We start from the raw sequence: 72089 nt of genomic DNA on the forward strand, positions 1-72089 counted from the left end.
TCGTTCTTGTAATAATTTTGACTACTATTTAAATGGTTTTGACATGTAAAAATTTGTCAACATCACTTATTGTCATTTTGAAATCTAATAGGTATTCTTTTGTTATTTTTCCAATTATAAACGGTTGCTTTATGAAGAACTTACTCTTACCTAACGTCTTTAGTGTAATAACTAAATAATTAATTTAAATATATTAAAAAATTAATTAAGTTAGTTATTATAATAAATGTGTATTGATTTTTTTAAACTACTGTATTCAATCTTATGTATTGAAACTATTCCTTGATGGGAATCATTTACTATCAATAGAAACGTTAGAAAAAAAATATAAATTTACAGAACAAAGTATATTGAGATTTTATATTTAGAATCAATTTAGTTTTTAAACTAATTCTTATATTAGTACTAAGATAACATTATATTCACCTATTATAAATATTAAATTTTGTAGGCAAAAAATTATAAATAATGCAGTTTATATTATAGCAGTAGTATAAAGAATATGGATTAGATAATGGATTTGTGGTTTATACAAATTGAGGTGACGCATACCACTTACTTGCTTTGGTTTGTAACTATAATTCGATTTTCTATTTCATATTATATCCACTAATAAAATCTTATGAAATCCATCCATTCAGCCTTTCACGTTAGTAAAACGAAGTAGTAATTTGCATTACCTAATTTTTTTTGGTTTTTTTTTAATGAGGTTTGTATAGTTTTTTTAATCGGTCATTTGAAGCTACAGGGGCTTGATTAAAAATAAGAAAAAACTATAATAATATAATAAAAAGAAAAAACTACGGGGACATGATTAAAATCAGATAAAAGTATAAATATATGATAAAACTTGCAAGAGCCTGATTTTTAATGAGGTGAAACTATAAATACCTTAAAATTATTTTTTTATAAAAAAATTAGAGTTGTATATGGCAAAACAAAGACATCGGATTATAAAAATAAGATACGCATCTCATAAATAATTAGGAAAGATTCTTAAAAAGCTACTTGAGTAACTCAAATCCCTATTTGGGTTACTAAATTTTTTGAAATTCTTAATTAGATCATATGATACAAAGAGGATCTAAAAATTGATGACATAACTTCAATGCACTATCATTGGAAACGAAACGAGAGAAAGGTTTTCTATCACTCAACAGAATAATTAGAAACTTATGAATTGCGAATGAAAATAGCTAACTGTGTAATGAAACTTGGTAATTTTTAAAGCTATTTTGTGCTTAAACTTTTTTCTATATTTATTGAAAATATTTCATCGGGGATATGTTTGACAGAAAAGAAAGTTGTCAATTTAGAATTTAAACTTGTTAATAACAAAAAGAAAACTTTTGAATTTTTAAGGTTGTATTATGATCAAGTATTAGTCAATACTTATTGCACTTGTATTATGAAAAAAAAAAGTTATTAATTCAGAATTCAAACTTGTTAATAGCATAATGAACCTCGTTAATTTTTAAGGTAATGTTACGATTGACTTTTTGTCAATACTTTTTGCAATTGTGCTATGGATACAGAAAAATTATAAATCTATAATTCAAAATTATTAACAGTGATAGAAGTTGTTAATTTTTAATATTGTATTGTGATTAAGTTTAGTCAATACTCATAACAAGTCTAGCTAAAAGCTAAATATGTTGTATATCTCCAAATATTTTGGTAAGAAATAGGGAGAATTATGATGGGGTTCTCACAAAAATAATTACTAAAAAGTCTAAATAATAACCTAAACAATCTGTAATAACAAGTTTTAAGATAACAAATGACAATTTTTAGGATTCATTTGTAATTATTCTTTTTCTTAGAACCTCATTACAATTCTTCCTAAAAAAAGAGTACTTCCCTGATCCAATACGTAAGAAAAGTTTTTTAGGGATAGCTTATTCTTATTTACAAGAGACATCAATGGCCTATTAAAATGGGGTTAAAATATACTTTTGATCTTACAAGTTTACATTAAATTTGAGTTTAGCCTTTTAAATTTAAAAAGCGTATTTTTAATCCCTTATTCTCAAAGCCGTTACTATTATTTAATGGAAAATGTCTATTAAGCAAATTTAAATGGTGAACCTATGAACTATGATTGAAGTAAACAAACATGCTTTAAATTACTCCTCTGATCCTTAATATAAGACTCATTTAACTAATTATTTGATTAGATTAAGGAAGTTAGGTAAGTTAGTTAATATAAGAAAAATGATACATTTTTCCTAAAACACCATAATCATCTTTCTTAATACCCCCTCTCTTTCTTTTATTTGATTATAGTTGAGGGAATATCCATAGGGGTATTTTAGAGAGAAAATGATAAATATGATAAATGGGTCTTATATTTAGGACCAAATCAACTTAAGAATAGGTCTTATATTAAGGACTGAAGGAGTAATGTTTAACACAGTCATTTTTTTATAAATGATTAAATTTTTTATTTTTCATCCGATATCTAACTCTTCAAACGCAGAAGTTTTAAAATATAAAAATAACAATATTAAAGAATTAAAACTTAGAACAGTTGAGTCAGCATTTAATTGTAGAGTTACACTGTTGAGTCAGCATTTTTATTAAATAAGACTAATTGTGTTAATACTAAAGGATTGGAATTACACTTTTTAAATTCAAAAGACCAAATTAGGATTTGATGTAAGCTTAAAAGAGTAATCGTATATTTTAGACAATATAAATTTTCATTATTATGCCAGTTTTGCTTCCATTAACTATTGGCGAGTCTTACCTTATTAATTCTCGATCTCTTAATGTACAAGGATGTTTTCAGAAATAAATTACATTTTTTTAAATAAATTTGTTACTTTTAACCGATTTAAATTAAATATTTGCAAAAAGAATCAAATGAAGGAACAAATTAAGTCTACAGTGGCTTTTATCAAAAAGGTTGCTATAATGAGCCAACAAAGGAAGTCAAATCCAATCCAAAGTTTGCATAATCATTCAACAAGGTATATATGTTGCTAATAATTTAATTAAGAATATCAACCAATTAATTACTAATTAATAAAGAAAGCATTAATCATTGCACCCATTTGATATTGTGTCTGTTTGGGATCATTAAATGGAAATTCCATGTAAACACGTTTCACGCAAGCCGAAACAAAATTTTTTTACGTATTTATCTCGTATTTGTAAATTACTATTAAAAAACTATTTATAAACTACTTATAAGCTGTTTCAAACGGCCTGTTATTTAGCTAGCTAGGTCTCATAAAAGTATAGCTTAGAGAGTTCCGTTAATAAGTAATCTTTACAGTTGGATCTAGCCGAGTAGAAGAGAGCCCAAATAGTATAAATATGAAGTAGATCAACCCCAACATTACATAATGCATTCATCCAATATTCATCTTTTATTATTTGGCCAAAAAAAAAAAAGCATTCATCCTTTATTTTGTGTCAATAACTGTGTAACTAAACTCTGCATTACTTTGTCCCATGCCTTGGCCAATAAAGTATCTTAATTACCTGTACCTTGTGATTGTTGTGTGTTGTGTGTTGTGTGTCTTTATATATATATATATATATATATATATATTATCTATGTCTTTTTCCCTATAGCTACTTGGTTGCAATCCATCCTGGGCTCCACTTTTTGCTTCAAGTTTGGAGAAATAGTACATGTCAACTGATAAAATTAAATACCAAAGGAATTGGAAGAAAGTTTTTGGGTCATCAATAATTATAAGACATGCTAATAATTTTAATTATTAATTTCTCCTTTTAACCCTTATTAAACGTTTGATGTACAATATTTAATTTTAAAATACGTAAATTTGATATGAATAAAATTAAAAATTATTAAGCTTCTAAAGAGTATTAGTGAGTTTTAACTGAAGAATTTCTAAAATCGATATATCAATATTTTTTACCCAAAGAAAAAAAATCCATCATCAACATCAATATAGCTTAAACATGTAATATAAAAATCTATTAAAAAACACAGTTGATTGACTATTTATTGGCCATAAAACAATATGTTTAATTTTAGATTTTATGAAAGTATAGTGAATCCACAATTTAAATGGAAAAATAGAATGTAATAATATATTCCTCCGATCCTTAATATAGGACTCAATTTTTGAGTTGGTTTTAGTCCTAAATATAAGAGCCCTTTCTCATATTTATTAATTTTCTCTAAATTACCCTATGAATACTCCTTCAACATAATCAAGTAAAAGAATGAGAGGGGGTATTAAGAAAGATGATTATGGTGTTTTAGGAAAAATGTGTCACTTTTTTTATAATTAACTAACTTACTTAACTTCCTTGATCTAATCAAATTAGTTAAATGGGTCTTATATTAAGGACCGGAGGAGTATATTGATTTCCATGTGAGAGCATAATTATTAAATTTTATTAAAATCAAATCTCATATGACTTCTGAGTGATGAAATTAGGTTGATCATAATTAAAATTTGATCAAATTATAAATACTAATAATAATATTAATATAATAGAGAAATAATTATTAGTACTACAACCAACAAGGTTTAGGTTTTAAAAAAATTACTACTCCTCCGGTCCTTAATATAGGACCCAATTGTTGAGTTAGTTTTGATTCTAAATATAAGACCTATTTTTTATATTTATCAATTTTCTTTAAATTATCCCTATGGATACTCTTCAACCATAACCAAGTAGAAGAGAGAGAGAGGAGATATAAGAAGATGATTATGGTGTTTTAGAAAAATGTGTCATATTTCTTATAATTAACTAACTTATCTAATTTTTTTAATTTAATCAAATTTATTAAATGAGTCTTATATTAAGAATAAGAGGAGGACTACTTTTTGCCTACATATGTTTCGAAAATCTGAGAGAATTCCGATGACTTTTGCACAAATATAGAGGGAAAGGGGGGCTCACGGAACACCGTGGTGCTACATGCTGGAAAGTATATCTCACTCACTCATTGATGCGCGTGGGGACCACCCGTTCTTCCCGTGCTCAAATATCAGCCTCTCTCGTACACTATTTATATATTTAGAGCATGACGCTCACTTTTCTAACTTATCTCTTTTCTTTCTTTTTTTTTTAATCTTATATTTTCATCTTACATCAAATAAAAACAATTAAAATTTTTTTTTTAAAAAAATCCTCTCTCTTTCTGTCTCTCTCCCCCCCCCGGCACTGTATGTAACTGTGTAATGACGAGACAAAGCTTTCAAACGCTTCATAAAGTTCAAAAACTACGCGTCCCTTCCTTCTCACAACGATCACCAGCAAAAACCCTAAAACTTTCTCTCTCTTCTTTCGCTTTCTCTCTCTCCCCACCTTCCCCCTCCGCGTTTTCCCGGAATATCCTTTCCTGCTTTTATTTTCCGGGAATTCCGATTCTGCTTTGCTTACTATTACAAATTAACTCACACTTGTCTCCTACTAATTTTTTTATTCCTTCCATGTATGGAAGACAAAGACAAAGCAGCATCATCATCCCGCCCTGCAATATCTCCGACTGAGTTCACCGCCGACTCTTCCAGCTGGGCGCTCGGGCCTGATGACTCTGACGATGTCTATTTCTTCTCTGGCGACCGAAGTACCAGCAGGATGCTCACCGACTTCGGGTGGAATCTCGAACCGGATCAACCGCACCGGATCGGTGTCGATGACACGTCTCAAGTGGCGGGAGGAGAAGGCGGGAGCAGAGGAGGTGGATTGTGGTTTCCGGATCACTCTGCTCCGGGTGGCTCCACGGAACAAGCTGATAAGGCGAACGCGATGGCTGCCGATGCGTCTACATCCAATAATCAATCGGTGTCTTCGAGCTCCAGCGAGGATCCGCCCGAGAAGTCCACCGTCTCAGACGAAAAACCGCCGGAGATACCGTGAGTGGGTTGTTTATTCTTCCCTCTCGTGTGATGAAATTGGTAATTAGGTCGAAATTCAGGGGCATAAATAAACGCAGTCGCGTTAAAATAAACGAGATGTAGCAATCAAATCAGAATCGTATCGAGCTGCGCCTTGTTTGTTTGTGCTTATTTAACTCTGTCTTCCATGGGGGAGAGTGCAATCAACTGTCCGTACAATCTAGAATCTGGCCACACAGGAATACAATATGGAGTATTCTCTGCCAGTTTTTCCTTCTCCTCCTCCTTCTATTATTCTTCTTCTTTCTTTTGGTTGGAGTAAACCGAAAGTTGAGCCGCTTAGGGAAAACAATATTGGGGTCCGAAGAGGAAGAACCAGTTGTCGGGTCAGTCAAAAGTGAGCGCACCAGCGCCGCCGTTATTGCGGCGGGAATGGCGTGCTCGAACCCACCCAAAACTCTGCCGTTTTAGAAGTTTTGTTACTTTACGTAATAGGCATTGTTTGCACAAAAGTAGGAATGATGGGAGAGAAAAATCTAACACAACACATTTTCTATTAGTAGTAATGACGGGCCATTTTTTGGCCTTTATTAACTTGGGGCTTGGAGACATCTACCCTCTATTTTAAGTATTTAAATTTATTTTTTTAAATTAATATCTTAAAAAGTTATCTTTATTATTTAGGATAATGTGGCGGTGCTTAAATGGAGTCTACCATGTTGATCCCCAATTTAATTTGAACATATTTTTTTGGCCTGTGATTTGAATGAAGAATAGCTCAGTACGTATGTATAGCATTGCCCAGTGACTTGATGAAGATGTGTATTTTCTAGTTGAACTGAAGTTTTTAGGTTTTAATGTGGAATTAATGTCTAGAGAATTGTTTTAAATGTGAGGACAATGTGGTGTGCTCTTAAAATAGAGTTTGTCTTAGTTGATGCCCAAAATAAGTTGAAGATATCCCAGTGTGTGTGTAGTATTAACAGATTGTGTCTGCTATGTGATTTGTATTAGTTTCATCATCTTCACTTCAAGAATGCTTGCGTGTGTTTGTTGTTAATTAAAGGCGAACGGCCTCTTCTTTACTTACTTGCATTTCATGTTGGCTATGGCTTAATTAGTATCAGTAACAGTACATATATGGTAAAAATATGCATTTTGTCGTCATCGTTTTTGTCTCTGAATGATATGAGGCTGATAATTGTGTTGGGCGTCTTTTGTAGGTTTCTTTTATGCACAGCATAGTTTCGTTTTTTGCTTTATTAGTGCATACAAAGTTGATTTCTCTGATAATTTAAGATTATGATGGTATAATTTAAAAATTCGCCCGTGCAAAGAAAGCTGATTTCCCCCCATATCTTATCATCAAAGTGGTTGACCATTATATACGGCTACACCGGATTTATTTAAGGATACTTATCGCTTTCACCGACATATAATATATTAATGATATGGAATCTTTATAATAACTTTTATAGCATCCCATTCGATGCATGAGTTATCTTCAATTTATTTACAGTATATTTTATGGGATTACTGTACATTGTTATCGAAGAAGATCAGATTTGATGTTGCCTAAAGTTATCACATGAATATACATCGTTTATGATCAATTTCTTGGTATATATGTTTGAATTTCCAGTACTGTGTTTTTTTTATAATTATTTTGACAAATGTAGGTGGCATATTTTGTAGGATTAAAAGTAAAAAGAAGGGGCAGAAGCGAATACGGCAGCCGCGGTTTGCATTTATGACAAAGAGTGAAGTTGATCATCTTGAGGATGGCTACAGATGGCGCAAGTATGGCCAAAAGGCCGTAAAAAATAGTCCATTTCCTAGGTGGGTACCTACATTTTCTATACAAAGTTAAATTTCATAATGAACCAAAATTCTTGGCTATCTCATTACTCAACCCTTCTGTTCTAGTCTTCCCTTGATATGCCAAATATAATTTGAAATCTTACATGTTCGGAAAGCAGAATGAGGAGGATAAATAATCATGGTAGAGAATAGAATATGACAGATCATGATAAGAATCCTAATGTGCTATTTATATATGTATATATAATGGAGCAGACGTTTAATTTGAATATGAAACTTCTTGCTGATTATTCATATTCTCAACTATGGACAAATATACCATACCTATAATCTTTGTACTGATTAGTCTCTGCAATAGCCAGCGCAGTAGCTCGCTGTACTTTAGCTGGAATAGATAATAATTTGCACAATAATAATGCTTTCTTCACACCTCTCTGGCAACTTCTACAGGTATGTTTAATTACTCAACATGATCTCAAATGGTCTCTCACTTAAACTCTCAGGAGAACTGGTCTAAACGAGACCGACTGAATTAAAATGTAGTAGTGGTACACGTCAATTTTCAAGAAACTAAACAATATTGTAGAAATTACATACGAGAGAATTTAACATTTGTAACTGTACTGTACTGTCAACTGTCAATATATGATGATCCTCCTCCTATGTGCGAATCATGAATGAACTAAATATAGTATGATTTGTTATACATGGAATACTAGCTGGTTGATTGAAGCTAGATAGATATATGTTTTTGGCACATGCAGGAGCTATTATCGTTGCACAAACAGCAAATGCACGGTGAAGAAAAGGGTGGAACGCTCTTCGGAGGACCCAACCATTGTGATAACAACGTACGAAGGGCAACACTGTCATCACACTGTTGGGTTCCCTAGAGCAGCCGGAGCATCAATCATGACCCGTCATGAAGCCGCCGCCTTTGCAGCCGCCGGCCAGTTTGCTCCGACCATGTCACACTTCTATTATCCCATCCATTTACCATCAAGAGACGACACTAACCTTTCTTCTCTGGCCCCTCCTCCTCATCACTACCACCGACGCCAACAGGCACAGGAACATGAACCAGCTGCAAGATCATCCAGCACTGTAATGTGTCCACAGGATGATGCAACCTCGCGGCAGCCTCCCACCGATCAAGGACTTCTCGGAGACATTGTGCCCCCAGGAATGCGTAATGGATGAGGAGGAACATCCATGATGGTATATATATATTTATATATAACTTCTCATATTTATTAATCTATCATCTTTTAATCTTTAAGTTATATATACAGTGTGTGCGCTTAATCTTAAAAAAAAAAAAGGATTTTCCCCCCACTGGGAGGGGTAGGATACTTGTTAATTTTTATGGGTTTTTAAGTAAACTCATAATTATTGTCATCAATTAGAAGAGATATTTCTATGAAAAAAAAGCTTATATAAAATATTTTCAATCACGAACATGATCAACACGTATATGTGGTTTTTTAAATAATAAATTACCATATGTATAATTCTTACAAACAAATGTTTTCATAGTTCAAAATCGCATCATTAAATCAACTTCTTTCAATGAGAATTCTTTGCTTGTGCAACGTCACTAGAATATGTAAAGCAACGATAAAAAGTTTATATCTAAGTGCTGCGATCCTTTTACACATACCCACCAGATAAAACAAATTAAATAAGTTAATCTATCGTAAATGGGTAGGACCTATTCATTATATGTTCTAACACGTGCTTCTACTTTTGACTGAATTTATTTGATTCTATATCTGCATCAATCAATTTCTTCGGGGAAATTAGTTTAAGATTTCACTTTGGCTATGTTGATCTTGAAGTTTATTTATATATATTATCGCTTCAATAATTTCTTTGAATGAGAATAAAAAATTTTGTTGTCTTAAAATTTTTAGAGGGATTAAGAACTTAAAAAAATCCAGAATTTTTAGTATATATTTGTTATGATCAACTGAATTTATTTGATTTTGTTACATTTATCCAACTAAAAGGGAAAATGAGAGGTAGCCATTTTTTGAGTTTTTAAACATGAGTGATCAGTTAATGAGTCCTAGGGCACAAAACTCTAGTTTGTTGTTCATATATGTGTTCTTTTTGCTGCTGTGTGGGCAGCGGGAATCTGGGTTTGCAATAGCATTTGAGAACTGCCTCAGGAAATTGAACACTTTCTAATACTAATAGACTAACAAAAATAATATAGTATCAGAGATCGATGCTCATGATAACGGCCTCAATAACATAATATAATTAGCTTTTGTTGAGGATCAATCAATAACTTGCGCACTGAGTTGCGTGCGGTCTCTGTGTTACTTTTCATAAATAAATTTAAAAAAAAAATGTGTTGGTAATGACGAGGACAGTTGTCAATTTCTAGATCCTCTAGTGTCTATTATTGCCTAGATGGAATCTCCATTGGCCTTTGGTAATCAAATGCTAAATGGGTATTATTTATTATAAATTAAAGGTAGTGGTGTAAATTGATTAGTTAGTAAGTGATCTCTTAACTGATTGATAATTACAACCATATGCCATGAAATTTACTTTTATGCTTTTACTGCTGTGAAATGGATACATATAGAGCTTTTTAATTATGTACTTGTAATTTATGCTGTTAATTAAGTAGTATTGTGTTTACTTGAGTTATTTGAATAAATAAAAATTTATCCGTTTTAGGGTATCAAGGTATGAAATTTGTTTGTAGTAGCAACTCACTAGTTATATTGAAAGATGTCAACCACTTCCTTGTTTGCTCCTTGTGATTTTTTTTTCTTCGCCATCTGGTTTAGGCATTTCGTATTTAACTAAAATGATTTTTTTATGCTGCTGAATTCTTTGTTTCTTTTGACAAACCACTGATTAAATAATTCGAATTTTCAATTACTTTGAGTAAAGTTCTCTGCATGAAAAAAAAAAAAAGAAAAAGAATATAACTCATAAAAGTAAAAATTTTGCAGAATAGGAATATGTTTGAGTTAAGATGCTTGTGATTGACCTGAAGGAGTGGTCATGCGTTATGATTGCCGACAAGCATTTGCCTCTGTGGCTAAGAACTTCTCTGATGGTCGTCTTACTAAAGATTGTGTCAGTGACTCAGTGGACTGCCCTTATCTTGATAACTACCCACTTCCTCATGGATGCTGTCTTGTCATCACCTTGAAAGTTGAAACATCCTTTCTAATTATATATATATAGACACACAAACACACACAATAATTTTCCATTTTTTATCTTTAATGACTGATTTTAAAGCTGGTTACTGTTATTCGTCCTCTGAAACCTTGCAGTGCTTGTTTTACTAGGTGGAACCCTGGTGATCTGTTATGCTTGTTTGCTCACGGAAAAGAAAGCTTAATTCTTTTGAAGTAAACCTTGTGGTATAGGACTTTGCGTGTCCTTTATTTAGTTTACCGTTGTTGTTCTCTTTAGGATTCATTGAATGGAGTCTCTTCTTTCTGCTTTCCCTTTTATGTTAATTGATAGATTGATAGATGCTATGTGTATATAGAAAGATATTTTTAGATTTACAAAGCGATAGCTTTAGGTTTTTAACTGTTTAAACTTTTTGGGAGCATTGGAGAAACTCCCTGGCTCCACGGGAAATTTAACGCAGCATGCACTTATCTTTTTGGGGCAAATCGAGGAACTTTGCGGGGCTTTAGCTGCCTTTACAATGTCAATATGTCTAACATGTACTCTTTTTAGGTGACTTTATATGGGTCACTCTCAAAATTGGAGCATGGCATGCTGCTATATATAGAAGAAGCTAATAATTCTCCTATTTGAGGGAGAAAAAGCAGAATAACAACTTAAGCACATGTTGACATTAAATTAGGTATTTTAAAATTTTTTCGTACTAAAGTATATATAAAAAAAAAGCGTCTGAATTTGTGAATTTGGTTGTGATGAGATTCTGATTTAATAGGGAAAAAATGAGATTATTAATTTAAAATAGAGAGAGGGTAGGGGTAGGCCCTAGCACTCTTTCTCTTCTCTCTGATTCTTTTTCCATTGGGATCCTCTCTGATAGAAGGACCCAGTTTGTACAACCACTCCTTTTGAATTCTGAAGACGAAGTTATGTACAGTCATCTGTACGAGATAATTTCATGCAGGCTAATTTAACTGCAGTTTTAGTGATGCATATGGGAGTTGGGAATAGTTTGGGTAATTAGTTTAATATCTTTATAAACAGGGTCCCAAGAGATGTATTCAATGTCCTGTGGAACAAATTACCACCAGTTTCTTCTATTTTTCTTGTTGAGTTGACTAGAACGCAAAGCAAAACTCATATTCAGTGGAATGTGAGAAGAATGATGAGTTTTACCCCAAAAAAAAAATAAATAAATAAATTTAAAGAGTGAGGGATTTGATGGTTGTGCTAAATTAATAGCTCCCCTTTTCTGGTTAATAAAGAGACGTATGGCGTTAGGTGTGTCTGTTTATTATATATTACTATTCATGGACCAAATTTATGAATGAATTTCCTAACAATGATATAAAAATATTCTTGTATCGAAAAATTTATTAATAAACTGTAAGCTGACAATAATAAGTGTTGGATAACAAACAATAAGAAATGTGCTTGTAATAATAAGTTATTTATTAATAAGTTGTGAACTAATAATAATAAATGTTAAACAACTAATGACAAAAAATATACTGAAAATAACAAATTTGATTGTTTTTGTTTAAAAAAAATTGATATGAAAACATTTTAGTCATTTGATTATATTTGTTAAAATATCAAATCAGACACTACTTCTTCTAAAATTTTAAACTCTTATATACCTATATTAAAATATTGTAATTTTTATCTCTTTTTTTTTACGTCATTTTTTGATTTCATTGAAACTAAGATCTGGATTCTGTCAGTGTAATAATCCAAGGGTAAAATTATACCCAAATCTAAAATTCTAAATAACTGATGGCCTAGCTGGGGTAGGGTGGTGAGAAGTCTGATATATGGAGATGCTGATCTCAACTTGCGGGGTGACCCAGCGAGCACCATAAATGCCTGTGCCCATATCTCCCTCTCTGTGCAAACATGTGATGACCTGACACTGTTCATTCATTCACATATTATTTTGATGGTTCCTTGTCATGGCACTGTTCTCTCATCTCATCAATTCTGTTCACTAATCTGAGTCTCTCTCTCTCTCTCTCTCTCACTCTTTGTTTAACACAGTTTGAAGGGTCAATTATATATATCCTTGTCATTTCAGATCCAGCAGTTGAAGAAGGGCAAGGCCAGTACACAAGGAAAGCCAAACAAAAAAAGGAGAGAAGCAATATGGGTGGATATGCCTTACATTACATTCTCTGAACAAGTAGGCCACAGAAGGCACCCATTTTTTAAGCAGCTCCTAGCTTTTCTGATCTCTCTCTCTCTCTCCCTCTCGAGAAGATCACTATCAGATACCATTACTATTCATGCATGGAAGTCCCATATACAGTACCAGCAGGACTCTAGTACCAGGTAACTCATTTCTGGTCCACCCGAAGCTTAATTTCTGTATAATTCATTTTTACTCAACAAATGGTTCGTATATATTTATTTAACTGTTGGGTTTGTATATATAGTTCACAATTGACTTGTGCTTCAATTTCAAGCTGCTGGGGTATCCTGAAAAACAGTAGTTCATCTCTTGGATTTCTCATGTCATCCCTCTGATCCATAATAAATCATGTTCTCTTAAATTAAACACGCCAACTTTTATATATTCTTTTGTTTAAAACGAAACTATCAAATTTAATCGCTCATTAACTTTCATATTAGATCAGAGAGGGATGGGGACAACTTCTTTTTCGCTTGTCAGCTCAGCTGTACGTAGCTTCACTGTATGGTTACGTGGGATGATTTGGAAATAATGCAAGTTGCTTAATATATTTATTTGTGCAGTGAAATAAATTAAAGGGAGTTAGAATAATATTCTCTCCGGTCTTATTTATAATATTCAAACTTGTGAAAAGGTGCAGTTTATTTTATAAGCCTTTAATTTGTATTTTTCTTAACATTTAATACGTTTTTTTCAATGTTATTTTTAATTATTTTTCTCTTATCATATTGTTTTCATTTTTTTCTCGTTTATTATAAAAGTATATTTAAAAACAAAAACATATTCCTAATCTATTTATTGTTTTTGTTATGTGTGAATTAATTATTTAAAATTTATAATAAAAATAAGGAGTACATGTGAAAGCGATGGAAACAGAAAAGGGCCCAGCGTCTTTTAAATAAAAACGGTGCTTTGGTTTGGCGGATTTGCTTTGGGACGGAAGAGCGCAATCAATTGCGCGGAAATCGAAATTGCTTCAAAGTCGGTACCCTCCTCCACATTGGTTGCTTTGCATTGGCCCAAAGAGAACAAAGGTAAACAAACACACATTAGGCTTTAAAGTCGTTTTTAATATTAAGTATTTTGAAACACTAAAAAAACAGAGAAATTAGTTTTTTGGCCTTGAATGAGAAATTATTTTTGAAAAACTTATTAAAAATATTAGAAATAATTTTATCAATCTTTTTTCATAATCACATCACATACTCCTCGTGTTTTTACGATGAGTTATTTATAGGAAAAAAGTTTGGTCCCAAGATTATTAATGATTATTTTATAATTTTAGTCATATCTAATTCCTAAAAGAAAAAGAGAAAAGAAGAGAGACGTGAAAATGATTTGTAAATGTTGATAAGAAAATTTTTTTTTAATAAGGGTCAACTTAGGAAATTGCATCAGTTTAATAAGGGCGAATTTAGAAAAATACATCAATTTAATGCATTTCTTTGATATGTAAAAAATGAGTTATGAGTGACTTATAATAGATATTAGAATAGTATAACAAACTCTATTTTTGTGAGATTGATGTGTTTAAAATGGGGCATAATATTATGTATTTATATCTTTTCATCATTTTAGAAAAAGTTAAATATCAGTGGAAAATTCATATATTCATAATTAAGAATAGTGCAACTTTAATGTATCAACTAAAGATATGAATGTAACACTTGTAGATGTCGCTTTATTATGCAACTACCATTGTCCCTTTTCACTCCTATCTTTTTCAAATCTCATTATCACAAAACCTCCAACTTGCTCTTTTTTCTTCTATTTAATTTCTCTTCTCTTTTTATTTATTTATTTTAATTTTTTAATCGCTCCTGTCCACCCTTGCCACACTCGCCTAGGGATTCCCTCTTATCTAAATATGTACCACTTTTTTAATATAAGATTTATTTAACTAATTTAAATAAATTAAGAAAATTCTTTAAATTAGTTATTTGTTAAAAATATGTATTAGTTTTTTTTTCAAAATACCATTTTAACTCAGTTACAGTGAAATTATACCTTAATAAAAATTTTCTTAACATGTGTAATCAATAAGAATAATTTTAAAATAAATAAATATGAGAAACAAAATAAATTTAAATATTATATTTAAAATCAAACTCAATCTCTAACTAGTCTTTTATAAATGGTATTATAAAGCTAATATTGTCCAATAGATCATAACCGCACCTTCGATCAAATGGCCCACAACTTCCCATGCCCTGTAAACACCAATATCAATTATTATTGTTGCATTTAATTCAAGCTAATGTTGCAGCGTGAATCATGCCTATTTTTGTTTGTTGCCATAAATAATTGTTTATTTAGGATATGCTTACACATTCACATTTTAAAAATTATTTTTCCATCACATACTTTTGAACCATTTAAAAATTCCAACAGCTAGAATAATAATGAATACTACTATTTAAAATAACCAAGGCGATATTTTTTCCTTAAATAATTTATTATATTGGCAAACAAATCATGCCAAGTTGGCAAGTTGCAAAACCAACACAAGAAATTGAATGGATAAAAAATTGCTTTCCGGGGGTACAAAAAATTGTTTTTTGGCTCAATATACTATCCCGATTATCAATATAAAAACTACCTAATTAATTTGAATAAATAAAAAGAATGAAGTAAATTAGTCAAATATAACAAATATAACATGATCTCTTCAAAATATCCTAGTGTCAGTGTATAACATTAGATTATAAGTCAATTTATAAATTAAATAAATTGCTTAGGGGAAGAATGATAAATACAGAAAACAAAATTAATTAAAATATTATATTTAAGACCAAATCTAACTTTTCGAATGCGTTTTATATTAAGCACTGGAGTGAGTGCTTTTCCCTTCAGAAACAAATAGGAGAATGACACGTAAGGAACAAGAAAGAAAATTAATTATTTTCAAATGCCATCATGTTCCACTCATCTTTTTCTTCTCTTTCCATTTGTATCAACCACAAAAAATCATAAATTACGGAGAAGGAGCAACGTTAAAAATAATAAATAAATAAATGGTCGAAAATGTGCTTATGTGATTGGCAAATATCGCTTAATTGCTAATTCCGGAAGTTGAGATGTAAACCCTGAAAGCTCAATTATAAAACCTTGAAAGATCACTTAGAAATTAGCCTAGTGAATTATAAAAATTTCGTAAAGTCTAAAAGAATAGTTTGTAAATCTTGAATGTTCAGTTGTAAATATTTTTAAAAAAATCAATTGAAAAATAGTTGTAAATTATGGATCAAATTCAAATACTTTAGAGGTCTTACTTATTCTTGTACAGCTAGATGGGAAGAAGGGTGAGAACCAAAGTAAACACTAAAGCCCAAATAAATGTAGCTATTGGGTCGGCTGCGTAGCCCAAGCCCACGATCTAAATGGATTGTGGACAATTCTGTCTTGCCAATGAAAGTTAGGTCTAGCAAAAGGGATTAATTCCTCATAATATGACGAACTAAAATTTGAATTCTCACTTAGAAGTATGTCCACATTTAGTGTTCAAACAGGATTGTCTTTATTAAGAGGATTTGTTACCTGTTGCTAGCAAAACAAAATGTCTACCTTCTGAAGCGACTCACCAAGGATGATACTGTGACCTCCGATGACATTATTCCCTATATTCCCGTCTCACTCATTGGAAAGCTTGAAGGAGCGAATTTGAAATGACGTGTTAACTGTCACTGATAGCATCAAACTTAATTTTCTTTCCTATAAGGATAAGTTACTTCACAGTGAAATTGGGATATATAAGAAAGAGATGAAAGATCAAAGAGTTTTCCGCCTAACAACCAGGACCATCTTTTACTCTGTCTAAAGAGTTTGGAATCGAATCATGTTGTTTTGAACTCTTAAGAGATACCAAGAAAAAAATATGGACTGAATTTGACCGATTCAACTTAAAAACCGGCCAATAATCCAGTTTGGTTCGTGCATTAAACCACGCAGGAGTTGAACTAGTATCAAACCAATTAAACTGGGGGTAAACCGGTATGAATTAGTTTGAATGATTATGTTACTATTAGTCTTTTTTTTTTTTCTTCTCATATCTCAGTCACTGTAGACTTGAAATGAATTTTAATGATGATTTTTGTATCAATGATTATTAATTTTAGTTATTAATAAATCGTAGAGATCAAAATTCTTAATTTTGTTGTACTTTGTTATTGTTATAATCAAACTATTGTTATATTTCCTTATATCTTATTATTAGTGATTGTTAATGTTATATTTTGTTATTTTCAATTAAATTATATCATTTTAATATAATCGGTTTGACCATGAGTTGACCCCAATCTGATCAACTGACCCTTGAATTATTATCTCAATTAATTTGGTATCTAGTTCGGTTTTTTGTTTCTTGAGAGATACTAGTTAGGCTAACATAAGTTTTCATCATTCAAGTTCTTTCAAACAATGGCTTAGTAATACTACTTGCGGTCATAAATATAATATGTAGTTTGTATAGTAACAAATAATATTACTTCAAATCCTAGTTTAGGACTAGATGTAGTATTATTTGTAAGTCACAACATGACGATATTTCTATATTCATTAGGGAGTTATTGAGTCATGTTCTCCAACACAACACAAGATGGGACATTAGTAATACCTAATGAATTACCTTCTTTAGGTTGGTTCAAGAGTAATGTGATGGTTCCAAACAAACACTTACCCTGGATAATATCGAGTAGTTCAAATTCAATCATCAATTCATCATTTTACAAAAAATAAATCTAGCATAGTTCAACGTATTGCTTAGATTTTACCCTGTATTTATATTAAATTTGGAATGTAATGGACATATTTCTTCAGCTATATGTGGCTTTCAGAGAAAATTATTCACTTCAACAAAATAATATTATGTATATAATACTTCTGATTCTTAATATAAGAGCTAATTGATTATTTTCAGTATATTAAAAAAGTTTGTTAAGTTAATTATTTGTAATAAATAGGTGCTATTTTCCTTATAATACTCTTGCCAATCATGTGCATTAACTAAAGTCACAATTTGATAGAACATTTAACATGTGTAACTACTACAAAGACTATTTTAGAAAAATAGATAAACATAAGAGACAAAGTAAATTAAAGTCCTATATTTAGGATCAAATTGAATATCAAATTAGTTTTTATATTAATTACCAACACTAAAGACCAGAGACCAATATTAAGGACTAGAGGCAGTATTTCTTTAGAGTGAAACTTTCACTTCAACAGATAAGATGGATAAAAAATCAAAGGTACTTGCAAAATGTGGGAAAGAAGTGATAACTAAAGCATACAATTAGACAAAGATCTGTACAGCTTGGACAAAATTCCAAACTTAAGCCAGCCTTTTTTGAGCAATCAGCATATTATTCTGCACCTTGGGATCAATGAGACTTCCACTTTTTGGAGGGTCAGAAACTACTAATCGCCTTGTACCATATTTACATGTTGCATCACCGTTCTCCAAATTTTTCTTCCTCCAGAGGATCTCGCATCAAGGCAATATCCAGTCTTGCCATGAATAAAACTGAAACTTTTCCAGTGAATGGTAGGATGGGGCTCTCAACTCATCATAAAATATCTGATCTGATGTGGTCCAAAATATAAGACCAGAACCGTCTTATCTTATACAGTTTAACTTTGCTTTACATCAACTTTGTTCTGAGAATTGCTTTCATCACCTTCAATTCAATCTTGATCAATAAATTTGCAGGGTGTGGGATAAACCAAGGGAATATTGCTTTGAATATGCATCAGGCAATGAGAAATCCTTTTTTTTTTTTTTAATAATCAGACCCTGCCATGAGCAATAGTGCTGTTGTGGAATACTCCTGCATGAACGAGACACAAAAATCAAATAGGTCCAACTGATGCATATTTTAATACCAAACCTTCTTAACTGTTAGCAATGAAATTTTTGAAAAAAGATTGCTAATGCAACTATTTTGGTATCTAAGAGGGGTCAAAGAAGATACTGAATTACTGAAGAACAATCAATACACCGATATAGCTTCTCTAGGGAAAATGGAGAACTACTTGTCATCAGCAGCTTCTGCCCATATAACTCTTTATTACCTACGCATTCTTATAAAAAGAAAAGGGTTAATACAAATTTTGATCTCTCAAATTTAAGCCCAATTTGATTTTAGTTCCTGAAATTTAAAACGTGTGGTATTGGTCCCTCAAATTATGTCCGTTTATGTCTGTTGATCCCTGGCTTCTTGGCACCGTTAAATCCTGCTGATATGGAATTAACACCGTTATGTGCTGAGTTGGACCACATGACCTGGTAATGAACCGCTGAGCTGGCATCCTGGTGTCACGTTAGCTGGAGATGGACTGAAAAAAGAAAAAAAAAAGGGGGAATCAAAGGCAAAACGCAGGGGACGACGGTGGAAGAAAAAACAAAGGGGAAAGGGTTTAGATAGAATCTGCACGAGTGGAGAAAGGAAACAAAGATCCGGTGAAGGCGAAGGCAACAAAGATCCGTGAAGGTGACAAAGAGTCAGCAAACGCGACCTAGATCCGCTGAAGGCGACGAACATTCGGCAAACGCAGGTAAGGATGATTGGTGTTTGGTAGGTTGTTGATATGGGTTTTCAATTTTTGCAATATCATATCTCTCCATCTCGTCTTCAACATCTAATTCAACTTAGGCTGTAGTCAGGTGGAATGGGGTCAAGCAGGAACTCGTCATCGTCGACTGTGGCTAGAAGGATGGGAAAAAGAGGATTTGAAAAATGCAGATGTGGGGACGATCTTGTGGTTTTCACTTCATGGACTGAACAAAATTATGGTAGAAGATTTCTTAAGTGACCAAATTACAAGGTTAGTGGCTGATAAAATTTTTTTGTCACATTTGATTGAGTTATTGGATGTTTGGTGGGTTGTTTTTGTTTGATGGCCTCTGGAATTACCTGGCTTTCAGGAGCAATGGTCATGCAATTATTTTGATTGGATTGATGCACCGGTTGAGAATCCAATGTTAGAGGAGTTGAAGAAGATGAAGAAAGATGGTGATGATATGAGAAGGAGGATGAAGAGACTGGAAGGTGTTATATTTGTAGTTGTTATGGTGAATGTATTGTTGTTGTGTAAATTGCTGATGTAGCAGAAATTGAGTGGGATGCTTGTGTAATTGTGGTTGGAATTAACTTGCACATTCGGTCATTCCCAGATCTGGAAAACATGTACTGACATTTTAGGCGTCTGTTTGATTGAGTAAAAGTTCATTAATCTGGAAGAGGCCTTTATTGGTCATTGAGTTGAATGTTCTCTGATCAGTTCGCTGTATTTATTCTAAAGAGAATTATGGCAGCAACATTTCCTGTGTTAACAGAAAGCAAAATGACACTTCGAATGTGGTAGGAAGAATAATAAGAGTTAATTTATTGATATCATGCATCGGATTGGTGGCACGCCCAAAAGTGCTCTCCCTTTTAAATCATTCAGCTCGCTGTAAAGTTGGTAATAATCAATATAAAGAATAGTTTTGTTTCTTTTTCTTTTTTCTTTTTTGGTTGACCGAGGGTATAAAGAAGGGTGGTCACTGTGCATAGCAGACGCGCATGACACTAACAGATACGCATGACACTCACATTCTTCTTTGACCCGCGGTATAAAGAATAGTATAATGTACATGTATATATTAAATTCCTTCGTGTAATTCTTTTTGTTTGGTAGAGATTCCTTCGTCTAATTCTAAATATAAACCATTAGTTATTTGAAAAAAGTTAATTAAACCATTAGTTATCTATAATAATATTTGTTCATTTTATTAGTGAATAACTTGAGGGAAATTTTACATAACCGGGAGCCAGAACTGATTAAAATCTTATACATGAGACTGAAGCAAACACCTTAGGTAACTTATATACTTAAGACAGGAAGACACATCTATCTATAACTTATATACTTAATATATACAATTATTTCCTTTTGATAGGAAGACACCTTCATCCATGATTTTGAAGGTCACAAATATATCCAAAATATGCTGCAAACTAAAGTGATAAACATTTTGAAGGTCACAAATATATCCAAAATATATAATTACACAAGTGACAAATAGTCCGACAATATGCTTCTTATGTAAAGCCAAAATACTTCCAAAACATGCTTCATTCATGAAGGCACAATACTTGCTCTATATGCTTCCCATTGCAATTTTTAATGTCAAGGTTGACTGCTACCCGGAGGAGTTGCAACAATTGACTCTTGAGTAGAAGATGATTGCTTTCTCTTGATTGGAAGCTTGTTAGGTCTAGTGGGTTGCTTGCAAGTCCGCCGATTGTGTCCTTGTTTTCCACAATTAGAGCATAAGAAGGTGCGATATTGTCGCTTCTCATGTTCTGTCTCAGCTGATTGTTGTTCGTCCAATCCTTTCTTTCGTTTTTTTGTTGGCCTTCCAGGACGCTTGTGATATACGAGAGGTTCAATGGGCTCACCATCAGCTTTCTCCCACAATGCTTCACCATTGATTGGCTCAATAACAGGTGAGTAACACGCAACAAATGATTGCAATGTTAAATACTTGTTCACATAATCATGTGAATCCTCCCTCTTGGCATAAATACAAGCAGCTGCATGTCTATAACATAATTAATGCTCAGAATTCAAGCAATAGAGGGAAAAAACAGATTTACTATGAAATATAGACAGCAAGCATATATAATTTTACCTGCATGGGATTCCATTTAGTTGCCACCAATAACAACTGCAAGTTTTGGCGGTGAGATCAACCTTGAACTTGTGAGTATTGAATGACACTTCATACCGGTTGTTTCCCGCATATCTAGCCTCCCATTTTCGACATTCTGCAACTTCTTTGTCCAATCACTTGCGAGGTCGCGGACACACAATACCCTTATCACGGTACTTATCGGCTTTGACACGATTTTCTGCAAACCGAGTCATGAGATATGTCCGAATCCAATCAAGCAAACTAATAATTGGAAGTTCTCGTGCCTCCAGTAATCTTCCATTAAAAGACTTCGTGATATTGTTTGTGATCGTATCGCATTTACTGTATGCATCAAAATGAGACCTGTTCCAACAACTTGGAGGGATTGCCATCAAATGATCATGAGCTCCGCTACAAATAGCCTTCAACTCATTCATACGGTCTCTCTAATCAGATTGCACGGTTGCCTTTGCAGCACGGAGAACTAAGTCACAAATAAGAGTGCCTCCTCCATATTTGACCTTGATATTAGAATACAAATGGCGCACACAAAATCTGTGTTCCGCACCTTCTAATAATTCTTCAAATGTTAGTACAAGACCCTGCGCAACACAAGCCACAACTAAGAATCTACACAACACAAACCGTAAGTATATTCCACACCTTCTATGTAAATGACAACTTCATACTAAACCAGTCCGGATCCAAAAAAATTTGAATTTGAATGTGAACCCTTTTTACCACATGTGAGTGACAGCTAGATACTAACCTTGATGACCTAATATATTTGAATCTGAATGTGAACCCCTCTTGCCACGTGTTGGGAAAGAAAAATAAAAAAATGGGTGATGAACAACTGAAAGCATGCTCGGTCAAAATATCTTTTTATATACTATGCTTCCGTGACCCAAGCATGCTCGGTGGAAAAAGTAATATGCTTTTGTTTATTCTGTAACTTTTTGGTCCACCATATAAAAATCATCAAAAGCTGAACAAAAAACCTTAATTTAACTATCACAATAATTTAACATACAAATAATCCAGAATCTATATGATACAAAGAAAAGGTAAAGAAACTGTATGATACAAAAAATTTAAATATCACAATCGAAGTTTCATGTAAAGAAATATTTGATACATTTAAGATACAAATAATACAAAAAAAAATAAACTTACTTTTTGCTGGTCTGATATAAATACCCATCTCCTTTCCTGCATACTCCCAATGTCATCGAACAGATTTTTCAAAGACCATGTCCATGAGTCTCTACTTTCTGAATCAACCACAGCCCATGCTAATGGAAAGTACTGGTCATTAGCATCACGTCCTACAGCCACAAGTAATATCCCTCCATATGGACCCTTTAAGAAACACCCATCTAACCCAATGATCAGTCTACAACCCGCTACAAAACCTCGCTTCACAGCACCTATGCACTCATATAATCTCTTGAAAACAGGAGGATGATTTACGCAAGACTGATCAGTAAGTAATGCAAATGTTGTTCCTAAGTTACATTTCCTCACTTCATCACAATAATCTCTTAATTTATGATATTTCTCCTTATAGTCACCATCAATCAACGCCTTGGCCTTTTTTCTAGCCATGTAGGCCTTCCACACAGAAACATCAACCATGTAGTGTTCTCTCACTGACGCAATTATATCCGCCAACTTGATGTTTTTGTTTCTCTTCATGATGTGAACTATCTTTTCTGCAATCCACTTGTAGCTAGCATTCTTTCCTTTTAAGGATACCCCACATGTATGTTTTGAGTGTAATGTCTTCAACCGATATGTTAACTCACCTCTCACTTGGCTCACAAACATTAACCACTTGCATTCAACATGTGCACATTTGACCCTACACCTCACCTTATCATTCTTCACAAATTTGATTTCATATCCATGGAGCAAGGCATACTCTCTAACTGCATCTTTAAACTGACCAATGAAAGTAAACTCCATACCTAACACAAATTTAAACTCTTTGCACATCTCTACCGGATTATATCTTACTCTGTTAACGTTGCCTTCTCCTTCATCGTCTTCTTCACTTGATCTTTCACTTTCATCAATTCCCTCTGACTCATGATCAGATAACAGGCCCAATATATCTTCCTCCCTTGCCTTAACAACATTATTTTGTCCTCTACCATCAGGTTCGGCTCTCCAAAATTCTGAACTCTCTACAACTTCTTCTAACACATCATTTACTCCCACATCTACATATTCTGAAAAATAATTATCATCAATTTCCTCCTCTTCACTGTTCTCAAAGTCTGAGAACACAGACCCTGATTTTGTTTCGCTCCCTTCCTCCCCACCAGTATCACATCTATCACTTTTCCCTTGCTCCCTATCCATATTTAACCTGTCACGGCAAAATAGTAAACTAAACCACGACAAGATGAAACAAAACATTACATAACATCAGTCAACATGATATCAAAATTAATTTAACAATAAACAGAGCACAATGTAAGCAATGCATGAACCACACCCATTGTTCGGCAACAACATTGTACCCACAGACCATATCATCGAAATGAACAGCAACATAAACAAATTATACACGATTGTGCTCTGGTTTTGTTTAACACTGCCCACGGACACTCATCAAAACAGAGCACCAATGGGTTCAACTAACACAAATCAAAACAGCACACCCACAGACACTGACCACAGATTGCATGATGAACAAGATGGGACTTTGAGTTAGTTGAACTCAAATGCACAATGCAACTCCAATGTCACCACTATTTCGAACAGATTGCAAGATGAACAGGACGGGACTTTCAATCAATATATTTAAAGGTTCATATTTGTAGCACTTATCCTTTGACAACAGCGATGCGAACACAATGGTGATCAACAGTGTCTTCCTCGCCTTTCAACGGAAAAAAGCAAATGAATATCAGTTATAAACCTTCTTACCACGACGGCCGCCGGTAAAAGCACTTTTCCGGTGACGCCCATGTCAGTAATCGCCGGCGACGAGTGGGTCCTCTTGACCTAGCACTTTCCCCTTTTTTTTCCCTCCACAAATCGTGTTTATCGTTATGTTTGTCGTCCCCTGCGTTTTGCCTCTGATTCCCCCTTTTTTTCTTTCTTTTTTCGGTCCATCTCCAGCTAACGTGACACCAGGATGCCAGCTCAGCGGTTCATTACTAGGTCATGTGGTCCAACTCAGCACATAACGGTATTAATTCCATATCAGCAAAATTTAACGGTGCCAAGAAGCCAGGGACCAACGGACATAAACAGACATAATTTGAGGGACTAATACCACACGTTTTAAATTTGAGGGACCAAAATTTGTATTAACCCAAAAGAAAAAAGAAAATTTGTTACCTAAACCTAGTGAGATAGAGTACATAAACTAATATTACCCCAGATTTTGACAAGAGATTGATCATATAAGGCATAAAGGAGAAAAACTGTTATATTATATGCCACCCCACCATCCAGTTACATGAAGTGCCAAATAGAAAGGAATCTGCTATTTATGTAGTTTGTGCACTGCTATACACGTTATCAAAAAGATATGATGAAATGATCCATAGAACATTGAAAATAAATATAATTTTACATAGAATAAGCTGAATATAACAATAAAAGAAAGGCAGCTCAGTACCTGGATCAACTCTGCTAACTCAATTCCCATAGTCATCTTCCAGCACATAAAGAAGTTTTTTGTAAGCACTCCCATCCACAAGGTTCTTCTCTTGAAACTCCTGCAATAACCTCATTGCCTCCTGAACTCTTCCTTGTCTACATATCTCATCCAGTATAGTCCTATAAGTAATAAAATCAGCTGACCTCTGATTTTCAGTCATCTCCCACACATATTCCACTGCCTCCTCAGTCTCTCCACCAAGTGCCAAAGCATTGACCAGTGAATTATAAGATTTACTACTTGGGATTAAGCCTGCGGTCTTCATTTCATTGCATATCTCTTTAGCATTCTTCGTTCTTCCTTGCGCACACAAGCCATGTATCAAATAATCATAGGTAAAAGAGTTAGGCTTGCAAGCATAAACCCCGCCCATCTGATGGAATATCCTCAGCGCATCATTAACATGGAGAGAAAGCACATAACCTTTGATCATGGAATTTAAAGTAAATATATCAGGCTCTACCCCATCATTGACCATCTGCTTAAACAGACACCTAATAGTGTCCATATACGCATGATTTATGTAAGAGTTGCTTCCTCTGCTCAACAGTGCTGCAAAAAGGATATTATAGGTTCTGATAGAAGGTTTGCAATTCGAATTTCTGCTACTTTTCATGTGGTTGAATATATTGACAGCTCGAGTCAACTTTCGAGCTTCTGTGAAATAATATATAATGGTATTGTAAAGTGCCTCTGAACAAATTAAAGGAACTGCAAGCACTTGATTGACAACATCATCCATTTCTTGGTACATTTGTGCCGCACCGAGCTTCTGGATGGTTATGTGATAAGTGGTGGTGTTGTGCCGAAACCTGGATTGTTGTGATGCCCAATTAAAGAGCTCCAAGCAAACTAATGGGTCTTCTTGAAAAGTAATAACATTACAGAGTTCCTCAGGAGTAAACCTTGGGGAAAGTTGGGACAAGGCCAATTGAAATTGGGCCTGATCTAGAGTAGGCTTCAAGGATTTTAACAGTCGCTTACGAGCTCTTCTTCGAAATGACCTTGAAGGTGGCTTGGTTGAATAATAAACAATGCAAGAGGGCGCATGCAGGGCTGGAGTTGTTTTAGAAGAGATTTGGGAAAAGGGTCCAACTTTATGAGTCTCAAAAACAGTAATCCTAGAATTTTGTACAATGGGACTATTGAGCAAAGCTGATTCATGAAATTGTTGCCAAAATGAGTTTGCAAAGCATAGATGATTCAAAAAGTTTCTAATGGAGCAGCTACCATGTTTCAAGCAATTTCTACCAAAAGAATACATTTCTTTCACTGTCAAATAAACCCTATTTGCTTACCAGCAAAGCTAGAGATTTCCTCTTCTGTCGCCTTTCCACTTTGAGGATATTCCTGAAATTGACACAAACATCAGATTGTATGATCAAATACACTCTGAATGGTAACAGGGGCGACAACAGGGCTGGTTTTTTAATTGCCTTAGAACCAGAATTTCAGATCTAGGGTACTTTGGTAAGGTTCTGGGTGGTTGGAGTCTGGACCTGGGGTGGCTGGAGGTATGGGTGTGGAGGCGAGTCCAAATTACCTGCTCAGCGAATATATGAGCACCAGAAGCCCATCAACTAGACGCACAGTTTTCGTTAGTGAAAGAATGATAGGCCATTTCCATACTCCATCCTCCAAATTCCCCACTTAATGGAAACGTGGCTTCGCCCTTTAAAGTTTACACTATTATATTGTCCTTCACCGAGGCAGCCAAACCTGGCTTCACTGTTGAATTCATACACTGTGACACCCCAAAATCGCCATTTTACAATCACTCCCAACCATTACCATCTTATGATAAAGTGAACAATGCTGTCTTGACCAAGAAAAAGTGAACAATGCTAAGCGTTCCTTCCAACGTGTGAATAGTTTCTGATCTAATGTTGAATTAGCTCTTTACGATGATATTGGAACTGATATAATTATTAGCAAAGGACAATACCATACGGAATGATCCATAGGTACTCCAGCAAAACCAAAATACGGCATCATTGACATAGGAAGTAACCTTATTTAGTTACAGTGTATACTGAGCTTAATGGGAATAGGAGGGAGGAGGCAGCAACTGAACAGAATAGCAGAGGACGAGGGGTAAATACCACAAATAATCCCACTCATTTGGATTTTCTTACCCAGAAATAGAAACCCAAAAACGATCCAGTTCAATTTAGAACGACTGAGCCTTACCGAAAGAAGATGCGATAGGAAAGCAAATGGGAAAATTCAAGCTATGTTTGCATAAAGCTTCATCAAGAAAACGAGTTCTGTTGACACTACAAATGCAAACGTTAATCACCTGAGGCCACCATGCATCAGTCACCGGAGTTTCACCGCCGTTTCCATATCTACCCTTTCGCCCCTGCGCATCTCGTCTTCACAGCGCTGGGTCAGAGTGAAGCGAAGGGAGAATCCCAACCCAAAGTCCCTGATTATTATTATTATTATTATTTTATTAGTGAATGGCTATGATCATTTTACAGTTAACAGGTGAGATTGGTCTGTTTCATCTGGACGACGTCGTTTGCTGTTTTTGGGGATACAGCTGGACGACGTCGTTTAAAAGATCAGCCTCTGGTTCCCACATATCGCCATATCGGCTCAACATGTAATGCGGACTCGACAGAAGCGGGTCAGGATATTGTGGGTGTAGGCTGGGCTTGGGCCCTTGATTTTCACCAAAAGAAAAACTATTTTTCTTTTGTAAAGATAGAGTGCATACACAAGTTTTTGAGAGAATCTCAAAAAAAAAAAAATCTTTAAAATTTTAAAATCTTAAATAAAAAATGACTATAAAAATATTTTAAAATTTAAATATATTTTTTTTGAATTCTTCCCAGATTTTTCTCAAGTTGAAAAATGGGAGGAAAATATCTTTGACGGAAGTATTATTTTTCTTTTGAAACCATATTCCTTGGACTTTCTTCTATGATAATGGGGAGAACAATACTTATATCAAATTATTTATATACATTATATCAAGTTCTCAAATTAAACATAACCATGTGTTATATTTTTAAAATATTAGCATTTAATAATATTTATTATAAATTCGCATAAAACCAAAAAGGACACATGGACATGTATCATTAGAAAATCTGACATAATAAATATAAGAAACTTGTTCTAAGTTTTTTTTCCTAATGGGAATTGATGATTACAGTTTATAGATTTATTTAAGATTCATTATTTACAAAATTATAGATGTTAATGAGAATGGATCTCATGTCACCGCCAAAAAATAAACCAAGCAAATGAGAGGAGAGGTTGAACACGATGTAATATAGAGTGTTTGGATCTCCATTTGGAGTGAAAAACGCACTTAGTAAATTGCGCGACGCACGGTGTAGGGTTATTTGGGGAGAAGTACTTTTTTGGTATAGCATTTATGCAAATGAACTTTTGATTCTACTGTGAAGTGATAGTGAAGCTATTTTATGTTGCTTTGAAGGTGTGTTTGGATTAGCAGTGGAATTAATAACTTTTTTCAATCTGATTTTTACAGAAGTCAGATTGAGTAAAAATCAGATAGTATGATATGATTTATGTTTGGATTGGGTTTTGTAAAAAAATTAATTTGAGAAGTTGAAACATGTTTGGATAATAAATGTAAAAGTAAGTTTGGATACAAAATAACTTAGAAGGACATAAATTTTATTAAATAGTACATATCTAATATTAGATATATATAATGTGACCATTTTAAAAGAAGTAATAAAAATAAAATTATTAAAAATAAAGAAATTTAATTTGTTATTAAAAAGAAATTATATATATAATGTGACCATTTTAAAAGAAGTATTGAAAATAAAAATATTAATAATTAAAATTTTTAATTTATTATTAGAAGAAAATTAAAAAAATACTAAAATATTTAATTAAATATATATATAAATTAGAAATCATACAAATGTATGTGTATATATGTAACGGTATTCCTCTAACACTCCTTCCACCGAAAAATAGCATAATTGAGCTTATTGCATAAGTTCATTCAAAGGCAGAAGTCAAATACATCTCAACATGGGCCCAAACATCATTTTTGAATCTGTCTCTTGCTTCTCCGTAGGGGTGTTCAAAGCGGCCCGTCCGGTCGGCCCGTTCCGGTCCCGGTCTTATTGGACGGGAGGATCCGTCCCGAAATTTTTCGGGACGGGACAAACCGGGACGGGACGGGACACGGGACGGGGTCGTCCGTCCCGGTCCCGCCCCGGTCCCTTTTTTAAAAAAAAAATTAATTTTTTTAACTTTTATATAATATCATTTTTTTCATATTTTTTTAAGATTTGAGACTATTGTATAGAACTATGGATATATTATTTGAGTTTTTATATTTGTTAATGATTTGAGATTATTGATGATTAGATTTTTTAGCAAGTTTTTATTGTGTTAAAAGCTTTTGTTTAGAGTTTTTAATAACTATTATATGTAATATTTTGAGCTTTTTGTTAAAGTGCCCAAACAAATAAAAAAGATGTTTTTATAAGATTTAAGCTCAAAAAAATATAATTAAAAAAATCAGATTTTTTTAAAAAAAATTAAAAAAAATAAAAAACAATATATTTCGGTCCCGGTCCCGTCCCGAATCCGTCCCGTCCCGACCGGGACCGGGACAACCTCGGGACGGGCCGGGACACGGGACAGAAAATCTGTCCCGTTACTGTTCATCGGGACGGAACCGGGACGGGCCTGTCCCGGTCCCGATCCGTCCCGTGAACACCCTTACTTCTCCGGTTGGGATGCATGTTTGAGGGTTCAAACGTAATCTCAAACACGCCTTTAGAGAAAAAAGCTCATTCCTACGAGAAAATAATCCACAAGAGATACAAAGAAAAAATGAGATCGATCTTGCTCTATAAAAAAAAGAAAAGATAAAATTTCTTTGAAAATACTCCAATAACTTGATATTTACAACAGTACTTTAAGAAGGAAAAAATAACTAATGAAATTTAATGATGAGAGTCGACTACAAACCCAATCGATAACTATAGTTAATTTTCAATTAATTTTTAAAAATTTCCAAAGAAACAATAAAACATATTCAATAGTCATGTATATAAAAACCACATTAAATATATCTAATTTTTTAGTGTTTATAATTTTTCTAATAATAAATAATTAACTCTTTATTTTTATACTTTTAATTTCTCATATATTCGTCAAATATAATATATATATTTATATATGAATATAGGTACTTAATAAAATTAATGTCATTTCCTGTCACTTTATATCTAAATTTGAGTTTTCAAAAAAAATTTCATTATAACTTAAATTTTCTATTTTTTCATAATTTTTATTTTAATATTTCTCCCAAAATTATGCCATTATAACAAAATTTATATCATTTTCAGTTATTTTATATCTAAACTTGCTTTTTCATTAATCATCCAAACAAGTTTCAATATGTCAAAATAATTTTTTTTATAAAAATCAATCCAAATATAAATCATATTACATTAACTGAATTTTATCTTAACTTATATTTACAAAAATCACATAAAATAAAAGTCACTTTTCACGCCCACAATCCAAACATACCCGTGATTGGTTCCATTAAAAATGATCGGTTCATCTATTATTGCATACGAAAGTCTAAGGAATATGATTTCGGAAGAAGAATAATATTTCCTTCAAAAATATTTTCCCCCATTTCTTAATTTGAGAAGTTTTAAAAATATTTATTTATTGGTCAAATAGAAACAAGTAACTTGTCCAACTTATGTGAACACGAGATGACATACTCTCAGAAATTTTAGAGCATAACTTTGACAATTACTACTGCTTTCATGAGATAATTCTAATTATTGCAAACAAATTAAACAGTTTACTCTTCAATCAATTACCTTAATTTTAGCCACTTTTCTCTCTTCAAACCCATATTTGACCAGCAAACTTGGAATGAATTAAGTGATTGATATTGAGCCTCTAATATTAAAAATATTTTTTTAAGTTTTAATCCAACTTAAAGTACTTAGCCAACCGCAATCCTCTCAACAAGATTTTAACACAAATTTACAAAGATATCATTTCTATTAATTGGCTAAGATAACTAACTTGCTGATTCAAAGTAGCAATATACCCGTACAAATCTTTATATAAAAAATAGCTTTGACTATTTTTAACATGTCTAATAAAAAGTGTTGAATTACAAATATCTAATTTAGTTTATTTGTAGCCTCTACATTAACAGTCTCCTCGAGTTGATGACAATTATTGTTTTCATATATTTTATTTTCTTATTTTCAGATTTTAATTTGATCTGATTTATATAAATTTAAATTAATTATGCAGTTTAATTTAAGACCATCCATTTAATATTATTATAAAATATACAAATTTATATGAAATTGGTCGTCCTCAAAATTTAACGTCAGTGCTAAAGATACTAAGAAAGTGTTTGGATAGAAACCAAACTATGACTTTAAAAATGATTTTATGATATACGAAGTAAATATATAAAGGAGTTTATCTCAATTTGTGAAAAAATGCTTTTAGAAAATCCTTTTGGCAATAGCGAAACACCTCCTAAATTGAAATTATTCACTGGTCATTAACAATAGTACCAGTGGAGAAGAAACACAAATAAAAAACAGAAGAAAAGAGGGTAGTTTGTCGATAAAAAACAGAAGTAATATCATATAATTTAACAGTCCCTTATAATATTAAAATAATATTGTTATGGAAGAAGCAAAGGGTTAGCTGAGGAAAGGGGAGAAATGATTTTTAAAAAAAATAAAAAGACGGATTTTCTTAAAATGAAATATTTGGTTATGAAGTATGAACAAGATAATTTGTAAGTTACAGAATAGAAGGAAAATTATTAGAACTTGGACAACTAAGTACAGTTATATTCTACAAAAGTGCTGTTAAGTTAAAGTAAAAAGGGCTATGATGATTGATGCAGATTAGTGTTTTCTTAGCAGAATTATTAGTACTATATTGCTACCTCAAGTGTTAGGCAACCTTACAAGTTTCATCCACCTCAATATTCAACATTCTGATCTGTGTTATAAATAAAGTTTGTTACTATTAATTATCCCAAAAGATCAAATCTTCAACATCTAGAGTATTAGCCCAACCACTTACTTTCCCAGCAGCTTTTCAATCCCAATGACTCACATCAGCAATTACCAAAGAGCACTGAAAAAATTCCTTACTATATAAGTCTCTGAACCAAACCAATATCAGCAGCCTCCTCTTTTCTCATCGCAGACTTTTGAGGCTTCCTAGGCTGTGCACATGTCACGGACACAATATAGATTGACCTCAATCTGGAATCTAATGTTGGAAATAAAGTGGCATTCTCTTACTGTTCCTAAATTGGACCAAACAACATCTGTTTAACCACTATGTTCAACCTCTATTCTCAAGTTGGATGTAAGTCACAAGTAATTGAGAGTGTGTTTGGAAAAGGGTTTAGAAGGTCAAATGCATGCTTATCAAACCGTAATACTCTGATTCTTGATTTTTTTTATTTTTTATTTTTTTTTGCATCTCGTGGATGATATTGAAGTTGACATTGGGTTACTCAAATTGTTTTAACTTTTTCTACATATTTCAACTATTGATATTGTCTCATATAAGAAGAATTTGTTTAATAAGATACTCGTCCATTTTGATTTGAGTGCCGCCTTGAAAAGGGATATCAATTAGCTGCTTCAATCTTTTTCCAACTGGGATTTTATCAATTGGCCATTCTCTAGAGTATTCTATTGTTTCCTGAAGTACTTTAAAAGTAACACTCTTTTCTATTTAATCTTATCGATTTATTCGACTCTGGACTCTTCACTGGGTTTTATCAAGATAGAATGTTGGCTCATCCTCAAAACATATTAAGATTTACTTCAACCAATGAAGTGCCTTATAAAAGCATGTGGGGTTCCCTTTTTCTTTTGAGAATTAAGGACAAGTAGGCATCAAGTTTGAGTGGGGTTTAAAGGGGAAGGCTTTATGGGAAATATACAAGTTAAAAATAATGGAAGCAAAAACTGAGCAAAAGAGAATAGTTGTTTCTATAGTTATGCCTCTCAGAAAGTTCCCCACCAGTGAGATCTGAAACCTTTGATCCAACATACATAGAGTATTATTTAAGCACTTTTGGGAAAGAAAAAGAAAAAAAGCATGCATCCACAAGTAGAAAGGAAAAATGAAGAGACAAAAATTCTTTATGGAGATAGATCATAGATTCAGTGAATGTTAAACTCAACATTTGCAGCAAAAGGAAATGAAAAACAAAACCAGCAGATACCGAAAGGTGAAAAAGATTTACCCATTAATCTTTCTGAACATTTCCAATTACTTTCATCATTGGACAATGACAAAAGATTCTCAGAATTCAGTCCAGACACTATTAGGTACTCGAAAATGATGAAAAATTACCCTATTCGTCAGGAGGAGCAGGTAGATTAAGATCAATCAGGCAAGGAACAACAGCAGGAGCAGGAGAAGGAGAAGGAGAACCAGAAGGAGACAAAGATTCTTGTCGGACTATTAATCCACTGTTGTTGTTTTCTTCAAATCCACCTACGAAATGGGACCTTTTGTGACCTCCCAAGGCCTGGCCTGACCTAAAAGTTCTGTTGCAGATTGGGCACTCATGCTCCTTTGTTTTCTTTGACTTCTTCATCACTTTCTTCTTGGCCTTGTTACTGCTCTTAGGCTTCTGATAAGAACAAGGAAAAGAATCAGAATCAGTACTGTCTGTGCTTTTCTCAGCACTAGCATATGATGATTCTGAGTCATATGAGTCTTTGTTGTAGACTTCATGATTAGGAAAACTAGTTTTCTTCTTCTTCTTGTAGGAAACTTGATCATCCAAATTGTTACCAGGATACTCTTGTTTGGCACTGTTAAATGAATAATCGAATTTGTCTGAATTTCCCAACACTAGTTTTTTGGACTCATCGTTTCTGCTCCTGTAGCATCTGTTGTTGATCATCATCTTCCTCGGTTCATCAAAGACATCATCATAATCCTTAAATCCATACCCATCTTCCACTTTTGGTCGATTAAAAACATCATTCCTGAAAACCCCATGAATCGAAACATTTGAATCTTCCTTTTTTGAACCATATCTGGAATACCCAGAATCTGAAAACTTCAGCTTCATCTTGTCCTTTCCCACCTTCACAATCTCAGAAGCATTATAAACAGAGTTCTTAACCTTATTCTGAGCATCATCTACACCAATTCTGGCATCAACAGAGTGTGATTTGGCTTTGCCCGCTAAAATTGCAGAATAGTTATCAGAATTAGACTCTTTGTCCAAATCAAAACGACCTTTGTGGCTATAAAAACCCTTGGACAACAATATCAAGCAAGTAGCCACCTCTTCTACTCCTTCTTCTTCTTGTTCAACCCCCGACGCAGAAGAAGTTGGGTTATTATTGTTAAGGGTCATGAACCTTGTTCTCTTCAAATCATCTGGATCAGAAGTTTCAGCATCAGATTGAGCTTCATCCATCGTTGCAAATTTCTGCTTCTCTACTTTTTCAGTGTGACACGCCATGTGACCACATAGAGCTTTCAAAGAAGAAAATCCTTTCCCACATTCTCTGCAGAACTTCTCCTTATGATGTAAAGTGAAGAAGGGATGATTATGAACAAACCTCTTCGTTTTTCTGGGATTCTCTCTGAGGCCATAATCTGATGAGCTTAAATCTCTCTTCCTCCTCTTCTTTCTCTCAGCATCATCAACATCATTGCTTTCGAGCTTTCTAGAATCAGCAATGGCCTTATTGCTTGAATGTTGATTCATATGGGTTCTAATGTGACCACCCAGAGACTTCCCACTGGGGAATCTCTTGTTGCAGAACTTGCACACGAACTTCCTCGTCTCCTCCATTGATTGATTGACTTGAAGAATCTAATTCAGAATATATATATATATATATGCACACACACCCAGAAAACAAGAAATAACAAGATCAGAAAACTATTGCAGTATTACCCATCTCAAAACAGCGAGGACAACATATTTTATAACCATATTTCTCACTGGGGACAAAAATCAAATGGTTGCTGTACGAAGCAATGGACAAAACTCAGAATCCAGATCGAGCTCATAAGAGACAGATCACGAAGTTTCTTGCTTTTGAACCACTGATCATCGGGAAGAAGAGAATCACCTTAGTGTTCAGATGTGACAGTTCTACAAGTACAAGATCCGACCCACAAAAAGAGGACAGGCCCTAAGATTTCGTCTTTTTTTTAATATATATATATATATATATATATATATTCAACTCCAGGAAAGTATACAGAGAGCTGAGAAATTTGGTGGGTATGGGATGAAAAGATCAGATTTTGAAGAGAAGGATGGGTAGTAGCAGTGAAGAAAAATCAAAGGAGCTAAAGCAGAAGCCATAATTCCTTTCTCTGTTTTGATTTTATTATCTCTCTAAGTTTGCTGTGAGTTGGAGTTGGAGGAGAATTCCATGCATGGAGGGGAAGGAAAGGATTCAGAAAAGGGCAAACAAGGATTGGTCACACGTGTACTTCCTTGAGAATCCTTCGCTGTTTATTTAGATTAGAATGATTTGTTGTTTGTTGAGATCTCAAGGCAATCCAATCACATACGAGAAGGAAAAAATAATTTACAAAAATCTAAAAACATAATTACATTATTTTATTTAATTGAGCACATGAAGCTTTTTTTAGTCACTGTGAAGCACTAAACACTTCTCCTAACGTGGATTCAAATATGTATTTTTGTTGGCAAAATTTCTAGACTAGCAATAGTTTCTAACACATGAATGCAAATGGATAGACGAAATTGAATCTACATGTGAAATTCTTATGTCAAATTAGGCAAAGACACAAACATGTGGTGTAGACCAGAATTTTCTAAAGTGCCTTAAATTTGGAGGCTTTAAAGGTGTATGATCAATGAAACAAGTGAAAGGTCAGTGGTTCCGAACATTATTGTTTGGAGCTGCTCTCCATTGCTTGCCCCTTATTGAAAATGATGTTTCTTCATTCACGCATTGTGATTTTTGTAAACACTCACCCTCCTAACTCTATGTTGTAACATCACCATGTTGTTTTTTTTAAAAAAAAATAAATAAATAAATAAACTTTTTAGTGCCTCTCCTATTTAGGAGTTGGAAAAAAAAAAATGGTGGGACCAATTTTTTAGTGTGGCTCGTGTAACCTCTCTATCTTTTTTTCTTTTTTAATGGCATGAAAACCTAACTTCATTTGGCATATCAGATTAGTGAACTAGTTTTCTAATAAGTTTGGTTAAGTGTTTTGAACCGATTGATGGGGTTATATTTTATATATTTTTTATTATTGAGTTTAAAATAATATCTTTTTGAATTTTTTAAAAAATAAAATAAAATAACAGTCCATCATATTTGTGTTTTATTAACTTTTTTTTTAATTGTGTGTGATTTATATATGAATATTCTATTTACTTGTGAATTAATGCCTTTTTATTTAAATGTTACACTTCTGTGTATTCTTATCTATTTTAATTAAATTTTATTATTTTAAATTATTGATCTATTCTTAATTGACCTCTATTTGAACTGCTAATCTTTGAACTATTATCTCAACTTGCTTTACTATTATTCTAGTTTTTAATTCTCTTTTTCTCGTGATATTATCCTAAATTTATAACAAGGAGCTAATGCATGTTTGGATCAATGTTGCTTAAAATGAAGTTTGATGGAAATTAATTTTGCAAATATGATTTTAAGCAAAATTAATCATGTGGTAAGTTAATCCAAACAGACTAGTTCCACTCATGTTATTTATTTATGATTTAGAAATTAAAAGTTTTCTAATTCAAAATGTAAGTTATTTTAGGGTTGTGTTAAGCGTGTTGAATTTTTTTTCCATTGGAAGATTCCAGGTATAAGCAAGAAAAAATTCTTTCAAAAGACATTTAAAAACATGAATTCTTATTTAAGTTATTAAATTTGTCAAATTTTTAAGTAGGTCGCATAGCTTAAAGAAGTATTTTAAAGTTTTATGAAAAGACTCCAATGCCTCCTTCATTAGTAACTAAAATAGAAGAATTATAAATTAACATGTTTCATTTCATAGTTAACACGTTTTAATTCTAAATTAATAATTTTCTATCTCCATGATAGATGCTTGCATAAATTTTTGAATAAAGCTTTATCATAATACAATCTTAAAAATAAATAAGTTTAACTACGTAATTGACAAGTTTCAGTTATAAACTAACAGCTTTATATCTGCAAAACATAATTCTAATATGTCTTTGAATGAAACTTGATTATAATACAACCTCGACAATTAACATGTTCTATTTCACAATTAACATGTTTCAATTCTAAATTCATAATTTTTTGTCTCCATAACACATTTGTAATAGTCTTTGAATAAAATTTAATCACCATCTAATCTTGAAAATTAACATGTTCCATTTTACAATTTGAATTCTAAATTAAAATTTTTTGTTTCAATAAAAAATTTATAATAAGTTTTTTAAAAATTTTATCACAATACAACCTTAAAAATTAACACGTTTCATTTCATAGTTAATATATTTTAATTTTAATTAAAAATTTTCTGTCAGGATCAAACTATTAGGATTAAGGGAGAAAGATCTAATATAAAAACTAATTCATCCTTATCTCATTGATTGATTATTCGACTTTGTAATAGTAGATACCAAGCTTCTCTCATTTAGAAATCTTACGCAATGCCAAAATGATTAAAAAAAATTCATCATCTTTCTAGGTTTTTAACGAAAGAGGTATTAAGATCATTTTATAAAATTTAAAATCTTTCTGAGTCATGTGACCTAGTTAGAAATTTGACAAATTTAATAATCCAAATAAAAATTTAAATTATTTAAGTATCTTTTTAAGGGATTTTTCCTATTAGCAAATGAATTTAAATTTTGTCATTTATTTAAAAAAAAGTTTCCGACAAATATCATCAAATAACTTTATTTCATATTGGATCAGAAACGTTTGGGCTCACATCTAAGGCCATACCATTTGCATTGAAGTTCTTGAAGTCAATGACCTTCTCTTTTTAAATCTAGAGGCATACTGTTACCCGAAAAAAAAATCTAGAGGCATGCCTTGAATTTGATGAGCCCTCAAAACTTAACTTATTTAATTTTATTTTTGCATAAAAACATAGGTTCCGAAATTGTGCTTCTTGATATTTTGATTCTTACAATACAGCCTAATCTTTTTGTAATTTGAGGTTGCCTCTATAGTAGGGAGTGGAATAAAAATGCAACTTTGCAGCCTGACATTTGTTTTAAATGTATTAATAAATGTTTGACTAAACTATTAGGTTTTTTAATTTTATATAAAGTTTTAATTTAATTTTTTAACTTTAAAAAACACACATACATTTAGTCATTCTCTTTTAACTTTAAAAAATATACATTTAGTCCTCCAGTCCTAAAATAATTAACTTAAATGATGATTTTATGTAGTAATCATGATTTTTTTAAATTACAATTAATATGTTGACATTTGGTAATGTTTTATCAACATTTAAAATCCCAAAGTCATCATTTTTTATTAACAATTTTAGAGTTAAAGACTAATATTAAAGTTAAGAGACCAAATTGAAAACTCTCTGTAAAATTAAAGGACTAACAGTAGATTGTAACCTAAATATTTCTAAAATGATATTATGTTTTATACTATTTAAAAGATAAAGTATATATTTAGTCTTTTAGTTTTATGTAAGGTTTCAATTTAGTACCTTAATCTTAAAAAGTATACTTTAGTTCTGTAACCCTAAAATTGTTAGTCTTAAATGATAATTTTTTGTAACAATCATGATTATTTTGAAAATTAAACTTAATATGTTAGCATTTAGTAATATTTTATCAATATTGAAGAGCTCAATATCATCATTTTTTTATTAATAGTCGTAGGATTAGAGGACTAAAAGTTTACTTTCTAAAGTTAAGAGATCAAAATAAAACATTGTGTAATGATAAATGACTAAAAGTATACTTTAGTCCTATTTAAATTAAATTAATATTTTCATTTAGGAATTAGTGCATGGAAGCTAATGTTATATACTTTACAGACCCAAAATTGATTAAAAAACATTTGTGAAATAGGATTTTAAAAAATGACATTAAAACATATCAACATTTCTTTAAGTACTTGTACAAATAATAAGTTCAAATACTTAAAAATATTATAATATTTTTATATCATTTCAATTCTGAAATATATTTTTAATCAACTTTTGGTCTGGAAAAGTATTTAATGCTAGCTCCAATTTACCAATTCCATATTAAAATATTGATTTAAAAAGTAACGACAGAGAACATTTTAATGACTAAAGTTAACAATAAATGTGATTAAAAATCAAAAGAAAAATCTAATTGATTATCCATCGCATTTACCAATTAACACTAGATCGACTGAGTAACTAACTGATTTGATATTATCCAAATTTAGCTATTATTTTGGACCAAACATACGATCAGTTCACCCATCAAACAAGCTAGTTCAATTTCATGTTAAAAAAAGATATTTTATACCAACAATTTAAAGTAAAAATATATATTTATATATATATATATATATAGAGAGAGAGAGAGAGAGCTCTCGGTTGAAAATATAACAAGTTTATACTTTCATTGAATACACCTATCATGTTTATTAAAAGGGGAAAAAAAAACACACACACACACACACTTGTTATATTTTATTTGGAGAATTTGACCCCAAAAGATATAAAGAATTATACATCAGATTATCAGTTACATGTTCAGTTTAATTAAATTAAAGAATTAATTTTAAAAAAATAAATCAAACCAATTGATCATGCAATTCTATCCACAACTCACATTACCATCTTAATTACCATGGGAATAATCTTTTTATGGGTAAATGGTAAATCATTTTAGATATTATATTTAAATCATTTTCAAAAGTACAGTCTTACGGTAAATAGAAATTTGAAGACTGTAAAAGTTAAAAAAAATAATATCAGAATATCAATTATTTCCAAATGAGAAAAATAATAATTGAGGCTTTGCTAGGCACAAGAAATATTCTGTCAATTGCAGAGTCTAATTTTTCCCAGATTATAGAGAAAAAAATAGTATATCTTAAATAATTAGAACTTTTATCGTTTACGCCAATATGGATAGGTGAGTTGGTATAATTAATTTTCAGAAAATTAGAGTGAAGGACCTAGAGAAAATAAAATTGATCATGAAGGGTTATAAATATTATAATTATGTAAAAGGACCAAAGATCAAAACACGAAAATAAAAATACTGAATCACCCCTCACTGAACCTCCTACATTTCCTCCTACTTTGAAATTAAAAAAAACTAAAATTAAAATGAAATTGGTTTTTATAATCAAAATCAAAATTAATTTTAATTACATGGTATTTTTTTAAGCATTCTGTCTATCAAACCGAATTGGATATGGAGTCTTTATGAAGCATCAATTCTAATTTTTTTTATGCATTCACTTATAATATTTATATCTTTTGAATAGTATAACTGAAATTTAGGTTCATTTTAATTTTAATTCCTTAAATTTTATACCAGTAATTTTAGTTTCTGAAATTTAGTTTGTCTTAAAATATTAGTTCTTAGAGGTGCAATAGTATTAAAATTTACTAAAGTGTCATAAACGGTGTTAAAATGATGATGTGAACCCATCAGATTGGTGTCTCGTTAATTAATGTGTTTTTAACTCCTCTTCTATTATGACATAAAGCGATGAAAATACCTTTTGAGACCAAAGGAGTATGTGGTTAAGTTGATCGGGAAACAAAATACGGTGTTCTCTACATATTGATAAAGATATACACACACAATATAGAGATATATATATATATATATATCTCAAATCTTCGGCCATATGTGTGCGTATACATATAAAGGGACATCGATTAAATGCAGCATATAACATTTTATATGGTAGCAACTGACTTGAGGAAATTACCAACATTATTTCGCTGCATCAAATATTAGTAGGGTTATATTTTGCACCCAATAACTTGCATTACTCCATGTTGATTGTAGAATAAATAATATATTATGTTAATTTTTATTTTAAAAAATAGGTGGCATAATTTACTTGTTCCACTTTGATGATATATGCCTCGTTTGGATCCATGATACAAACAACTCCAAGTAGTTTATCGGTGCCTATAAGCGCGTTAGGGCTGTTACTGCTCTAGTTGAATCACTTTTTGGCTAATCTGATTGAACGTTAATTTTTTAAACACGATTGTAAAAACAATTATAGATAAAGATGTGGTAAAAAATTATACTTTGTGTGATATATATAGATATATATGTGTGTGTGTATATATATTGAGAATTTGGGACTACATGGCAAGCCTTGCATTAGAACCACTTTGGAGTAGTTTCAAAATCGTGATTTGATTGGGTAGAAGTAACACTAACACGAGATAAAATTGAGAAAATTTTTTCCAAAAAAAGTCATAAAAATGTGAGAATTTATCGTTAATTGGGACCATATATGCACAAGTGTTATGATATGTTTGGAACTATATATATGTTGGAATGATTTCAAAAAATGACATTTGGACAAAGTAACAATTTTGTTGCTTTTATCAAATCCAACAAGTTCCCTGCATTTTGGTTTGAAACGTGATTAAAACTTCTTCATCATAGTGATGGAGACGTGGCTTGGGGACCGTATGAAGTAACAATGAGCACAAACAATGGTGTCTTTTTTTCTTGCTTTTTTTTTTTGGTAGGCCCTTACTCTTCTTTAGAACGTGACATGGACTGGGCAGTATGTACAAAAATTTATGGGTTTGGTTGATAAAAAAGTCTAGCCTTTTTTTTTAAAATTAAATGTTAAATCTAATATCACCATTATTCTTTAAAAAAAAACAACTCCACCTACTCAAATAAATAAGAAAGTCACATCTATAAGTGCTTGATATTTATGAATTTTTAGGTAGTATGTGTAAAATAGGCTACATTTGTATGCAAATGGACTATTTGACGAGTTAAAGTTGATTATTATTGAGAAATAACATTGGGTTCTTTTCATGATTTTGATTTTTTTTTTTGGGGGGCCAAATCGTTGGATAATCCGTTTATTAGATTTGCATATCCTTTTTATTGACCTGTTGTCAGCATATGGAGTTTCACAAGTTCTATGGTCTAAGCTATAAAACTTCTAAAAAAATTTTTTTAAAAATTGAGTTCATATTTCAATTTAAAGGATTCAAGAACAAATGAAAATTCAACTTGCTATTGAAATTTCCTAAAATATGATATTTGGAGTTCAAGGGGTAAGCTTTACAAGATTAGTTGTTTTTTTAAGTTATATTATAAAGCGTGTATAAAAAGCTATTGTGAGCTAAAGCTATGTTATAAGCTTAAAATGATGGGAAACAATGAATATAATTATGATTCTTTTTTTAAAAAAAAAAAAAGAAAAATATAGAAACCTTATTACTAGTGTAATGGGCAACGTATCATATCACTACAATAAGCATTTTATTGGAGAAATGTTACTTATGAAACTGTGATTGCTTAGTATCACCATGATTATTATTAGGGAATGAAGCCAGCATCCCTAGCAAAGGTGAAAGACCTTAGAGCTAAACCATATGCCAAAATGTATACGGTAAGGGTGTGTTTGGTATGAGGGATTTGGGAGGGAGGGGAGGGAAGGGGAGGGATTTTAATCATTTCCCCTTGTTTGGCAACACACAAATTTTAGGAGGGGAGGGAAAAAATTTTTAAATTTCCCCTCCCCTCCCCTCCTCAACCTCCCCTCCAAAATTGAGAGGATTTGGAGGGAAAAGGCAATATTTTGTCATATTATGACTATTATGCCTATATTTTGTCATGTTGTAATCATTATGTTTATATTTTGTCATGTTGTGACAATTATGCCCATGCCTTAAATAAAATAAGAGCAAAATTGTTCATATTAAAATATTTTCCCTCCCCTCCCCCTCTTTTTTTATAAATCCAAACAAGATAATATTAAAATCCTTCCACTCCCCTCCCCTCCCCTTCCCTCCATTAAAATCCCTCCCCTCCCTTTCCTCTCATTGAGCCAAACATACCCTAAAGGTTTTTGAGTGGTTACCACTAAAGGAACTCTTAATGGATCCCTTTCTTTTGCTAAATTTAAGCTTGTGGAATTGAGATATCAATTGTTGTTGGGAGAATAAATTCACATGTGAAAATAATGGATTTAATTATTTTATAGATAGTGGAAGAATAGGATATGAAGCAACATGTAAAATAGAGAAGTTTTCAGCCCAACCTACTCAGTCTATGACTTGTGGCCAGTGAATTTTTCTAATTCAGTAGTTCGATCTATGCTATGATTTATTATTCACGGACGTTGATAAAATCCTTCCATTTAGTAGCACTTTAGGATGATATAGCCTTCAACTTAAAGGCGAGGTTCAAATGAGAAAAGGCTTATAATTCACAGATTGGCTTACATTCTACAATAACCACCATCCTACAATGAAATGCATCCACTACCACACCTACAATCCACCCTTCCTTTCAATAGCCACTGTTACCCTTCCTTAGATATACTATCATTTGGAAGAAGTGTCCTGGCCTCCAAATTCTAGGCTTTCAAGGGGGAAGGAATGAAGTGACTCGACAGGAACACAAAGAAGTCATTAAATATAAATGTCATGTTTTACTAAAAATATATACATATACACTTGTTATATTTTAATTGGACAACTTGGCCAAAAAAGAAAATAAAAGAATTGTGTATAACTTCAACTTAAACAAATAAGCTAATATATATATATATATATATATATATTAACCATTCATTCTTTTACAAGTGGTATGCTTGTTTTTTCCTTTCTTCTTCTTTTTCTTTTTTGGGTCAATGTGATCTTTGTAGATAGTACTCCTCTTATCCTATTTATATAGCAGAGAAATAAATAAAAAAATTTGTTCTATTTATAGGATAGAGAGAGAAATTTTTCATATAAATATATACTTTGACCCTTATTTTATTATTATATTGATTTTGTTTTCATGGAATATAGTATGTATTAAATAAAAATAAATTAGAAAGTTGTTAAATTTTAAATGTGAGTTAACGAAATTTAAGGTTTTTCTTAGTCTATGTGAAACATGATAGAAGTAACTTATAAATAGAATCAGAAGAGTAAATAGAAAGTTGAAAGCGAAAGAAAATGAGGAAATTAGTTTTTTAGTGAGAACATAATATATATATATATATATATATATATATATAAATAGGATCAATTGAGAGAATGATAAGAGGACAGCCTTTATTTAAATTTAGGTAAGCCATATCCAGTTTGAGTAAAAGGCTATGATTTGTAGTTCTCTAATATGTTTAGGCAAGCACATTTTTGAGACACAAGCTAATGCAAGCAGCTAATTAGCCAATTGGGTATGAAATTAAAGGGCTGGGGTCTAAAACTAGTACTAAAAATAATCAGTTTATCATATTAGAATTTACTATAAAAAAAAAGCACAGACACTTCAAAAAAATTTAAAAAGAAATATTTGGTGTCATTAAGTTATAAGGTTCCGACTCAAAAGTAGCACATTACAAATTCAATAAGGTTAAGCCGACACTTGGTTCCTGGATTCCAATGTGTTTGGTTACAATGATGCTTATTCCCAAGAAGATATGATTCCTACAAATGTGGGAATTTCCATTCATAAAAAAAATACTATCAGAGGTGTCCTGATTCCCACTTTAGAATGATGATACATTTATATCATACCTTTGAGTTTTTGGTCTAATCTTATTAACTATATTTCTTTGAGTTACTCGAAAATCACAAACAATGGAATATTATTTTTCTGAGAATTTTATCACAATCGAGGTGAGAGCTTTATTTTATGTCTATCTCACTTCAATTAGAAAATTAATTAGGAGTTTTAATAAATTCAGATTTTAAAAGGAGACAAAATCACAAAACTGTAACACAAAGTATTTTACATTATTGCGTGCTTAAGACTCGAATTAGAGACCTCTAATTAGTACAGTCTCCTAAATCAAACAGTGGCAGGCTAAATTGCATTGGTGGGTTCCAAAAAAAGGGGGGGTGGTTAATAGAAGTTTGCGTCTAAAGAGAAATTTTATGCAAAGCAAACAAGTCTCTGGAGAGACAAAACAAGACAAGATAAACCAATAAAAACAGACCCCATAAAAAAGGAAAGGAAAATGAAAAGTTGATGTTAATTCTTCTTTTTTTTTTTGGGTCAGAAGTTGATGTTAATTCGTTTCGTCGTCGTTTGAACGGAATAGAAAATCAAATGGTTTATTTAATTGAAATTTTTTAACATTATAAGGTAGTGAGAGTTTTCAATTAATTTAATTCAGTGACAATTGAAAAAGGAAAAAAAAAAAAAAACTCCACGTTTGTTTGTTTGTACCAGCCAAGTCAAACTTCAGATGTGAATGTCTGGCCTTGATAAAACAAATCAATAGTTTAAGGTTGTGAGGGAGAAAGATTAAGGGATAATTACCAAAAAAATCCTAAGAAAAAATTTTAATTATAAAAAAATCCCAATAACAAATGACCAGTCTAAATCTAACGTCATTCCCAATTTTGAATCTTGTCATTACTTATTCTATGAACTTTAAGTAATTAAATCTTTTTTCTTGGGACTAAATTGTAATTCTCTCAAAAATTAGTAATTTGAGGCTGAAAGTAGCATGGGATTCTAAACCAACAAAGGAATTTAAAAAATTAAGGTTAACTCCCACGTGTTACCATACAATATAATAATCATATGTACCCTGCAGAAGCATGTAAACCCATAGAGATTTTATATTTTGTCTGCAAAACAACTAAAATCCAAAACAGTACGTGATCACAGGAGTGAGGAGTCCAATATGACAATCCTTCAACACACACACACACACACACACCGGTCTCTTCAGGATTCTTTTTCATTCTTCGGGTGGAGAAAACAGGAAGGGAGAAGGAAAGGGAAAGAGAACTTTTGGACGTCAAGAGACTCTGCAGATGAAGAAAAATGAAAGAAATGATATTTCATTATTAAATTGTATAGAGCTACACTAATCTTATTACATTAAAACAGGTCAACAAATAAGGATATGTAATGTTTTAGCTAAAGCTAGAAACATATATTTAGGAGCTACCATGTGCCATAAAAGGCTGATCAAAATATATATGAAGAAAACAGACATTGTCATAACATATAAAGGAACATTGCTCTAAAAATATCCCACCCACCAGGTCTCTCAATCCTCTGGATGCAAGGCCAATAGTCTCAGACAGTTGTGAAAATTTTCATGTCGCTTCTTTAAGCCACAGCAGGCATGTCCTTCAGCCATGGATCCAGAGGCTTCCCGATGGAATAAACAATAAACCCAATCTTCCTCAGCTTCTGAACATCTGCAATGTTTCTTCCATCAAACACAAATGCAGGCTTCCTCATGTTGTCATAGATTCTCTGGTAATCCAGATTCCTGAATTCATCCCACTCTGTTAGGATGCAGATTCCATGTGCATCTCTTGTTGCCTCGTACGCGTCCCAAACAACAGACACTTCCTTAACTGATGTTGGACTCATAGGTTGAAGATGGGGCGGGTGGTCCCAGTCGAACTTCTTCATTGAAAGGTCCCTGAAGATCTGATCCTCGGAAACCTGGGGATCGTAGATGCTCAGCTTGCCCTTGTCACCTAGCAGCCCCTTGCAAACATCAATGGCTGGGGTCTCCCTGGTATCGCCGGTGTCTTTCTTGAAGGCAAAACCCAGAATGGCAATTTTCTTACCAGAGACTGTGTTGAACATGGAGGAAACCACCCGGTTCACAAATCGAGTTTTCTGGTAGTCATTTACCTTGACGACCTGTTTCCAGTAATTTGCTACCTCAGGAAGGCCATTGCACTCACAGATGTAAATCAAGTTCAGGATATCCTTCTGGAAACAGGATCCACCAAAACCAACACTCGCGTTCAAGAATTTTGGTCCAATTCTGGAGTCTGTGCCAACCGAGTGTGATACCTGGGAGATGTCAGCACCAGTGGCCTCACAAAGTGCTGACATGGCATTCACAGAAGAAATCCTCTGTGCCAGAAAAGCATTGGCAGCAAGCTTTGAAAGTTCTGCAGACCATAGATTGGTGCAAAGGATTCTATCCACAGGAACCCAGTGAGCATAAACATCTTTCAGAGCCCGAATGGCCTTCTGACCTAATGGTGTTTCCCTACCTCCGATGAGAACTCGATCGGGTTGAAACAGATCCTTGATTGCAGTACCCTCAGCAAGAAATTCTGGGTTTGACAGAATTGAGAAGTTGATTCCTTTCCTGTTGTGGGTAAGAATCTTCTCAATTGCCTCAGCTGTTTTCACAGGGACAGTTGATTTCTCAACCACAATTTTGTCAGATGTTGAAACATCGGCAATCATCCGGGCCGCGCTCTCCCAATAGGTTAGATCCGCAGCTTTGCCAGCTCCAAGGCCCTGAGTTTTTGTTGGGGTGTTAACCGAGACAAAGACAATATCAGCCTCAGCAACATGTTTCTCCACGTCCGTGCTAAAGAAGAGGTTCTTCCCTCTACACTGCTTCACCACATCCTCGAGTCCCGGCTCATAGATGGGAAGTTGGTCGCTGTTCCAGGCATTGATCCTTGGCACAGAGATATCCACCACAGCTACTTCAATCTCTGGACACTTCAGGGCAATCACAGCCATGGTAGGCCCACCAACATATCCAGCTCCAATACAACAAATCTTCACCATTTTTGCTAGCCCTCAGCAACCTTTAAGGCACAAGAATTTCAACTTAAACAGCATATATATAAACACAAGGTAGCTAATTACATTAAGGGGGGAAAAAAAAAGTTTAACAATTGGAAACTCCAAGTTGGAATAAATTCTCAGACGAGATTTACTACAAATAGGAGAACAACTGAGAAATTCATTCAAAAAGATTTATGGTGCAGAAACAATATTGCAGAAAAAGAGGAGTTTATAGAGGGATTAACAAATGCATACACTCAATAGTATACATACAGAGAACGAGATCTATAGCTTTCAACATGAAGCGGTGGGAAATGAGATTTAGATCCAGGTGTTCGCACAGAAGAAGACGAAAATGCTCAAATGGAATTCATTTATTCCACTGTTTAGCTCTTGTAGTGTTTCTACGCGTACATGCACATAAATAAATCAAACAAAAGACAAATTGCAGATTCTAATCGTCCACGACAATCTTAGCTAGCAGATCTACGACAATTTACCTCACAACAGCCAACAGATCTCCTCGCAAAGGAACAATTTCAAACACACGCAAAGCAATAGAGCCATTTCAGACCCGAACAAGAAAAACAAAAATACCCGAATGAAAGAGAAAGAGGAATGAACCAATCCAGGCTAAACCCAGATAAGCAAAACGAGAAATCCCGAGGCCCCAAAAACTAAATCTTGGTGAAACCGACGAAATGAAGTAAATTTGAACAAACCCACAAACAGATCAATTACCTTCTGCTTACTAAACCCTTGATTCTTGTTTCTCCCTTGAGATCGTGAAATGGAGGAACAACACAGAGAGATATATAGAGAGAGATCGATCTGATCCAGAAGAAGATGAAAACAATCTCACAGCTTCTTCTGCGAATGAGAAGAATGAGAAAAAAAGAAGACCGGGTTGTGTATATATATAGATGTAGATATATAGACGATTCAGGCACCAACCCAGTCACCAAGATAATACCCACTCTGGTTTCCGTGAAGAAAGCATTATTACTACAACTGTGCACAACACGTTTTTGGTTCTTTGTCATTTACAACCCACCTCTGATTATTCATCCCTAATTAATTGATTAATTTTCTTTAATGGTACTAATATTTTTTAGAAACCTGTTACTAATAATAAAAATTTGTCAGCTTCGATCGAGTTAGTTAGATGGTGGATCCAATGACATCATGTTGCTATTAATTAGAAATTCATAATTAATTTATTTTTTGGGGTTTATCAGCGTGGTACTATGATCAGGGCATACGGATTAATTGATCGTACTTTTTTGAATAAAAATGAAAACTTTTTTTGAGGAGATTTTTTTTGAAACAGGAACAGAAAAACCATCTTCCACCGACATGAATGTCAGAAACGGTCCAACAGCTGCAAAACTGGCAACATTTTTTTTCAAAAAAAAGGAAGTGAAAATAAAAAGGAAAAAAATTGAATGGGTGTTCAAAAATTAGGTTTTATCTGATTAAAAATGGAATAAAAGAATTTTTAACCTTAATATAATTTAACTTTTTCCCCTCAAAATTCAATGGATCATGTGGACAAGAAAGTCCCTGCAAATTTTTTTAATTATCTTTTTTTGTTCATACTATTATAATTGTAACGATACGCGAGTTGTTAATATTAAAAACATCAAACTTCATAAATTTTTTTTGTTAATGACATTATGAAAGTTGCTAGTATCATTACGTTACTTGTTAATCAGATTACTGAAATTGTAAAAATGTTACTTTTGAATTTTTCAAAAAAACTATTGTTAAATACTATAGCAAATTTGTTAATAATATTACAAAACTTGTTAATTGTGTTACCAAAGTTATAAAAATATTATTTTTTGAATTTTTTGATTGTTAATAACATTAAATAACTTATTAATCACATTACTGAACTTCAAAACATCCCACACAAATAATTGTTAATCGTCGAATCTTCAGTGATCGGCAGCCGAAACTCCAATGATCGGCAGCCCATCTAAACTCTCGTGACCCCTGCTGGCACTAGAGCTCGGCTACCAGCTGGCTAGTGACGATAGTTTTTTAAAAAATAAAAATAAAAGATAATATGGTCATTTTAATAAATTTGTAAATCTTAATTTAATCACCTTTAACCATTTGAGGATTTCATTATTTAACTTTCATTTTTTCATTTTTTCCCCTAAATATATTCAATTATGGTCAGTTATGTGTATACCAAAATTCGTCCTTTTCATTCGAACTGAAAACTTGACCGAGTCTTTTGAGCAGAAGTATTCAAGTACGATTTGAAAATATCATTATTTTTATTTTATTTTAATATATATATCATTTTATATTTTAAAAAAGTGTTTCCAATCACTGTCAAATTAACACAAATCCATTTTTTTCCAGAACAAAAACGCTATTTTTACAATTTTTCATTTATCTTAAAAGAATTTTTGAATTGGGTGCGAATTTGGATTTGAAAATCAAATATGATTATTCACCAATCCCCATATGCCAGGCAATTTTTTTCTGGAAAAAGAATACATCATTAATTAATTTAAACATTTAGCAGTTACAATATTGTCTAAAACAATTTAGGAGTTATTTAAACAAAAGAAACCAGAGAACCTATATATGTAAAAACATGTATACTTCTTCCTTCCCTTTATTATAAGATCCATTTAATTATATTATATGATTTAAAAAACTGTCAAAATTAGTTTAAAATAATAAATATGTTAAAAATATATATTTTTCAAATATACTCTCATTTATAAATGGGAAGGTAGGTGTGAGTGAGAAAAAAAATAGAAGAGAACATATGGGGAAAAAAAATAATGAGAGAGAGTATATTAATAAAGGATAAAGTGAGTAAAAATACATTTATCATTTAAACAAATCTAAGAAAATTTTACAAAAAAACCCAAACTAATTTAAAAAATAGATCTTATAATAAAAAGCGAAGGCTGTGTGTATATATATTATAAACCTTAAAGTCTTGATGAAGATATTCTGTTGAAGTTGTTTCACATTTTTGGCTTTCCATGTGGCCTCCTGATTTTCTCCAACAGAATCATCACCACTTTTAAAAGTTTTAATTATAAAACGTACAATAATAATGTAAGCGGATTATAATATATATATATATAATTAAAATAATAATATTCTGGAACAATTATTTTAATAGAAGTTCATAAAATAAAATTGATGTGACACAGAATATATTATCATTAAGGAAAAGAAACTAGAGAAAGCTTTAAAAAGTTTTTTAAACTTTTTAAAGGTTGTTCCATCACATGGACACAACAGCAAGGTAACATGGAAGAAACTATATGTATATATATTGAACCTAGTAAATGAAATTAAATGTATTTGAAACATTAGTTTCACATATATTGTATATTTTTTAATTGAAAAATAATAAATATGAAACAAAGTAAATTGAAGCAAAAGGAAAAAGAAACTATTCCTCTCTCTATGTGTAAAGTTATCCCTTTTTTTATCATTTGTTATGGTTATATGAGTCAGTGTGAGAAGAGTTAACTTGAAGTTTGAATAGTTCATACTGCTATTATTATTAAAAGTTGATATTTAATATATTATGTTATTATTAATATTATAATACTCTTCCGGTCCTTAATATAAGAGTCATTTAACTAATTTGATTAGATTAAGGAAGTTAGGTAAGTTAGTTAATTATAAGAAATGTGACATATTTTTCCTAAAACACCATTATCATCTATCTTAATACCTCATCTCCCTCTTCTACTTGATTATGGTTGAGGGAGTATCCATAGGGGTAATTTAGAGAAAACTGATAAATATGAGAAATGAGTCTTATATTTAGGACCAAAACTAATTCAACAATTGAGTCCTATATTAAAGACCGGGGGAGTATATTGTTTATTTTTTTTAATTTAAGAATTCTATAATCATCATTTCCATTTTTTTCCATCAAAATCATACGTGTGAAATATAACTCATGAATTTGCTTCTTTGGAAGTTGAATAATTGCTCATCAAAATCTCTCTCATTTCCTTTAAAAGTGGAAAACACGAGATGGTGTCACTCATGAGGGACAGTTATCTTGTAAAAAAGACTAACCTTATCTCAAAAATTATATTTGTTCATATTCTTAATATAAAAATTAAATAACTAATTTCTGAATATAAAAAAAATAATTGAATTAGTTGTTTGTAATAAATTATGTTGATTTCGTTAAAGCTAAGGTATGCTTTTAATATATATGTTAAATTTATACAAGATTTTATTTTGGCTTCTTAGCTTAAAAAAAACATCTTTTTAGTTATTTACTCTAAAACAGTTAACAAAAAATAATGGTGTTGACATATTAAATTTAATTTTTAAAAAAATTATAATTGCTAAAAAAATCATCTTTTAAAACTAACGATTTTATGGTTAAATGATTAAAAATTTACTTCTCAAAATTAAAGAAACATATTGAAAACTTGTATAAAGTTAAAAACCAAATATATAATATTTTCTTTTTTCAAAATACCCTTTTTAATAATAACGCGCATGGTAACTATCTCTTGACGAAAACCTCTTACTAGGTGCAATCAATAAGAACAACTTAAAAGAAAAAAATTTAAATATAAAAAATAAAATGGAGTGAAGTCTTATGCTTAAATTAAAACAAACCCTTAATCTAACTCCTATATTTAAGACCTGAGATAGTAATTTACAGGGGAGAGGAGCATCTCTTTGCATCCAAATATCAAAATATTGCATGGAGTGCATGCTTTTGTATTTGAAATTTTGGAATGCAACAAACCAACAACGTGAATGCTTCAAAAGCGCCTGATTTGGTGCTTTCCTTTTGCATTTAACCATAAATCTTGAGTACTTCCTAAGAAATAATTCACCTCTTCTTTTAAATGAAAAAAACTGCCGTAGTAATGATTATGAGGTGGAAAGTTTCATTTTCTCATATCCATAAAACCATCCCTCCAGCAAGAAACTAATTAACCATATGTTTTACTATTAATGTGTAATAATTAAATTAACTAAAGTTTAGAGAAAAAAACACTAAATTCACGTGCACACACACATATCTATTTTTGAAACAATGGTGTTGTTTAAGACTTTTCTTCTTTTCTACTCTTTTTTTCTTTTTAAATTTTAAGCATTCCTTGATTTAGTTTGCTAGTCATAGCAATTCTCAAGTCTCAATGCTCTTTTAATTAAGCTATTAATTGTTTTTAATTTTCATATTTGTTAATATATAAATAAATAACGTACCAAGCAATGAGAAGTCGTATTCATTGTTCAGCAGTGCTGCTGATCCTTGTGGTTTATAATTCTTCTTTTTTTAAAAAATGAAATATGTTGTTTCAAAATTGTTATTATTTTATATAATTATCTGATATTTGGTTTCAGGAAAATTTTGATCACTCTACTGTATATATGTATATGTTTTATATACGACAGACTATCTAATATATACATATATATATTGGGCAAGATATTCTAATATTATTGTTAAAATAATTTTTAAATGCTTTTAAATTTCAATTTTAATTATTAAACTAAGATTTTTAGCAATTTAAGAAAATCAAACGGGCATTGAACCCGGATACTGGTCCACGACTTAATTGTGATCAGACCATAGTTGAACCAATCATACATAAATTAATATATTTTAAACAATACATGCTTGAAATTAAAAACATATAATTATATTCAATAATAAAAATAAATATAAAAAATTAAAAGATAATACATAATAAAAAGGAAATACCACTAGTATTCCACCACCTTCGCCCAAAATATAATACTTATTTTATAATTTATAATTTTAGAACGCGTTTGCAATTTCGCATACTTTTTTTTATACATTTATTCATTTTTCTTCCTTTTCCAGTACTTCTTAAGTAAAATATGCATAGATAGTAGTTTAGAAGCATAAATTAAAATTAATATATATATACCAGTTAGATAAATGTGGCCAGTAGTTCTACTAGTTTTGAAAATTTTACAAGTAATAATAGCTTAAACAAAAAAGTGGGAAAAGGTTTTGAACTAGTTGGCATCAAGTATGGACAAATGTTATGCATGAAGATGGGCACGTGTGATTTTAATTTATTATATCAAATTATGAATTCAGATAATTTACAATTATGACAAAAATAAGCTCATTTCCTCATAGCCATATGTACACACACATAATGCATAAATTAAGTGTATATTTTATATTGGTACTAACAATTGTATAGAATATATTTTAAGAGAAAACAAAGAAAAATTATTATATAAATATAAATCCAAATTGTAAATATAAAATCAGAATTTTTATTATAATTATATAATTATCAAAAGTGATATATAAACTTATAATAATTTGTTGAGCCTTTATTTTAAAATTAATAATTCCTGTATAAATTAAAAAAATTAATTTCAGATACTTCAATTAATTTAGAAATGAATGTCACTATCTATAATTAAAAAAAAGTATTTATAAATTATGAATAAAATAATTTATTTTACCATTATTAGTTGTGTGAAAAGATGTAACACAAAGCGGTCCGTCCCATTTTTGAATGATGAGTGGGGTCCATTTGGGTACGTGGCCTAACCAAACAAGGGGACTAGTCGAAGGGTCACCTCCATTTGACCGTTTGGCCTCCGCCTGCCATCATACGCGCCTTCACCTCCGCCCCCTCATTCATTTCTTTCTTTGTTTCTTTTCATTCCCCCGAATTTGAATTCCCTTTCCAAACTTGTTGATTTGGTCAATTCTTTGCTTCTCCTCATCTTCCATTCTTTCCATGTCCTCGTTTACTTTTCATCTCCGTTTAGATTCAACTTGTTGGATGGATTAAATTTAATATTAATTAACTAATTTAAGTAAATTAAATATATTAATTAAATTAATTAATATAATATTTTTTTAAACATCCTAAACATCCTTTTTTAATTTTCTTCTACTTGATTGTTTTTAAAAAATATCAATAGGGTTAATTTGAAAAATAATAATAAACATATGAAATATGTCTTATATATAAGACCAATATCAAATCCATAATTAGATCCTATATTAACAACCGAAAGAGTAGTACCTCCAATCCGTAATATAAGACCTAGTTGATTAATGTAGAGAGATTAAGAATGTTAAATAAATTGCTTTAGAATATTATATTTATTATTTTTCTTCAAAATAATTTGTCTAACTTATAAATGAATATATAATATAATGACACATATAAGAATTTCAGAAATATCACTTACTATATGTTATAATTAAGTAATTTTTAACTTATTTAATTTCTTTAAATTAGTTAATGGATCTTAAGGACAAAATGTAGTATATATTTCTTTCTTAACAATTCTAAATCATTCCATTTTTAAAAAATTTTAATAATTTGAATTTATTTATTACAATCTAACATTTTAATGATAATTTTATGAAATTTTAAATATTAACTATTCAATCTGAGGAGTCGTTTTGCTTAACAACTCGTATAATTAAAACAATATTTCTCAAAAAGCATACTTGTTGACAAATTAACCTACTAAAAGGTTTGCATATGTCTTACTTGATTTTTCTCCGCTTTGGAAATTTAAATTTATTTTTTAAAACACCTAGGACGCACTATATATAAGTTTATGAGGTTTTGTGTAAAGTTACTACTTTCCAGCTTCCAAAATCCAAAGGGAAGTTGAGCTTTTCCCCTGTTTTTTTTTTTTTTTTTTGGCCAGAGGGAAGTTTTTTTTTCAGGAAAATTATAATAAAGTCTCGCCCAAGAGAATTAAATACAAAAAATCTCTTAAAATTATTAAATTATTCTGAAGTTTCGAGAGACTTCATTAGAAGAGAATTTATTTGTTTAATTATCAAATTACCCTTTTTTTTAAATTTGCCTTGACAATTGAAAGAGCAATTATTAACAACTTAAAATGTAAAAATTAACAATTATCGTGGCAAGTATTGACAATACATTTTCTCAACACATCACAAAATGTGATGCATGCATGAGTTGTCAATACTTGTCACGATAATTGTTAATCCTTACATCTTAAGTTATCAACAATTGCTTTTTCAGGTGTCAATGCAAACTTAAAATAAAGAACAATTTGGTAACTAAACAAATAAAATTTATCACAATAATGTCTCTTGGAACTTGAGAATAATTTAATGATTTCAAGATATCTTTTTGTATTTAATTCTCTTGAGTGGGACCTTATTGCAATTTTTCCAAGTTTTTTTTATAAGAAGATAATTTATTAAAAGCTAAGTAAAATGAGACACAAACTATTGACCCCCTTTTACATTATAAAATCTAATAAAAGTATAAAAACCCAATACCAACCCGAAAAGAAAACAAAAAATAACAAAAACAACAACATGAACACTAAAACAAGAGAAGAGTTTAATCGATGAGAATGATGATCATAGGAAGCAATGATGCATCCGTTTTTGCAACAGCACAATTCAGGAGCCATCCCAATAACTTCTTGAAGTATAAACAAATCATCTACTTCCCACAAATTTTTACTTTCCCTTATAATTTTCTCCTCCTTTTAATTGATGAGAAGAAAAATAGGGATTTTAGATGAACTGTCATTTTCCACCATATCTTTTAAACTTCAAAGAAGCATACATTTTTGTTGACTGATTTGCCCATAAAATGAACAGCGAGATGTTAGGATTTTAGATGAACCTCCCTTAAGTTATAAGAATTTATTATTCTTTAATTTGACTTAATTTATATTCTGTTTGCACCATCCTAACTGTGGACTTGTTATTGAAAAAATAAAATAAAATTAAAGAGATACCATACAAGCTCAAACCCATAATCTGGTACTAACGAAAACGATCCCAGATGCCAAAAGTCCATTGACTAAATCCGATGTTAAAACTAAAAAAGTAGCCATTATTTTACATGATAAAAACTTAGGCTTATAATATGAATTAAACAAGCTAGAGTTTAATTGGGATAAAATGGGACATGTAACGTACCATTAAAATAAAGGACATGGATTGAAGCCTAAAGGCAGCTTTTCAATTACTACCTCTAGTCTTAAATGTAAGAATTAGTTGAAGATTCAGTTTGGCTCTAAATATGAAATCTCAATCCTTTTTATCTCTCATATTTATTTGTTAATCTTTCCCAAACCAATACCCATATGATTGCACATGTTAAAGGATTTCCATTCTAAGACACATAATTAAAAAAGACTACCTCTGATATTTAATATAAAATATAGTTGACTAATTTTGAGAGATTGGGTTTTTATATTTAAGACCAAATTAAAAGTTAAATTAGCTCTTATATTAAGGATTGAATGTAATATTTATTATAAATAATTAACATAATTAATTTTTTTAATATTTACAAATTGGTTTTCTAGTTCTTATATTAAGACTCACGAATATCATAATTTATAGAAGGGTTAAGGTGCATCCAGCATCCCATATTATTTTTTGAGGTGCATCTAGCATGCTGAAATATTTTGTGGTGTATGCAGTACTCCTCCGGTCCTTATTATAAGACCCAATTTGACTTTTTATTTGGTCCTAATTATAAGACCCAATCCATTTTGTCTCTTATATTTATGCATTTTTTTCCGAGATAATCCTTCTAATAATGATAGTTTTAGCCAATATACTTAATTAGCAAGGATATTTTAGGAATTACAACACTTATTTATTATAAATAACCAACTTAACTTACTTCCTTAATCTCCTCAAATAAGTCAATTGGGTCTTATAATTAGGACCGGAGGAGTATCTCGAAATATTTTTTAGGTGCATCTAGCACCTTGAAGTATTTTTATGTCTTGGTGCTGGATGCAACAAAAAATATTTTTGGGTATTGAGTGTATTGAAAAAATACCTTAAGATACCATATGCATCAAAAAATATTTCAAGATACAGGGTATTAGATACACCATAAAACATTTTAAAATACTGGATATATCCAAAAAAAATTTTTAAAATACTAGATACATCTTCATTTTTTATAAAATAAAACGTAAATACTTTGCATCAACAACTTTATGTAAGCAAGCAGATTTAAACATGTCCTCACTACATACATCACACATGTGTGTGTAGTCAGTGTCCGAGATTATCGGGTAGAATTGAGTTGAATTTGAAGGGAAAAAGCTAAGAGGGATCGATGCGAGGGAGGCACGTTTGGTTCGAAACCACCTTCTTTAAGTTTCCATCATTCTTCCACCACAGGACGCCATTGAATTTGACCTTCCTTTCCTTTGTTACTTTTCTTCCCCTTGAATTTGAATATTTCCCCCAAACTTTTGAATTAATTACCAAATAGGTTGGCCAGGCAAATCACGCTGTTGACTGCCTAGTGCCATGTGCCGCTGCGTGTATTTTCATAATAAACGCGATTTTTTTAAAATAAATGTATATATAAATGTAAATTGTTTGGTAGTATTTAATAACAACTTTGACCTTTTTTTTTTATTTAACCCTGTTGTTAGTTCTTAAAATTTTCAAAGGAGAGTTCCTCTTCCATGATGACATGGATTAAAAAAGAAATTGTGCTGAAGGAGAATTTCAATTAAGCAATAGATGTTGGTTTTAGTGGGAGAGATCTTACTCGTCCAAGTATAAGGTTTCGCGTTTCAAGAAAATTACCTTCAATTAGACCCTATCAGATATTCATATTAAAAAAAGAAGAAGAGAATTTGCAGAAGAGATTTAACTATAAATTAGTTCCAGAAGAAAAAATACTACCTCGGGGCCTAATTATAAGAGCCAGTTGACTAATTTGAGGAGATTAAGGAAGTAAGTTGAGTTAGTTATTTGTCTTAAATAGGTGTTGTCTTTCCTAAAATATTCTTGCTAATAAAGTGTATTAACTAAAACTATAATTATTAGAAGGATTGTCTTGGAAAAAAGTGAGTAAATATGAGAGACAAAGTGGATTAGGGTCTCATATTTATGACCAAAATAAAAGTCAAACAGGATCTTATACTGAGGACCAAAGATAATATTTGGTAACAAAGTCATTAAACTACTAGAGCTTTGCCAATGGTTACCCAGGACGAGAGTGGAATTCCAAGAAGATGTGGTATTGGAGTATTTGTGCTATATGTGCAAATCCAAATCGGATAGATCTTTACTCGGAGTAAAACAGAAACCTAAAAGAATTGAATTGAAGCCCAATCAAAAACAAGAAAATTACATCCCAATATCGATAATATCTTCTGATTTGTCCAAGCGGGATCCGAAGTATCCACCTTAGCAATCCGATGTTTTAATCCACTCAGTCATCTCTTCCCAATTGAAATGTGAATGTTAAAAACATTTTCAGAGAGTTTAACTCGACCCAACAATACTCAAATCTGCCTTAGTTAGAATAATTTTATCTCATAAAACATAAAAAAAAAAATGAAGGGGGAAAAACACTTATATAGATAATTTCTTAAATGTTATATCATATCTAAGCAATATTTCTATATGTCGCATTTTGTTAGGAAAATTAAAAAAATAAATAATAACAGAAAAATGTACATGTATCAATTGAATATTTTAAAAATTATTTTGAAAGTTTAAACGGCTAAGAAAACTGGAAATAGAAGAAAATGGGGTTAACAAATTATTTATTAGGGTCATGGCGTGTTCAGCAAAATCATGTGGAGACCTGAGGGGTTGCCCATGAAGTCTCACTTATTATTTATTACTTTAATTAAACGAAGGAACTGACCACGTTTGGCTGCCTTCTCATTAATACTTTTGTCAACATTCCACAATTAAATTAAATTATTCCAACTATGACCCATATTTAGTACTTTAATTTTAGAAAAAAAATTATTTTGATCCCTCAATTTTGTGAAGTGTATTCTTCAATAATCTGTTTCCTAATACTTTTAGTTCAATTAATGAAAAGTATTGATATTAAAATTTTAAAATATAATGATTGTAAGAAAGTCAAACTAACAGTGTTAGAATTACATGACTAAAAACATACTTTGTAAAATTAAATAAAACTTAATAAAGTTAGATGAAAAAAAGATATACTTTTGTTTTAATTAATGTCAAAAATATACATTTTGGTCTTTTAATTTTTTTTAAATAAAAATTGAATATCAATTAATCACAAAAGTAAAAGCAAAATAAAGTACAAACAGAAGGAGCTTCTTTTATCAACTTCCATCTCCCATTAATGAAGATGGAATGTGACTAAAGACGCAACAATTTCTTTCTAACCTATGAGATCAGCCACAGTATTCTCCACTCTACGAGGTTTCCTAATTTTATACAAGGTTTGGTCCCTTAACTTGAAAAAAATATGTGTATATATATATTTTTATTTTTTTAATTTTAAAATGGTTAGTATTAAATGATATTTTTTTTACAAAAATTATAATTGTTTTTAAAACTAAACTTAATATATTAGTATTTAAGAATATTTTATCAACATTTAATATCTCGATATCATTATTTTTTGGAGATTTTAAAACTAAATAATTAAAATTATATTTTTTAAAATTAAGGGACTAAATTAAAATTTTATATAAAGTTAAAAGAATAAAGTTATCCTTTAACTCTCATTAATTTACTGACTACAAAGTCAAGATGCGGGGCGTAAAAATAATGAAAACAGTGCGTTTGCCTTTTTTGGCAAGGTATTGAAACTAGCTTTGTGGTTAAGAATTCACTTTTTAATCAAAACCCTATTCAAGGGCAACTAAATTCTCATTGTAAAGGGCACTATATTAAAATAATTTTCCCATTTATTGTAGAACTTAATTAAAAAATTGATATTAGTTTTATATGCAAGACATATTTAATATGTTTATCAATTTTTTAAATTAACCATATTGATATTCTTTCAATAATAATTGAGTAAGAGAGAAACAGAATTAAAGAAAATACTTATGATGTTTTAGAAAAAATATGCTTCTCCGGTCCTTAATATAAGATATATTTAACTAATTTAATTAGATTAAGGAAGTTAGGTAAGTAGTTAATCATAAGAAATATGATATTTTTTTTTCTAAAACATTATAATCATTTTTCTTAACATCCTCCCTCCCTTCCTTACTTGATTATGGTTGAGAGAATATTTATAGTGATAATTTAGAAAAAATTGATAAATATGATAAATAGGTCTTATATTTAGGATCACCATTAACTTAACAATTATGTCCTATATTAAGAATATGAAGAGTATATCATATTAACTAATTTAATTAACATACTTAATTTACTCAAATTAATTAATAGGACTACGTTGAAAATCTCTTTTAATCAATATTAATATTCGTTAATTTAAAATATAAAATTTATACCTGACCCCAATATTTATAAGCCATATATCATATAATTCATCTCTAAATCTTTGATGGATGCTCAACATACAAATCATATTTTCAAAATCGAATTTGATTTTGATCTTTACGTCCGGTATATGAACTGAATTGGAGACTTCAAATCAGAGTCTTATGATCTGGTTTTGGTGAATCTCTGATATTTGCATCTTATATGCTATCACTAGACCCAATTAATTTGTGAAAATTACAAAAGTTAAATGAATCATTTTAAAGTATTGTATGTATCTTTTTTTTTTTTCAAAATAATTTGCACGACTTATAAATTAATATATAAATTAATGATACACATAACTATTTTAGAGAGATCACATAATATATGGTATAATTAAGTAATTTTGTAACTATACTAATTTTCTCAAATTAGTCAATTGAGTATTATATTAAGTATCAGAGATAATATGTCACGTCTATATATGTAGGTCATCTAAGTTAAATTTGAATGTTATGATATTATCAAATAATTTTGTTTTTTATTTATGAAATCAAATTTTTATTTTCATGTGTTTATATATAATTCTCATATTTTCCTTTTATATATAAGTTCATTCACAATAAAAATGATAAAATTTTAGTAAAAAATACTCTTATAATTCTATCTATAATGTACTTTCAACATATTTTATCAGAATTAAAAAAAATATTAATATATTATCTATATTTAAAAATTTAATAACTCTCCAACTTTATTTTTATTTAATATATATACACTTTCTGAAAAAATAACAGTTTACAGAATAATAAATTATGGGTAAACATATAAATTTAATAAAATAATTTATATTAAAGAAAAAAATTCTTTCCCTAGCATATAAATAGAATCAAGTATAAAAGATTTAGATGTTTCATGGTTAGATTTGGACTTGTTGGGTAAGATTATTCGCCCTCTAGAACGTGTAGGGAATCTAGACGAATTAATCAAATTCAAAAGCATGAAAATTCAGTTAGAATTAACTTTGTTGGAATTTAGAGGTTTTAAGTATTAAATGGGAGGAATTAGGTAAGTGATAACTGAAATGAAAGAGGAAAAGAGAGAGAAGATTGAGGAATCAGACGCCAAATATTAAAGACATTAATAAAGATGAACATGTAAATATCTTAGGGTTAGGAGCATGTGACGTGGACTAATATGATGGTTAAAGACTCAAGAGAACTTTAGTGATGACTCATAAGTAAGGTCAATGTCTTAAACAAATGGAAAAGTGGCTCTAGTAGTTTCACACGAGAATCCTTGCTTGATAAGACATTTCCCTTTCCCTTCTCATTCTTCCTTTACTTTTCCATCGTTCTCCGTTAGGAATTATCAAGGGTCTTGTTTTAAAAGTAAGACAAAATGATATATATTTTTTTTAAAAAAAGTTTTTACATATTATAATAAATTAATGTGAAATTATCAAGGGTCTAGCACTTCTCATTAATCTAAATTAAGTTTTTACATAGTATTTAATATATGATACTATCCAATTAGATTCAGGTATTGTTAGGCCTTAACTTAAATGAGGAGTAGCTCATTAAATTTATCTTTTTGTATTCACATAATTTTGAACCCTACGCTTGCTGTAGTTATAATCTCTTCCACTAAAACTAATATTTGTTGATTAATTTAAATTAATTACTATTAAGTAGTGATTAAACAATTGGATCAAAACTAGACGGTTAGATCATCACTTGGATTCACTAACAACTTGATTTGGCTAGAAAATTGTTTTTATGGTTAAATTGAGTCGGTTTAGATAAGAGGTGAGTCGCTATTGGGTGGAAACCCAAAATTAAAATGGGAACTAGAAAGATTTTTAGAAAACCTAATAAATTTTTTGGCTTCACGAAAAAAACTGGAAAAAATATGTATAAAAAAAATTTACCCTCTCAAAAGTATAATATATTTTCATATCAGTTGTAGTTATATTGTGTTATCTTATTGACAACTCCATATGTTATCGCGTTATTATATTGACAACTAAGACTTATTTTGAATTTATTTCTCATGTATATTGTTGTATGTATGCATACAATTATTTTTTTTAATAATTTTTATTTAATTATTATATGACTGGTTCATTTACCGGTCTAATCAATTGAAACATGAGAATCATGAACCACATACGTTTCACTTTTAAAACATTGCCACGAAGCCTAAAGCCTAAATAAAGATGATAGTTTTCTTTGAATAATTTTAGAGAGAATTACAATTAAGTCTCAAAAAAAAGAAATAATTATTAAAAATTCTTAATGACAATATGAGCAGCCTGTAATGACAAGTCCTAGAGTGGAGAATAATAATCTCTGGGACTTGTTTTTATAATTTTTTTTTCTTAGGACATCATTGTAATTCTTTCATAATTTTATTCATGCATATATACTTAGTATTATCAATTAAGTTAGATTTAAGTAGTATCACAATCAAATAATTAGGAATTTGTGCCTATAGTTCTTTAAAGTTGATCAATAATCTTGTTCCAGTGTTGATATAAATAGAGAAGCTTCATTTTCAAATCCAAGAAGCTTTGCTTGTGTTGTGTTCAAGACTTCAAGTATGATTGATCCTTCGTAACTTGGAAATTCCAACTCCTCTTTTCCTATTTGTAATGTTCAACTTTAGTGCCTTTTTTTTTTTTTTTTTGGGTTTGAAGTAACACCAAAACCGACTTTGTATAAAAGAAGCCTAATTTCGGCATTACTTGCGGCGTAACTTGGTGGTGTACTTTAGTAGGCTTCCTCAATCATTGTCTGAACTCTAGGCCGCAGTGGCGCCTAACATATACGCAATGGAGAGAAAAAGAGATGTCACGAAATGAAGCACACCTGAAAAAAAAAATCACTTCATTCATTTGGTGGATATAAATAAATAAATAATTCACTTATAATTTGTAATTTTTTTTCTTTTTGGTTAGACACAGTATCTTTTTATTTAAAACAGTCATATTTGAGATATTGTTAGTACTAAATACTGACACCTCTCTCGGTGGGGTTCAAACTTCAAACTTTAGTTCTTTATGATGTGAATGATTGATCTTTTTTGTTATACTTAGGAGGTATTTGACAATCCTCAAAAGTGTTTATAAAAAGTATTTTTCCACAAAACGAGACAAAACTTCACATTTACTTTATAAATCGTAAAAATATTTGTAAAACCATGATTTGGTTTGTATCTAAACACCCTCTTAATCCTCGTTGGTATTATAATTTGTAGTGTAAATATGTAGAAAAGTTAGAATTCTCTCAATTTGTTTTTGCCCTATGAATTAAATGGCAATTCACGTGGAGTGCGTTGGCCCATGTACATGGTTTAAATGAGCCTCAACATGTTTTGTTTTCTTTTTGGGCCTCACCCCTCCATATTATCCAAGTTTGAACTCCACCCTTCCATTAAGATTAATATTATTATTGATTATTATTGATCAAATTTTGATTTTGATCCATGTAATTTCAAATAATAGTTTTTAGACTTTATAATTTCATAAAAACTTGGCTTGAGTTAGCGTCATTAAGCATAGAAACCAAGAAAAATACTTATTAAAAGTATATGGACCAAAATCAAAACTTATTTAGTTCTTTTACTTTTAATGAATTTGGATTTTGTACGTTCTTATATTTTTAACAAATTTTGGTTTTTGTCCTTATATTTAACATCATTAGACCAAGTCTTTGTGAAATTATAAGGATAAAAAACCACTATTTGAAACGATAAGAACTAAAACCAAAATCTAATTAAATTATTAGGACCAAAATAGTATAAACCCTGCCATTAATTTGAAAAAGATCGACATAAAATATAATATTTAAATTGATATCACTAATGAGAAAGGCCTTTTTTAACCTGATTTGGTAACCAGTATAGATATAACTGTTGTAGAAAGTTTTGAATCGGTGAAGAAGTACTTTTTTTAATGAACTTTCTTCACTGGCTTTTGAATGGGTGCAGAAGTATTTTTCTACAGTGATCGTTAAAATGTGGAAGAAAAGGTTAACCAAAAAAGAATCCTCTCTACTTTTCATATGGGTTAATGTCACAATAATTATTTATCAAATCAAATTGAACAATATATAAATTTCTGCAACAAATATAGTCAACAGTAAAACGACAAAAAACAATAAAGAAAAGAAAAAACCTATAGCATTAATGGGAAAACACACTCTAACTATCTTTTAACAGCTTCATTATATATTCTTCTGTCTAAAAGCACTTGTTAATTCAAATCACAACACACATGTAATTAGCTTTCAATAATATTCAGGTATGTTCATCAATTTGTATCAGCAGCAGCAGTTGAGTGGTTGAGGAAGTTCTTGAACCATTGGACAGATTGTTTTGGGTATCTCTTTAGATTGTCTCTATAATCAACAAAATAAAGACCAAATCTTGATGTGTATCCAGCGGCCCACTCCCAGTTATCCAATAATGACCATACAAAATACCCTTTCACGTTGCACCCATCTTCCCTGCATTTCATTATTCATCAAAAAATTTGGATTAATAACGTTTGTAAAAGTATTTACTTTTTATGTTTGAATATGCTTTTACTAAAACAAAATCAGTCAGACAAAAATTCGTTTAGATAATATATTGAAAAGTTAGTTTGAAAAACTATTGATTTGAAGAATTGCCACAAGTCAAAAATAGAAAAAAAATTGTTTCAACTTTAAAATGGCTTTTGAGCAATAGAAATATTAAACAGTTTGAGAGATTATAATTGATTACGTACTTGATTGAATCTAGTAAACTAGATAGATAGCCAGTGTGGTATCTAATCCTTTTCTCATCCTTGAGAGCATCCTTAATAGATATGAATATATTGTTTGCATCATCCATTCCTGTCCCAGATACCATAACAGACACAAAATGGCAAATTCATCACACTTCATTCAGAATGATAAAATAAAATTGATAAGAACAGTGATATCTTAAAAACTGAAATCCACATAACATGACAAGAGGAGAATATATATAAAGTTGTGTTTCTGAGCTTTTTTTTTTTTTTTTAAATAATGGTGGAAAGAGAAAGGAAAAAAATTACCATTTTCAGTGATAATGACTGGAGGGTTGCCATACTTTTGTTTGATGTAATTCATTAAGCTTCTCATGCCTCTTGGAACTATATACAACCATATAGAATTTGCCTGTATAACTCAGAATTTTGCAGATTGTCATATATCAGATTCTCTTACTCATTAATTATATGAAGAGAAAGAAAAAAAAAAAAAATTTTGCAGGTGTCTATATTTTCCTTTAAATCTGAATTTGGCATCCTTCTCTCTCAATTAAATCCTTTAACTTTACTTTTTAGCACTGTTAACTCCTGTATACGGGATAACAATGCTAACGGAGGAAAGTTAATACAAACTAACGATACTAATAGGATAAAGTCAAAGGATTTAATCAAGACGAAAAAAAATAGGTCCTATAAATACATGCAAAATGGTTTTCTGACAGAAATGCTTCTATTTCATTGTACATACCCTTTCTCCAATAGCTTTAGTTCCATTGAATGCTGAAACAAAAGAGAAAACAACACCATTATTAACAAAACAACAAACACTCAGAGAAATTAAAAGCACTCTAGCTAGCTAATACTGTCAAAATGATCGATCAGAAAGAACTTACGAAGAGTAATGGCGCCTGAGTCTGAAATTGAGTCATTAAGCAAAACTCCAAGAATGTTTGTGGAGTTCTGTCTTGCATAAAAGGTAGTGTAATGGTTGATTCCCACAAAATCTAATGAACCCTTCACAAGATTGGCCTCAGATTGTGAGAATTTTGGCAATCTGCTCCCAACTCGGCTTCTCATTGAACTTGGATAATCTCCAAACATCAATGGATCCAGAAACCTGTGTTGTAATAAGCAAGTATTCACATATGATCTTGCTTTTATATATAACTTGTTCATTTTTCTTCATGCTGTATTATTAATTAATGACTATACTTACCAGCCAAGCTGAAAGTCTTGAGCTCTCTGGGCTGCTTCAACGTCTTCTTTCTTGTTTGTTTGTGGCTCATACCATATGACATCAAAAGCTATCCCAAGTGATCCATGTTGTACATCCTGCGAAATAATACAGTTAATTTAAACTTGATAAGTCCAGGAAACTGGATGTTCCCTAAAAGGTATTAAAAAGTTGTTCACAGATGATGTAGATTTATTTTTAATTTCTAATAGCATGATGATGTGACCAACTATTAACTTTTAGAATAATCCAGATGAATGAGTTAAAGCCGCCGAGGGACGCTAAGAATTTCGCCGTTGAGAGCACCCAGTTCCATGGTAGCACCGATCTTACCTTGTACTTTTTCCTATAAATATCTGCCACAGTTGCATGAGAGAGAAGAACATGATGACCAACAATGTAAGGTTCAGTGGCAGAGTTGCCGGCGGGGCAGAAGAGGCGGAGGAGGATCGAGCAGCGGCCGGGAGCCTGGAGGCCGACGTCATACCCTTGTGTAGCAAATGTATGAGGCTCATTGAAAGTGATCCAATGCTTCACCCTATCCCCAAAGTTATGAAAGCAAGTCTCCGCATAAATTGCGAAGTCCTTTCTGCAATGTATATACACGCAAGATAACATATGTGAGCACATATAATTTAGTATTTTATACTCTTCCGTTTCTTAATATAAGACCTATTTAACTAATTTGATTAGATTAAGTAAGTTAGGTAAGTTAGTTAATTACAAGAAACATGACTTGTTTTTCTTAAGATACCATAATCATCTTCCTTAATATCCTCTCCATTTCCTACTTGATTATAATTGAAAGAATATTCATAGGGATACTTTAGAAAAAAAAACTGATAAATATAAGAAATATATCTTACATTTAGGATCAAAATTAACTCAACAATTAGGTCCTTAATACCATAGTCTGTGTGTATGTATATATATATATTTAAAGTGTATGTGTATGTATATATATTTTTAGCCTGAGTGTTTGTGTGTGTGTAGATATATGCATGTATATAGTATACAAAAGTTCTTTTGCATGTACATGATGTCAGGGCTGAGCCATCCATTGTACTTGTCTGCCAAGGCTTGGGGTAGATCCCAATGGTAAAGGGTTACATAGGGTTCAATTCCTGCAAAAATGTTTGTGATAATGGAACAAGTACTTAGAAGCATTACAATCATCTTATTATTGCTAAATAATGAATTTATGGCTTCGAACTTAAAATTCATTACCTTTCGCCAACAAAGCATTTATGACTTTGTTGTAATGATCAATTCCTGCTTGATTGATTTCTCCAGATCCATCTACATTAATATTATATATATCACACCATTTCATCATCATATCATCACCAGTGTATATAAGCTTATCTAAGTACTTGTTTGGATCGACTTAAATGTGTGCCATGCATAAATATTTGAAAGAATTTTTGTCTTGTAAAACACTTAGGTGTACTGAAACCAAAAGGTTATAAAATCAAACTTCACATTTCTACCAGAAATATATACACAAGAAAAATGTATAGTATTTGATCATTTTGTGTTACCCATTTTGCTTGTGTCTTAGCTTGTATTTGAACCTAAGAATATAATCTTATTCTTCAAGAAATCTCATGCTTGAAGCAAAATAACATCAAGAAAACTGGATTTTGATATGATTATTAATCAAGGAGTTCAATAATATTGTATGAGGACTCTGCATATATGGAAGACAAAAAAATTTTTAAAAAAAGCAACACTTACTGGGAAAAATCCGAGACCAGGAAATGGAAAACCTAAATGCATCCATCCCCATGTCCTTCATCAGTTGTATATCTTCCTGTTTACACATAACAAAAATGTATTACTCTATACGATACTAAATGTAAAAGGTAGATAACTATTTTATAGAAAGAAATTAGTTAATTATTTGTAAGAAATATGTATTGATTTTTTAAAATACCCATAATTTTAATTATTTTCATTGAAAACCACTTTTGTGACAAAAAATGGGTTCAATACATGACATCAAAAGGGAGCGTTTAGGAAAAAAAATTATCCCTCAGGTCCCCACTCCCTAATATATGATAGTGTGTGTATATGAGCTAGCTTGTGTGTTGAATTTGGTCATAATTATATACTTTCTCTCTCTTATTTATACATTTCGTAAAACTAATTTATCTAACTTATAAGTTGACATATAATTTAATGGTATATAGAGAGATCATGTCATTTTTGTTGTGATAATTAATTAATTAATTTAACTTTCTTAATCTATTCAAACTAATCAAGTAGCTCTAATATTAATGACTAGAAAAAGTATACATTTAGAAGATAAAGGAGATTGAGAACTTAATTTTCAAATTAAGCAAATTCTTCTCTTAATTCTTATATTTAAGACAAGAGAAAGTATAGTCAATATACTCATATAAAAGCCAGCGAAAGTCAGATTATTCATATGTGACGAACAATGCGGCTTCTAGTTTTGAGCTCGGTGTCTTTCAAACTATTACCTTCCGTTTTAAGTATAATAATTAGATAAGAGTTTATTTTGGTCATAAATATAAGATTCAATCCATTTTATCCTTTAAATTTATAATTTTTCTCTGAAATATCTCCATTAATTATCCATATCAAGGAAGTTTCTTCAATGGTTAGCTCTAATGCATATGACTAAAAAAGATAGTTTAAGAAAACCAAACATATAGTGTTATCAATAACTAGTTTAACTAATTTTTTTAATATTCATAAATTAGTTATATAATTCTTATATTAAGGATTAGAGATAGTATATATTTAATGATGCTCAGCTTTACTTACCTCATACCGATGGTAATGATCCACGGCAATGTCACCATTGCTAAAATCTAATATCTTGCCTGCAACACAGTAATCATATGCATCATCAGTTTCTTAATAGCCAAATAATTTTTTCAAAATTCTTTGATGCAATTAAAATTAAATTAAATTTATAGGCAATGTCTTACCAAAAGTATGTGAAAATTTATCCCACACAGAGGGTCCCCTTCCATCTTCTTTCACAGCTCCTTCGTACTGCACAAAAAAAGAAAATTTAACAATATCATTATTATTTTTATTTATTTCCAAATAATTTGATCAATATGTTCAACCAAAATAAAATCACCAAGATTGCACTTGCATGTGTCTCACATCTTACATCATTAATTGATAATTGACATTAAAAAAAAAAATCCACAAGCCTTCATACTATTAAGGAGAGAGAATTGAATTCGGACGAAAGCTTGAAGTTTCCTTTCCATTTACCTTGTTAGTTTTCATTTTTGTTCAAATATCTAAAAACAATACTTCAAATCGTTGAAATTGTTAGGTAATTTGGCATCATTGGACTTTGATTGATTTATTCACACTAATTCATACAATATTTTCATTTTCTTTTTTGTAATAGCGTCAGGTATCCCAACAAGTATTTAATACAGTTATATACCACCCAGGACTCGAATATAAAACATCCAGTTAAAGTAGTACAGTTAGCTAATCAAAATTGGCTCATTAATTTTCGCTACATGCTACTCGGTTCCTATTTATAAATCACTTATAGGACAAAAATTTGTTCCTAAATAACAATCACTTATAGGATAATTAATAAGTTTTTGTTTTGAATTTTAACCCTGTTGACTTAATGAATGCATAGAGAGAGATAGAGTAAATACCACTCTATTTCTATTTATAAGTCATTTGTAGGAAAAAAGTTTGTTCCCAAATATTAGTCACTTGTAGGATAATTAATGAGCTTTTTCCAATTTTATCTACGTTGACTTAATAAATGCATAGAGAGATAAAGCAAATAGGTGAGAAAAATAACAAATATATTTTTAATACCTTTTTTTAGTAAGGACAAATGTGAAAAAATTATCAAATTTAATGTATTTTTTGTTTTGCGAGCTTGGAGTAGAAGTGATTTATAAATAGGTACAGAGTAATAGGTGATAGAAAATATAAAATATATTTTAATACCCTTTCTTTAATAAGGAAAAATGTGAAAAAAGTTATCAATCCAATGCATTTTTTGGTTTGCTCGTTTAGGATACAAGTGACTTATAAATAGGAATATATTGATACTCTCCTGGTTCTATTTATAAGTTAATTTCAGCATGTTTCATACATATCAATGAAAACCTTAAACTTTATTAGCTCTCATTTAAAATTAAACAACTTTCTAACTCTATTCCTATTTAATATACATTATATCTCATGCAAACAAAGTCAACATAATAATAAATGAGGGATAAAATTATACATTCATACAAAAAATTTCTCTTAATGCCCTATAAATATGATAAAAAAATATCTTCTTTTTGTGCGTTATAAATAGGACAAGAGGAGTATAATATTAGACTCTCTTTTTTCTTCCTTATAGGGGCACTATTTTCCCAATATGAACAAAAAAATGACAATAGTCAATCCCCTAGATTAAAATCCGACATATCAAAAGCAAGAAAGAGCCTACATAAATGAGAAGTAATTATTGATTAGAAGCAAATTTATTAAAATTGGAAATTACGTTTAGATCCCGAAGACCCCCCTGTGTTCGATGTATTTGATTTGCATGGCGTGCAAGTTGCATCCTTTGTTAATTAATAATTAGTATTTTACCAAAATAAGTTTTGACCAATTTATTAAGACAAATAAAATATTCTTTGCCTTGACTGCCCAAAATAGTATTCTTTCCATTTCGTGGAAAACTTCCAAAGTTATTTTACTTTTTATCAATGTACTCATTTGTTTATTGTTATTCAAGTCTAATTAAAAATACATGTAAGTTG

At 31.1% G+C, this 72089-nt stretch overlaps 6 protein-coding genes across 14 annotated transcripts; 1 reads left to right on the plus strand and 5 right to left on the minus strand.

Annotated features, from left to right (window-relative positions):
* The first annotated feature begins 5165 nt into the window (after nucleotides 1-5165).
* Nucleotides 5166-13248, plus strand: LOC114756889 (probable WRKY transcription factor 57). Of its 6 annotated transcripts, XR_003741516.1 has the most exons (5): nucleotides 5166-5849; nucleotides 7527-7670; nucleotides 8417-8870; nucleotides 10970-11044; nucleotides 12892-13248. XR_003741516.1 is itself a non-coding variant. In XM_028945861.1 (4 exons), the coding sequence occupies exons 1-3, from the start codon at nucleotides 5428-5430 to the stop codon at nucleotides 8850-8852; spliced, it is 1002 nt and encodes a 333-aa protein (XP_028801694.1). In that variant the 5' UTR covers nucleotides 5166-5427; the 3' UTR covers nucleotides 8853-8870; nucleotides 12855-13248. The 6 variants fall into 6 exon arrangements, 5 of the variants coding, with proteins under 5 accessions (XP_028801694.1, XP_028801705.1, XP_028801686.1 ...); XM_028945861.1 differs by lacking the exon at nucleotides 10970-11044 and having other exon boundaries at nucleotides 12855-13248; XM_028945872.1 differs by lacking the exon at nucleotides 10970-11044.
* Nucleotides 13249-18178: 4930 nt separating this feature from the next.
* Nucleotides 18179-27948, minus strand: LOC114756915 (pentatricopeptide repeat-containing protein At2g27800, mitochondrial-like). Its single transcript, XM_028945884.1, has 5 exons — nucleotides 27905-27948; nucleotides 27661-27736; nucleotides 26660-26711; nucleotides 25320-26018; nucleotides 18179-18830 (listed from the first exon to the last, which is right to left on the minus strand). Exons 1-4 carry the CDS (start codon nucleotides 27946-27948, stop codon nucleotides 25339-25341), a joined length of 852 nt encoding a protein of 283 aa, XP_028801717.1. The 3' UTR covers nucleotides 18179-18830; nucleotides 25320-25338.
* On the minus strand, nucleotides 19203-24364 carry LOC114756879 (uncharacterized). Of its 2 annotated transcripts, none has more exons than XM_028945833.1 (2): nucleotides 23358-24364; nucleotides 19203-19479 (listed from the first exon to the last, which is right to left on the minus strand). In XM_028945833.1, exons 1-2 carry the CDS (start codon nucleotides 24104-24106, stop codon nucleotides 19260-19262), a joined length of 969 nt encoding a protein of 322 aa, XP_028801666.1. In that variant the 5' UTR covers nucleotides 24107-24364; the 3' UTR covers nucleotides 19203-19259. The 2 variants fall into 2 exon arrangements, with proteins under 2 accessions (XP_028801666.1, XP_028801659.1); XM_028945826.1 differs by having other exon boundaries at nucleotides 19203-19475; nucleotides 23354-24364.
* A 5796-nt stretch (nucleotides 27949-33744) lies between the features above and the next one.
* LOC114756943 (uncharacterized) lies at nucleotides 33745-35208 on the minus strand. The gene has a single exon (XM_028945920.1). It carries the CDS (start codon nucleotides 35206-35208, stop codon nucleotides 33745-33747), a length of 1464 nt encoding a protein of 487 aa, XP_028801753.1.
* Nucleotides 35209-46136: 10928 nt separating this feature from the next.
* Nucleotides 46137-49036, minus strand: LOC114756936 (UDP-glucose 6-dehydrogenase 1-like). Of its 2 annotated transcripts, XR_003741520.1 has the most exons (3): nucleotides 48817-49036; nucleotides 46563-48095; nucleotides 46137-46325 (listed from the first exon to the last, which is right to left on the minus strand). XR_003741520.1 is itself a non-coding variant. In XM_028945910.1 (2 exons), exon 2 carries the CDS (start codon nucleotides 48073-48075, stop codon nucleotides 46633-46635), a length of 1443 nt encoding a protein of 480 aa, XP_028801743.1. In that variant the 5' UTR covers nucleotides 48076-48095; nucleotides 48817-49036; the 3' UTR covers nucleotides 46333-46632. The 2 variants fall into 2 exon arrangements, 1 of the variants encoding a protein (XP_028801743.1); XM_028945910.1 differs by lacking the exon at nucleotides 46137-46325 and having other exon boundaries at nucleotides 46333-48095.
* A 16333-nt stretch (nucleotides 49037-65369) lies between these two features.
* LOC114756922 (beta-glucosidase 40-like) lies at nucleotides 65370-70363 on the minus strand. Of its 2 annotated transcripts, none has more exons than XM_028945899.1 (12): nucleotides 70272-70363; nucleotides 70105-70163; nucleotides 69049-69124; nucleotides 68539-68610; nucleotides 68348-68435; nucleotides 67645-67900; nucleotides 67294-67409; nucleotides 66971-67194; nucleotides 66826-66857; nucleotides 66384-66486; nucleotides 66072-66180; nucleotides 65370-65808 (listed from the first exon to the last, which is right to left on the minus strand). In XM_028945899.1, the coding sequence occupies exons 3-12, from the start codon at nucleotides 69107-69109 to the stop codon at nucleotides 65613-65615; spliced, it is 1257 nt and encodes a 418-aa protein (XP_028801732.1). In that variant the 5' UTR covers nucleotides 69110-69124; nucleotides 70105-70163; nucleotides 70272-70363; the 3' UTR covers nucleotides 65370-65612. The 2 variants fall into 2 exon arrangements, with proteins under 2 accessions (XP_028801732.1, XP_028801725.1); XM_028945892.1 differs by having other exon boundaries at nucleotides 67645-67849; nucleotides 70272-70286.
* Nucleotides 70364-72089: the final 1726 nt, after the last annotated feature.

This window comes from Neltuma alba, unplaced genomic scaffold, assembly GCF_004799145.2.
Source record: "Neltuma alba isolate B1F8T4 unplaced genomic scaffold, ASM479914v2 tig00001414_pilon, whole genome shotgun sequence".
Taxonomy (NCBI): Eukaryota; Viridiplantae; Streptophyta; class Magnoliopsida; order Fabales; family Fabaceae; genus Neltuma; species Neltuma alba.

Excerpts from the sequence above, each read along its gene's own strand:
- LOC114756943 (XM_028945920.1), bottom strand. The coding sequence starts at position 35,208 with ATGGAGGAGACGAGGAAGTTCGTGTGCAAGTTCTGCAACAAGAGATTC.
- LOC114756879 (XM_028945833.1), bottom strand. The coding sequence starts at position 24,106 with ATGTTTTGTTTCATCTTGTCGTGGTTTAGTTTACTATTTTGCCGTGAC. Across the intron at positions 19,480-23,357 it reads AAGAGAAACAAAAACATCAA|GTTGCCTTCGCCTTCACCGG; the intron begins GTTGGCGGATAT and ends TCACGGATCTTT.
- LOC114756936 (XM_028945910.1), bottom strand. The coding sequence starts at position 48,075 with ATGGTGAAGATTTGTTGTATTGGAGCTGGATATGTTGGTGGGCCTACC.
- LOC114756915 (XM_028945884.1), bottom strand. The coding sequence starts at position 27,948 with ATGTGGGAACCAGAGGCTGATCTTTTAAACGACGTCGTCCAGCT. Across the intron at positions 27,737-27,904 it reads TTAAACGACGTCGTCCAGCT|ACGAGATGCGCAGGGGCGAA; the intron begins GTATCCCCAAAA and ends AGCGCTGTGAAG. Across the intron at positions 26,019-26,659 it reads GGAAATCTCTAGCTTTGCTG|AAGCTCGAAAGTTGACTCGA; the intron begins GTAAGCAAATAG and ends ATTATTTCACAG.
- LOC114756889 (XM_028945861.1), top strand. The coding sequence starts at position 5,428 with ATGGAAGACAAAGACAAAGCAGCATCATCATCCCGCCCTGCAATATCT. Across the intron at positions 5,850-7,526 it reads GAAAAACCGCCGGAGATACC|GATTAAAAGTAAAAAGAAGG; the intron begins GTGAGTGGGTTG and ends CATATTTTGTAG. Across the intron at positions 7,671-8,416 it reads AAAAATAGTCCATTTCCTAG|GAGCTATTATCGTTGCACAA; the intron begins GTGGGTACCTAC and ends TGGCACATGCAG.
- LOC114756922 (XM_028945899.1), bottom strand. The coding sequence starts at position 69,109 with ATGAAGGACATGGGGATGGATGCATTTAGGTTTTCCATTTCCTGGTCT. Across the intron at positions 67,901-68,347 it reads TGGCTCAGCCCTGACATCAT|AAAGGACTTCGCAATTTATG; the intron begins GTACATGCAAAA and ends TATACATTGCAG. Across the intron at positions 67,410-67,644 it reads TTTATAGGAAAAAGTACAAG|GATGTACAACATGGATCACT; the intron begins GTAAGATCGGTG and ends ATTATTTCGCAG.